Raw genomic sequence first — 72089 nt, 5'->3', positions numbered from 1 at the left:
TTTCTTTGAAATCCGTGAAACGGGTTTCCAACCAACACATCCAATACATATTTTACTTGCCCGAACCTCAAATGCCACTGATTAGCTTTATTTGGGTACCAATACATATTTATTAGGCCGATAGCCAAGCCCCCATATCGATTGGCTCCTCCTGAGATGCAAGAGTTATCTACACAGCTGTAGGAGCTGTTAGACAAGGGATTTATTAAGCCGAGTAGTTCGTCTTGGGGTGCCCCGATCCTGTTTATGAAGAAAAAGGACGAGTCGCATTGGATGTGTATAGACTACCAAGATCTGAACAAGGTAATGGTGAAGAACCGTTACCCACTCCTGAGGATTGATGATCTCTTCGACCAGCTACATGGGGCATCTTGGTTTTCCAAGATAGATTTTCGTTTAGGCTACCACCAGATGCGATTCAGAGACGAGGATGTACAGAATACTGCTTTTCGGACACGCTATGACCACTACAAGTTCGTGGTGATGTTCTTTGGGCTCACCAATGCCCCTGCCGCGTTCATGGATTCACACAGGATTTCTCAAAGATAGAAGTACCCTTGACCCGGCTTACGAAGAAGGTCGTTCGTTTTCGCTGGGGGCCTGAGTAGCAGGCAACGTTTGAGACTTTGAGACAGAGAGTGTGCAAGGCACCGATCTTAGCCCTTCCAGAGAGCGTGGAGGATTTTGTAGTGTACTATGACGTGTCCATCTCGAGTTTGGGTACGGTATTGATGCAGAGGGGGCACGTCATCGCTTACGCCTCAAGGCAGCTGAAGCCTCACGAGGCGAACTACCCGATGCATGATCCGGAGTTGGGGACAGTTGTTTTCGCCCTCAAGATTTGGCGGAATTACCTCTATGGGGTCTGTTGTACCATATACATGGATCACAAGAATTTGAGGTACCTTATGGGTCAGCTGAACCTGAACATGAGGCAGCGTTGGTGGCTAGATGTGGTGAAGGACTACGACTGCGAGATCCTCTACCACCCGGGGAAGGCCAATGTTGTGGCAAATGCACTTAGCCGCAAGGCTGCCCCAATCAGAGACATTTGCTTGAGGATGACACTGGTGCCTTCATTTCTAGAGCAGGTCTGGGAGGCCTGGCAGGAGGCTATGAAGGAGGAACATCGGAAGACCGAGCGGATTGTGGGTAAGGTTTCCTCCTTCGACTATGATAGAAACGGGTTGTTGACACTACAACATAGAGTGTGGGTCCCATATCATGGAGGTGAGCGCCAGGTTTTGAAGGATGAGGTGCACAAATCCAGGTTTTATATTCATCCAGGGGCGAAAAAGATGTACATATATCTTTGCCCTGATTACTGGTGGCCCTGCATGAAGTGGGATGTAGCTTGGTATGTCGAGAGATGCCTGACCTGCAGGAAGGTCAAGGCAAAGCACCAGAGGCCTCACAGAAAGACATAGTCGTTGGATATCCCTGTGTGGAAGTAGGATGATATTACTATGGATTTGATCATGAAGCTTCCAAGGACCATACGAGGACTGGATTCGATTTGGGTCATCGTGGATTGGTTGACCAAGAGTGCCCATTTCATCCAGATCTAGGAGAGCATTTCGGTCGAGAAGCTAACCGATATTTACATCGAATAGGTAGTAACTCGACACGGAGTGCCAATTTCCGTGATTTCTGATTGAGACGTGCGATTACTTCCAGATTCTCGAAGAAATTTCATGACGAGCTAGGTACTCGTCTGCACTTTAGCATGGCTTTTCACCCATAGACGGATGGTCAGAGCGAGTGGACCATCCATACTCTGGAGGATATGATGCGGGCATGCGTCCTGGACTTCGGTGGTAGCTGGGATACCTACCTTCCCATTGTGGAGTTTTCCTATAAAAACAGTTACCACGCAAGTATCGGCCATCCTCCCTTTGAGATGTTGTATAGGAGGAAGTTCAAGACCCCGATACGCTAGGGTGAGGTTGGAAAAGGTTCATGGGGAGTACCGAGGTGCTACTCAAGACGACAGAGAAGATACAGTAGGTCTGGAGCAGGTTCGGACTGCTCAGAGTCAACATAAAAGTTATGCCAACAAGTGTCATTAGGACTTGGTGTTCTAGGTCGGAGATGTGGTCCTTTTGAAGGTGTCACCTTGGAAGGGTGTCATCCATTTCAGAACACGGGGAAAGCTCGTCCCCAGGTACATCAGACCTTTTAGAGTTGCAGCATGGGTGGGTAAGGTGGCGTACAGGTTGGATCTGCCTACTGAGCTTAGTTAGATACATAGCACATTCCATGTCTCCCAGTTGCGGAAGTGCTTAGTAGATGACTCCGTTGTGGTGCCTTTAGAGGATATAAATGGTGAAGGTGCAGTGGCAACACTGTAAGGGCTCGGAATGGACGTAGGAACCAGAAGACGATATGAGGGATCATTACCCCGAGTTATTCCCACCAGCAGCAGCTGACTTCAACGACGAAGTCTAAGTTAAGTGGGGGAGATTTGTAACATCCGGGATTTATAAGGTACTAATCTTTATTTATATAAGGTTAATGGTTTTATAAGATTGGGCTTAGACCTTTGGGCCCTTGTAATTGGGTTGAGGAAGCACTGTACGCGGAGCGTACCTTCCCATGTATGCTCAGCGTACTCAAGAGACTGGAACGCGAAAGCCATGCAGGTATACCCAATGTACCAGGTGTACATGCAACGTACGTATGCAGGTTCTAAAGCCCTAAATTTTAGGGTTTGATCCCTATATAAAGGACCTTATGCCTTTGTTCTAGCCTCCCCCTCACCTTTAGTCAGCCACCACGAAAACCCTAACCCCTATTTGAGTGTTCTTGTGATTTGGAAGCCATTGGAGAGCATCTTATTGTTGTTTTGGTGTTTTGGAAGAGAAACAAGCTTGAAGAAGGAGAAATGATTCAAAGGGAGCTTGTAGATCTAGAATATTAGCACCATTTCAGATGCATTTGAGGTATCAAGCTTCAAACTTGATCATTGCATGTTTAGATTTGATTTTGGGGTGTTTTAAGTCACTTTTGGACTCCATTGTTGAGGTTTCTTGAGTCTTGATAGTTTTAGAACGTAAGAGATGTCCTTTTGGGCTCTTAGAAGCACTTAGATTAATAAAAATCGGACCTTGATGGTTAAGCCACAACCATGCAAGTGTTTGAAGGACACAAAGTTGGGTTAAGGACCAAAAATCATGTTTTGACCCCAACCATGCATGCAAGCACATAAGGTTTGTGACTTTATGGACTAGGTTGCCTTGTAGGATATGGATCTACATTATAGACGTGAGGAATTAATGGGTTAAGTCCCAAATGAAGCCCCAAGAAAGCTGGTCGGTACGTCGTGCGTACACCTTAGTGCGCTACACGTACTGGGTCAACTTCCCATTTCGGTCAAGGCCAGCGTACGCTAGGCGTACGTGCTAGGTACACCGCACGTACGCATGCAAAGTGGAAAAATTGGACTTTTGGGCCTTAGAAGTCTGGTCTGGATAGTTGGGCCCCATGGCCCACTATGGAGTAAAGTTTCTGGGCCTAGAACTGGGATTTAGAGTATTGGGCCTTTTGGGCCATATTGGGCCATTCGAGATTATTTTATTTTGGGCTAAGGATTTATTGGGCTTGTGAAAAGGTCCATTTGAAGAGTGGGGCCCAATTTAGAAAATTAGGCCATTAGTGGGCTAATAGTGGGTTGGGAAAGATGGGATGGAAATGGGCCTTAGGAATTGTCCAAATTAGACTAAAGGGTAAAATGGTCATTTTACCCTTAGAAGTATTATGGATTTTGACTGAGTATTGTTATGATAATGATGGCTGGGGAGTTATCAGAGCAGCTGTTAGAGATTCCTTCTAGTGATATTTGACATTCAACTTTACGAGGTGAGTTACCTTCCAGTAGGAGTCGATCTAAGGCACCAAGGCTGGCCCACTAGAAAGAGTTATAGTAGGGATGATTGTATTTGTGATAATTATATGGTATGTCGCTATATGTTATGATTATGTGCTAGTATGCTATCATGTTATGTGATATGTGATAGGAGGGGTAGGATAGGCCTCAGTACCGGTCGATAGGAACGAAGGGGTATGCCAGCACCCAGATAAGCTAAGTAGTATAAGATTATATGTGTTATGCACTAGGATGCTATGTGGTAGAGTAGGGGTGAAATATTCCTCGATACCGGTCGAAAGGACCGAAGGGGTAGACCATCACCTTGATATGCAAGGCAAGGTACCGGTCGAAAGGATCGAAAGGGTAGGCCAGCACCCTGATATGCTAGGCTAGGTATCCGTCGAAAGGACCGAAGGGGTAGGCCAACACCCTGATATGCTAGGCTAGGTACCGGTCGACAGGACCGAAGGGGTAGGCCAGCACCCTGATATGCTAGGTCGTTACCGGTTGAAAGAGACCGAAGGGGTAGTCTAGTACCCAGATAAGCTGGACAGTATGCATGTTATATGATATGTGGTATGATGAATGGAACTCACTAAACTTTATGCTTACGGTTTTCAGTTTTTGATTCAGGTCCTTCTTCTTCAAAGGGAAAGGAGCTGACACGGTAGCAACGCATCACACATATTATTATCCGCATATGAGATTCTTAGGATTTGCACTCTGACACTATTACTATTTGATGATATGGTTTTAAGACATGTGATCTAAGGCTTTTATGAAATAAAGTAACTTGATGATATTTTTCTATAAATTGATTTATGAATCGTTATATTAAAAATGAAATTTTTGGTCTGTATTTTTGGGATGTTACACCATGGTTAATTATATGCATGTAATAGCCATGATATCAAAATATACTAAAGACCCTTTTACAAACCTCAAATCCATGCAATCTTTTTTGAAGAGCACTCACACATCTCTTGTATGCACTAGTGGGATAAAAGATACCTAACCACTTAGTGTTATCTTTTGATGGCCGTGGTATCTTCCCGATTTCCATAGCCAAGTTATAGGCCGATTACATATGTTTTTCAAATTGGACAATTTGATTGGAAATCTTTTGTGATAAAGGATACCTAATCAATAGTGTTTTGAGGCATAGATGGGATCAAAAATTTCTAATTAAATTTATTATTAGCGATCCCAGAAGTCTAGGAATTATATAGTAAGATATAATTGATAATCGATATCTACCAGGTTAAATTCAAGTGGATGGGATAAAGGATACCTAACCATTTATTTGTTTTGCAACTTGGATCCTAGACTTTGAAAATTAATACTTTTGGAAACTAAAAGGATATTAACTATTAAAGAGTTTAAATATTGAAAATACTAAATGAATTTTATTAAAATTTTGTAGTTAAATAATCCATTCTCTTTATTATGAAATTGTCATTTTCTTTAATAAATTAATGAAACAATAACATTCAATAGATACAACTTCAATGAATGGGTTCATGTCTTAAAAGACAATCTCATGAGAGATATGAAATTGTATACACTTAAAGGTCCAAGTCCTAAACTATTTGCTTTGATTAATAAGCTTGAACATGATACCTAGTAAAGGCATCACTGTGATGCTAAAAATATTTCTAACATCGAAATTAGGATTAAGACAAGGCCAAAGAGAGTAACCTTGTGTGATCTAAGAGGCTCATGTTTTATGGACTGAATACCTTTAAGCCCAATAAGGCCCATATAGATGGATCTTGTTTCTACTGTGGAGAAACTGGACACTGGAAGAGGAACAACTCCTCTAATCTGGAAAGAAAGACTAGAAGAGACTAGCACTTCAGGTATATACTAGATAGAACTCATACTTTTCATATGACACTTAGGTACTTGGTACTTAAATGTTAATCTAAGATTTGTAAATTGTTTGCAGATATTTATAGAAGAAAAACCAACTGAGCATAATCAAGTTGGAACTACACTCTTGGAGTCTAGTTTATTGTGCTTGGAACATAACATACTTGTAATATAAAACAATGTTTGTTTTGGAATAATATATGTTTTAATTTAGTTTGTCTAAATATATGTCTCAGTTAATTTATAAATGATTAACTATTTACTTAAATCATTTTTCATAACAATTACATTCATATTCGAAAATGATTAGAATTCTTTTTATGAGATTATATCTCTTAAAAAGGGATTATAAAGTAAATATCAATGTTTTATAAATAACAAGTTCTAGATAATACTCTTGACTTAAACTTGCTTTAAATCAAACTCATCTTTGACATTGTTATCTTTATTATATAAATGAGATTCACATATTCCAACTTCAAGAAAGGGATCCTCGAAGGCAAATAATGTAGTTTATTTGACATATATAAATCTTATTTATATATAACAGATTCCTAATGATATTTTCACTAAGTAGTAGAGAAAATAATCACTAAGGAACTATATACTATGGTATATGACTTCTTTCTAATAAATGTCTAAGATTTATCATAAGATACCGAATCAACTTTATGAACAATTATAGTAGTTATAAATTATATTTTACATGTTAAAAGATAATTGTGAAATCATTGTTGAAGGTTCCAAATATAAAGTTGAGAGACAAATATAAACTATCTAATGCCTTAATGATACTAAAGAATGAATTAAATCCTATTAGGTATGATTTGCTTTCTAATTAGTAGAAATGTCCTCCTTTTTATTTTCTTGGGATAACACCTATAACACTATCAGTTATACCTTGAGTATAAACACCAACTAATTAGTAGATATAACATTTTCTTCATAAGATTTTGTATGGAAAGGCTCCATCCCTAATCTTACTTAAATGTTTTATGGATTTAGAGCCTATATCAGACTAAAGCTTTTAAACCCAAAATACACTAAATACATATGTGTATATAATACTATAAATGTGGCTTAGATTATTATATAAAGACCCACCAAGAATAAGTTCTCTTATTCCCTTGGTAGTTGAGTTAGTAGAAAACAAGCTTCTAATGACAAAGCAAGTGGAAGGTACATAGTACTTGAAGCAGCTCAAGAACCATTACATGATGTAGTAATAGTTGGAACTAGTTCTAACAAGGGATTGTTAAACTTGAATAATATCTATTCACAAACACAAATTATTCGCTTTAGTGGTAAAAAAATGTAAAACCGCAAATTTTCAAACAAAAATTTCATTTTAAAATCACATGAATCTCATCAACACATTTCACAATCCCCAAAATGTCAATTTATCAAAAACACATATTCTTAATTTCTTTAACAAAATACAGGATCCTCAAACATAACTTTGTCTCGTGTGTACAATCAAGCCAACGCCTTCCTGTGATCCTGAGAAGTACCTGAAACACATAACACATAACACGGTAAGCACAAAGCTTAGTGCGTTCCACAAAATACCACACAAAACTCATTAGCCTCTCATGGATATATCTCAATTAAGACCCTCTTGTCGATGTGTCTCAGTGGAACCCTCCGGCCCCACAACTCGGGTGGACCCTCTGGTCCTGACTCAGTAAAGCTTAACATAATACACAACATAAATCACAATACATAATGTAGGATATCACAATACTCAATATAAGCACACAAGACCATCCGATCACACAATATTACCACTCGAGGTAAGTATAGTGAGAAGAGTCACCTCGTAATCAAGCAAATAAGCCTCGTACACGAACCATCGGTCCAGCCTCCGCCAAACACATACGATAATTATCTCTAATTAATAAATGACCCTCAAAGAAGCTAGGCTAAACCCTCTATAAACACACAGAAAGGTAAAAGACCATTTTAACTTTTCATGGCCTCTATAGTCCATAATTTGACCAAACCCTAAAATTCAACAAAAGTCAACTGCAATGCGTGCGTCGGGCGAACAACCCCTCAATGATAGGCATACTGCCTCGCCATGCATGCATCGGGGATCCTCATACCTACGCTGCGCGTACTGGGATTATGCTCAGCGTACGTCCCAGACTTGTTCTGCTCCCTCTCTTGGTATTAATCCGTTAAGACCATAGCTTTACTCTAAGATTTGGACTCCCTAAAGGCTCATACTCCATAAAGTTCGTGAATTTAAGCCTTTTCATGGCTGAGAAAATCGCAAACCCAAAAAACTCTCACTCTTTTCTCCCCAAAATTCTCATATCTCATGCATGGGGTGGTTTTGATGTCCAAGACTCCATTTTTATGAATCCACTCCATTAAAAACACTCAAAGGGACAAATATTAGGCTCTGGAACAAACTCATAAAGCTTCAATCTTTGGGACCAAAAACCCTAAAATGGAACATATTATGCACAAATCAAAAAGGATGAGAAAGCTTTGAGCTTTATACCTTCAACTGATGCTCCAACCACATAAAAGCTCAGATCCAAAGCCTAGACTCCAACTCTATTCTCTTCAATGCTCCTTCTTCACTCCAAGAATACCACAAGAACACTAAGAAGCTCACAAATGGACACTCAAGCTCAAGGGACAAAAATTAGGGTTTTGAGAGGGTTGAGTGTTGGAAATGGTGGCCAGAAATGAGGCCATCATGTTCCTTAAATAGGGACACACCCCACAACTAGGGTTTTCATTCTGAGCCTAGTACGCCTAGCGTATCCTCTGGTATGCCCAGCGTACTAGGTGGCTTCCGTGTCTAAATCATGCACATGAGTACACTGAGCATACACACACATACGCCCCGCATAGTCAACTATTACCTTTTCTCAAATGAAGGGCCTAACTTGACAATTACAATAAAACAAGGTTTTATAAGTTATACCTGGTTTTGGGATGTTACAAAATCATCTATGACTCGAGAAATGTGGAAGCTCTCATTGATGAGCTTTTCTTGATGGTTTCACGCAAATCCATCAAATACCAAGATGCTATGCCAGGTCTCGAATCTGATTAATGACTTAGAGCATGAACATGAGATGTAATCCATGTATGATAATCAAGTGTGGTCTTGATTGAACATTCTCTCTATATCAAGGCTAGAAGAGTAAGTTATTCTTCTAAAAAGAATACTTTGCATGAATAAGCATACACATTTAAATCAACACTTGTTATAAAAGAATTTTCTCATATTCATGTCATTTACTCTGGTCCTTATCATACTCATGATATTGACTATGGTCAAAACTTTTTAACAAGTATCTATGACTAGATCAATAAGGACATTGTTTACTATAAATTCATATTCTCAATATGAAATATAGCAAATAGATTTCAAGAAATACCATTTTTCTTAATAGACATGTACTAGAAGATATTTATATAGTTAGTCTAGAGATTTTCTTAATCCATGTTATCCTAACAAAATGTGTAAAGCTTGACATCCACTTTTAGATATAAAGCAAATAACTCAATGTTGCAATCATCATTTTAATATAAAACCACAAGGTATGTTTTTTATATAAAAATGAATAGAACATGTGTGTTTACTAAGAACTAGTGGGAGCATAGTGACATTCCTAATCTTATATGGATGAGACATACTTAACCATAAGAAATTACAGTCTAATCATGCCAGGCTTTTTCACATTGACTCGGAATATGTTTCTAAAATGAAAAACTTAGGAAGGACAAGATACACTCTTGGAATATAAAATCTATAGAGATAGATAAAAATGAATGTTAAAATATTTATATACTTATGCATATATTGACAATGTATTGAAATGGATCAAGATAGAAGATTCCTTTTGGGGGAACCTTAGCATTATCACATGGCACAAAGTTTGAGTCAGCCTCAAAAGGACCTAGCTCATAGGTTTGAACTAGCTGAAATGATTTATATTCAAATTGCTTGGAAAATGAATCCATCATTTATTATATATTATGCATAAGACTTGGTATATGATGATGATATGAGCATATCATAATATACCAATTGAATACATGGTTAAGTCACCGGATGACTATAGAAACATTCTAAGAGTACTTTGGAATAACTAACACCCCGTTCCCGAGTTCAACTTAACGAGAGAACGAAAAAGAAATGAGTGGAAATGAGATGAAAATAAAAGAGATTGGTGTTCCCGAGTTTCATTAAAGGAGGGAAGTGGAAGGAAGTGGGGAGAAATGGGTGGATCACTTTCCCTCCTAACTTTCCTTCCGATTTGGGAGGATTTGGAAAGAAAGAACAAAATGTTTCATTTTCCTTCCACTTCTCTCCAACTCGGAAACACGAAAGAAAATTTTGTTTTCCTTTCCTTCTCTTATTTTCTCTCGTGACTTTCTTTTCTCTTCTTTTCTTTCCTTTTGTTAAGCTCGGGAACAAGGCGTAAGAGAATGTATCTAAGACATATAGTTTACAACAAAATCTTCATGCAAAGAGCTACATGAGATTCTAATTCTAAACAAACATATATAATTATGAATTACAATTGGATTATAACTTCATTGAGGGATGAAGATTAATTTTAGTTGTAAAGAGGTCCAAGCAAAACAAAATGACACAATATACTACAAAATAAGAATACACTACTTTAGAAGTTTAAATCTAATATGATTGGATGAATGAGATCACTGAAAAAAAATCTATGCCATTCAAGGATCACATAGAAATCTTTGTGACTTAGAGAATATACTTAATTGAGCTAAGAGACCCTATATTACAAAAGAACACCAAATCATATACTCCAAGATATTTAACTATACCTAGAGTAAAGTTAAATATGTAGATGATAGTATTCTCAAAATTCACACAATTTAAATTTAGTCGAACCCATTAATAAAGTTCTTCTTCTTAGCTAAGTATGAATGGTCACACTTCATCCATAAGACTTTATTATTCTAGAAATGGGATTTTGATTTGAATTTATTATTTGGATGTTGGAACATTGTAACAACAACTATTATATAATGTTTTTGATATACTGGGATATGTTCATAACACCAATACTTGTTATGTTCTATATTAACATGTTTAATCCATGAATAATCTTATTATTCTAAAAGTTCATAGTCGATTATAATTGTGGGAGCAATTATAAAATAAGACTAATATGAATTGGATTGGTTGACTTTCACCAGATAAAGGTAGGCAATGGGTTGTAACCAACTTTCGTAGGTACTTTTTACAAAACTAGTATTGAACTGACCCGCATCAAGATCATCTCATGGATCACTATCATGAATGATACTTGATTAAAAGGTACCATCTTTGTATCATTAACACTTGAGATACATAGTGGGACTTAAGTGTAAGGAGTAGTGTGCTTAGATATGGTCAAATGTTGCTACTTAACTGGGCAGTTATAAAAGCCATTTTCAAGTATGGTATAAACTATGCAAGAGGCTTATGTGGTCAAGACGAGATTTGTTCCTCTTATGTGTTGAGAGTTAGACATCTAAGGCGCCTTACAATTGGTAGATCACCAAGTGAGATTGATCGCGATCCACATCTCATGTTTAACATGATGTCTGTGACAAATGGATAAATGGTAAACTTACCTTTCACACCAATTGTGGCTTTGAGCTTTTTAAGAGTTGGATGTCGATAGAATGGCACAAAGTCGTATGTTGATGGGGACAGTGAAATATTGCTAGACGTTCACCCCTGTCTATATCAGTCTAATATGAATCTTACGCAAGAGATTGAAAGATCTAGTATGGTCAAGAATCATATTAAATTTATATTGCTAATTAACATATGATGCTAATGGGTCACACTAACAACAACTTGATACAATTGATTATTTATTAGAAATTTGTTTTAATAAATATTCAATAAACTCTTATGATTAAATTGGAAATTATTTATTTCTAGGAAATAATAATTTTCATTAGCAAGTAACATTATATATAATTCATATGGTATGAATTAATAAGTCATGTACAACATTTTGGACTAGACAAATTCTTTTGTTTTTTACCAAAAAGTTAAACTTTATATTTTATCAATCTGGTTTATAAAATATAAAGGTTTTGCCTTCTCATTTCTTTATTTTATAAAATAAGAGTAAAAGAGGAAGAGTATGGTTTTTTGATTATTTAAATAAGAGAATAGATCTTTGATTATTTAAATAAGAGTATGGCTTTTTGAAAATTTAAATAAGAGTATGGTTTGTCTTAAGATGCATGGGTTTTTGACTTATTTAATCAAAATTAATAAGAAGCATGGGTATTGTGCAAGCTATATATATATATATATATATATATATATATATATATATATATATATATATATATATATATCTGTGTGTGTGTTTGAAAGGCTTTCACTTTGGGGTGCTTATCTTCTCCCCCCCCCCCCCCCCAAAAAAAAAAAAAAAAAAAAAAAACATATAAGATGCATGTTCTCTAAATTTTGATTATCTATTGAATATATTACTTGATTTTATACTCTCTTGAAGTTCATACTTTGGTTATGAACTTCAAGCTTAAGAGTTAACAGTTTTCTTACAAGACTAGCATCTTAAATCAATTTGACAACTTGTTGGTGTCTCAAAGGTTTCACATTCTCCATCAACTTCCAAGCCTCCCAAGAGGATCCAAAGAACTTCAAAGGTTGTAATTTTCTTCTTCTTCTGCTTTGGTTGTGTTTGTTTTCTTTTCAAACTTTGCAAGATGATCATTGATGGGTTTAACTTGTTTATGTTATTCAAAACTGATCAAGTCTTCCATTGCTAAAAATCATGTTTTTGAAATTATTTTTTGAATAAAAACCCAACATAAGCTAGTAACTAAGTTTGTATGTTTTTGTAATTAGAAACAATGTCCTTTTTGGGTTGCTCTCATAACTAAAACCTTGTTAGAATGATATTTGTAGAGAGGATAATTTATTAGATTATTATATGATTGATAAACTAATTGGAAATTATGAGGAAATAATTTGTTAATATATTATGTGATTAATATATTAATTAGAGATAGATAATTGGTTTGTTAATTTATTATATGATTAATAAATAATATGAAATTAGTTGTTAAATAATTAATTTGGTAATTTATATGTTTAATAATTTAATGTGAAATCATGAGGAATTAATTAATTATTAATTAGAATTGATCTTAAATTAATTAAAGGTCTTGAATTGTAATTGTTCATAACCGAGAAATGAATGAAGATTCTAGAGCCCATATATGTGGTGAACGAAATTAGGAGGGATTCTAGAGTTTCCAGAAGTCTTCTGGTGGTAAATAAGGGAAGGATTTAAACTGGGATTAAATCTATTATTTAAATATTCAAATTTTGTTATGAACCTAAGTTACCTAACTATAAATAGGACCCGAAGGCCAATGATTTTCGTTAATAAGATTCCGTAAAGAATACTCTGGTCGCAAATTCCATAGAGAATACTTTGTCGAATAAAAGACTCTACCCTATGACCACAACCAGACGATGAACAAGAAATAAGGCTAAATAAGTCATTATAAGGCTATATGATCCTAATCATATATAACTTTTAAAGCATAAACCTAGAAATTACTTTTACCAATACAAATTCCAAATCTATCATAGCACCCGATCCTCCTAAGCTACGAGGCAACACATATCAGGAAAATCTATCATATAATTCCTGAAAGTATCCTTAGCTTTATCCTAGCATGCAAGCATTCATATCATATAACATATCAACATGTATGAGTATTATGAGAATCACTTACTTAAGCTCGGCTGATTGCACACATCACATCCCCCCTTTTTTTGTATAAAAAAATCTTTTTAGAAATTTGTTTTCTTTTCAAAATATTTTCAATTCCTCAGTTTGAGTTCAATCACACCCACGAGTGTGCCTGAATTCCTCAAACCAAGGCTTTGATACTAACTTGTAACAACCTAAAATCATAAGGTAAAAAATCATATTTAATTTCACCATGAACACCATTTATTCTTATTAACCATTCAAAATTATATCAGTGTAAAAATAGTTATTAGAGTACAGTTCTAAAATCATAAAGTGCAGAAACATAGGTGGATGTATTGCAATCAAGCCGTACCCTTCCCTTTCGAACTGGAAGCACCTGAATCCATAATCATAAAACTGTAAGCACAAAGAGCCACCCAAAATACCACATACAAAACACATATACATATAACAACACGTGGCTATGTCAGGTCCGTATGAACCCCAAGTCTGTATCATATAAAATCTTTTGTTTGGAAAAAAAATCATATAGAATGTTTTGTTTTTAAATTAAATGATGTTATAATCAGCTAATTAAATTGTTTCAAAATATTATTTAAAAAGTATAAAAGACAATCTTACCCTTATGATCTTAAATTATATCTAACGGTCAACTTTTAGTTATCGGGTTCTCGTGAAACTATAAATTTTTAAAGGATCTCACAACAATATATATATATATATATATATATATATATATATATATATATATATATATATATATATGTATATATATATATATATATATATATATATATATATATATATATATATATAGAGAGAGAGAGAGAGGCTAGGTTATAATATGGATGGACAACTATTGTGCGGACGTATGAACAATGCTATTCTATGAAAATTACTAAGAGAATAAGTTGTTTAACAATGCGAATATGTTCAACCTCACACAACTATCGTTATTTTCATGCATTCTCACTAATTCTTATTTATTGTTGTTATCACATCGTTTTTCACTCATTTTCATTATGACAAAATGAGAATAATAATGAAAAAATATATAATAATCTTATAGATGATTTAATTAGTGAGAATGTGTGATAATGACAATAGTTATGTAAGATTAAATGTATTCATATTATCAAATAACATATTTTCTTTTTCATTCTCACAGAATAGCTTTGTCCACACGTCCGCACAATAAATATCAATCTATATTTGAACCTCTCTCTCTCTCTCTCTCTCTCTCTATATATATATATATATATATATATATATATATATATATATATATATATATATATACTATAATAAATGAAAGTTTTTTTTTGCCACATGTTATCTTCTCATTTATTTGGACACATTACATTTTCTAGATTTTTTAAATTTTCTATTTTCCACTTGTCATTTTATTGTATTTTTCATTTTATTAAATTAAAATTCCACACTTAATATGTAAGGTAATATATATGTAAAATATTTATTAAAAAGAGTTTATATATGTAATGTATTCAATACATTAAAATCTCATTAATTTTAATAATTCAAATTTTTTTCATTTTTCTTATAAATTCAAACTTTTTCAAATTGTTAAAATTTTATATTTGTTTTTTTTTAATTAAACCCATGTAATACATGGATCTCACACCTAGTGTATATATATATATATATATATATATATATATATATATATATATATATATATATATATATATATATATATATATATATATATATATATATATATATATAAAGAATACAAGTAAGAATAATTAGCATGCAAAAGTGGGCTTTTATGGAGGACTCGTTTTATAAAGGTCTATAATCCGTAATGGAGTTATCTCTAACCCATGTTGAGACCCCTTTTTCTCATAAGAATTAAGAGGTAGGAGGAGGTCACCAAGAATCGGGTGGGGCCGGTGAACATGTTTCCGCGACTCGGTGTCGGTGCTATTCGATATTTCTCTTTAACCCAAAAAAAACCTTAAAATGGACTTTCCGTGTTTTTTTTCAAGGTTTCTTTTATCGGGCCACCGGAACGGAAATAATTGAAGGACTTGTATACTTTTGATTAAAAGGATGTCCTTTTGGGAATACTGTTTGGGCTGGGCATTCTCCGATTTTATAACATAGAACCAAAGTAGTAACAACTTCTTTTTAAAAAAAAAATTACAAAAAACAACTCGGTTTTCTCAAAAACAAGAAGCCTAACCGACTTTTTTTGCAATTGCTGACCCCTGGGATTTGGGTCTAGTACAGAAACTAGCAACTCCTCGTATGAAATGTTTTAAAAACCGAATTTTTAGTTGACCCAATGTAATGACAGGTTCATGGGTCAACCGGTTCAAGCGACGGATCAACTTGATTTATGGTATTTTTTTATTTTTATATATTTTTATTTTCCTGCATAATACATAAACATATAAAACCAATGATTTGATATCCACAAAGTTTAAACATTGAAAAACGTTGAAGAAACCGCAATCGACTTGTTATTTTGGTGTACGCTACTTGTATCCAACTATCCAAAGTCTATTAAAACGGATCAATCCGGTTTTAACAGGTTTAACATAAACGGTCCAACCGCAGTTCAGGGGAAACCCGACCGGTTATTTTTACAAAAAAACATTCTCAATTGATCCGCCTTCTACCTCGGGTCACGGTCCAACCGGTTGAACCGGCCAGGTCAACCCGGGTTTTTTGGTTCTATGAGTATGAATGTATGTATGATCTGTATTTTCATTGTAGCGGGTCCCACACGTCTCCAACCAAATCTTTATCTCTGTCTCTGGAAATGGAAATATGGTTGAGCTGCTACTGCGTCCCACTCCCATGACCCATCCGTTCCCTTAAAACGGGTCCTCGTGATTTTTGTACAAATATAAATCTTTCTTCCTAGCAAAATATCATAAATATAAGCAAAAAAAAAAAAAAATGTTGCTCTCCATGAGGCATGAACCCGAACCGTTTGATTAAAATCATAGATTCGTGGGTTTTTTTTTTCCTTCCTTCATTCTCTTTACATACTATGTGATAACAATACAAGAATCCACAAAACAAAAAAAAAATATAATGAAAAGAAATCACTCTTTTAACCACCAACAAGAAGCCTGAAACTGATCTAACCCTTCACTTTCATGTCCCCATCAACCACCATTGATATTCAAAATCTTCAAACTTTTCAGATAACTTGATGTGGAAACAAACACATCTGCAAGAAAACATAAGCCGCTTTATATTTTTTATGAAAAGAAGCAAGGATTTTTAGAGCAACTTAGAAGAATGAAAACCTCTTTTGTTTCTCAAGATTTCCCTCTTCCAGAAGCATTTTCACGTTGGCTGCGAAAGTGACTCAGAAGTTGTTGTGCCTGCAGAAATTATGTATTTGCTTAATGACTACACAACTTAATCAATCAATATGAATACGAGTAAATGAGTATTTTACCCTTTTTGTTAAAAATGATGGTAAATAACAAATGAATGTTTGTTGAGTAGCATTTTTACCTTCTCCTTGGCTCTTGATGTCCCGGACTGGGACAATGCAACTAAAGGCGGGACAGCCCCTTCTTGAAGAACAAGGCGACAATATTTAGGACTGCCAAGACAAAGCTGCAAAAGTATAGAAGCGGCATTCTCTTTTCCCCTCGGAGTCCCTGATTCCACCACCTCAACCAACAACGGAATCCCACCTTCCTTTGCAATCGCCAAACACCCTTCCGGAACACTCGACAGATTCGAAAGCAAAGCAACCGATTTATCAACCATTTCCGATTCCGGTTCCATCAACTCCACAAGATGCTTCACCGCTCCCGCCTGAATAATCCGCGCTTTATTCTCGTGAAATATCGATAAATTAAACAAAGCAGTCGCTGCATCTTTCTTCCCTCTTAGTGTCCCCGATCTTAAAAGGTCAACCAACGGTTTGACCGCACCCGATTGACCGATTTTGACCCGGTATTCTTCCAACAACGAGAGGCTGAACAAGGCTGCAGCCGCGTTCTCTTTTGCACATGGGTTTCCGGTTTCCAAAACGTGAATTAACGGGTCGATTGCACCTGATTCCGCTATCATTGACTTTATGTTTCCGTTGATTGACAAATTTAAAAGAGCAGTCACCGCATGTTCTTGAGTTATTTTTATGTTGGATCGTAACAGTTGCAAGAGCGGCTGGATGGCTCCGGATTGTCCGATCATGGTTCGGTTTTCCATGTTGTTTTTAGCAAGGAATCGTAATTCCGCTGCGGCTTTCGTTTGGGCGGAATTGGAATTGGATTTAAGGTCGTTTACAAGTTGTTCGATAAGTGAAGATGTTGTTATATCATTTGGTGAAGAATCAAGCGGAAGGGAGACCGTTCGTGGGTAGTTTCGGTTTCCGCCGTCTGACGGCCATTGTGAGAACCCGGAACCGGAATCGGAAGCGATTTCTCCGGAATTGGAAACGGAAATGTGTTGGTAATCGGAACTGGAAACAGCGGTAGATGTCGATCCGGTCCTGCTGTGGCTACATGACTCAACGGGGGATCGATGATCAAATCCATTTTCATCTTTTTGTGTCAAATGGCTAACTGATTCCAATTCCGGTTGATTGTGGTCAACGGTTCGGTTGACTTTTACGTTGTTTTCATCGCACCAATTTGAAATCAAAGCTTTGACTGTGTAATTTGGGATCAAATTGGTGTGTGAAAGTGTTTGACGGGTTACTGGACATCTTGTGAATCCATGATCAAGCCATTTTTTGATGGAATCTCTTTCATAAGTTTGTCCTGTGGCCACGATTACTGGATCAAACATGAGTTGCAGGGACAACGGGCAGATGAAATATGAAGGGACTGAAACACCATTAATGGCTTTCAAGCTTTCAAGATTTACCATGGTTTCTCTTATATGAAAGACAAGGTCAACAATGTGGTCGACTTGATTTGACTTGTCAGCTTTCAAGTTTTCTTTTTCCACTGCAATGCTCTCTTTGAGCAGTTCTTGGCTTGATGACAAATGAAGCAACTCTATGATTTCTGTTAGATGTTCTAATGGTGGAACCTTTCCTTCTCTTATGAACTTCATAGCCTCCTCTAGCTTTTCAGATGCAGTTTCCAACTTTAAACTCTCAAATTCCTCCATACAATGCTGAAATAGCAAGTTAGCAACACACTATCGTTATTTAGGGTTCCATTTCGAATTTTCCCCAAGTTTTGTTTTTAATTTTAGGGTTAAATGCATACCTGAATATCAGCTAAAGTAGTAGATGTTGGTGGTAATGATGATTCCAAAGACCTGAATACAGTTTCACAAATCTTGATTGAATAGCTTTGGATTTTAACAATTAGTTCTCGGCTTTGAACAACCTGGAAACATATTCAAGTATAAAAACAGATTGATGTCTTTTTTTTTCTTTGTTAAAGAAAGTTATATCATGGACCTCATAATTAGAAAGAAGAAACACACCCCACAAATTTTGCTGGAGTGAAAACCCCAATTCTCAATGAACTCTCGAGCCTCATTTACAGCTACATCAAGTTCCTCAAACTCCTTGTGCAAAATTTCATCTGAATGTATGTGTGTATCATCAATGTTATCAAGTATACGTTTAAAAAGCTTCAGTGAACCAGCAACATCTTTGTACTCCTTCTGACATGGCAAGTTCTTGGGTACACCAAATGTGACAAGATGAATGAATCGAGAAACACTGTTACTTAGACATCTTAACACCTTTTCTACACCCATCAGTCCTGCTTAAGTAGTTACAAAAAATCAAAATTCAGAACTTCCAAATAATCAAAGATAACGCTTTCAGACTCATTTAAGAGCCTCTTATGGGATTAAAATGTCAAAAACAACCAACAATTTCAATGCCCACAAGAAGTAAACCTCTCTAGCTATAAACCAATGATAATGATTAATAGACCAAAATGTGACTTATGTAAACTAGATAAAAGTTTTCATCATTCTATCTCAATTTCTAGTGTCACAAGAAAACTAATCGCAGCATTGCACATGGATGTTGGATCAGACAAATAGTCGAACAACTGGTATCTAATAATACAAACCACGATCCTGGGAGTTTTTACATGCCAAAATTTCGTGTCAAAACCGTCACAAATCTATGTTTATGACTATTGCTCTGTCAGTTAATCGCATGCTGATAATATGTTTCAAAACCTATGCTTAAAATTACATGAACCCACTTCGCAACTTTGCTGACATCCAAAATTCACAAAACCCCAACAAATAATATGCAGAAAAAAAGCTATAAAACTACGAAACAAACTGACTTCCTTCGAATTCAATTGAATACACAGCAAATTATTGTTCGAAGCAACATGAAATAAATCAATAACTTACAAAACGACAAAAAAAAAGTTGAGATATTTGGGAACCGGAAACAAACCTAATGTTGGTAGTCGTAGGTAAACACCGATAACATAAACAGATCTGAATCAAACCCACAAAGGAATAATCTTTATGGTGAAACGTCCATCTGGGTATATGAATTTTCGCCAACACTTGGAAGAGTGAATCATGAGAATGATACAGACGAAGGGAAAAGGAGAAAGGGGTTAAATCGGTGGGTCCATAACTCAATATAGTTGCAGGGTTTGTTGGCGATTTAATTGAATATTGATTTGGTGCTAATTCGGGTTAATTAATTATGCATAAATCATGATTAAAGAAGCAAAAAGTCGGAAAACTTTGTCTTGAATAGATGGAGGTGATGCAAGAAATTGACATCCAACAATATTCAACCCCAATGAGTCAATGTCTCCATATGCAAATTAGATAAAACATTTTATTATTAGTAGTAGCAGTGATATTAATTAAACTAATTATTTAAGTTAATATCAAAGGATAATAAAAGATACGCTTTTGAAAAATGACCGATATCTTCCTGAGTAAATCATTTTGCATCCACAAAAAAATAACAAATAAAAATTCGACAAAAAAGTTCTTGAATTTTGGATTCCTACAAAATAAAAACTTCAGAATTTCGAGAATAATTCTGGAATTTTAAGAAAACAATTTGTTTTTATTAAAATCTAATAAGAAAAACATTAAAATAAAAAATGGGAAGTATATATATATATATATATATATATATATATATATATATATATATATATATATATATATATATATATATATATATATATATATACTCACGCGATAAAAAGCTTAAAATTATACATTTAGCTAAAAAAAATTGTTATTTTAGACGTTTCGAAATAGACATTAAATATATAAATAGGAAGTTTGTTTTGATAACAATTGTTCAATTTAAAAAAAAATGAATATTTAAAACACTAGAAATAATAGTTTTTTTTTTTTTTTTTTTTTTTTGTTAATAAGCTCGTTTATAAAGGTTTGTTAAATAATATCTCTTATTATTATTACTAGAGTAATTACACAAATCATCCATGTAGGTTGTGGTTTAGGGCATATTACAAATTTAGTCTCTATCTTTCTTTTTTACTCATGTAGGTTGTGGTTTAAAGGATATTACAGGTTTAGTCTCTATCTTTTTTTTACTCGGATAATCCATATAACATTATTTTATTATGATTTTTATCACCTAGTAATTATATAATTGTTATACCCTTTTTGATTTTATTAAAAAAATTATTGTTTATAATATTTATAATAACATTAATGTATATGGGTCCTCATACCTTATTAGCAGCCATCACGTAAGGTTTTTCACTTTGCCCCAAAAACCCACGATCGGCAAAACAATAATTTTGGCACTTAGGCGGTAGTCTCACTAGAGAAGACAGACATAGTGGAAACAAAAGACACAACCTATATGAAATTCATTCTAATTCCACATCGACATTGAAACTTAGACCCAACATTTGAATACGGTTAAGATAATATTTTATCTTCTTTCTCAATGCGAACATATCTATGGAAAATACCTATATATCCATAGAAATTTAGACGTATATGGTTGTTTGCTAGAAACCGAATGATTTAGTGTTCAGCCATTAAGAGTCTTGAATCTTTGCAAAACATATTATCAAATTATTAACCTCTCAATGCTTAAAACCAAAATCAAACCCCTCGAAATTGATAATTAACTAGAACATCTTGTTTCTCGTTTACCCGTTATGTCTATGTAAAAAATTTTTCTATTTTTATATGGAATCTATAATCCATTACAATCGAAATTGACAATTAACTAGCACAAGTTATTGCAAATTTACAAGAAAAGAAAAACACAAACACACATAAAATTAGCAAGAGCCTAAACAATAAAAACATGTTTCAAGAAGCACATAACCTACAACAAGAAAGAGCCTAAACAATAGAATCTATCTAGTTAGCATAGTAGTTGATGGAAAGTATTTAAAGAAGCTTATATTTTTCATAGAAATGCATCATCCAAAATTATAAACATGGTGTCCAAAATTAGTATCATGACTACGTAAACTTGAAACTCTACAGGATTCAATATGATAACATGAAGCAAAAAAGATGAGGAGTTTTCATCCAAAAATTGGAAGACATTAACAATTTAGATGATTACATCCTACTATGTGGTTTAACAAAAAGACACCATGAGAGAGAGAGAGGAGGTGTTGCCATTAGGGCTTCTTTATTTTCTCATGGTTCAGAAGGAGCGTGATACCTAAATTGTCTAGAGGCTTTTTGACCCCCTCTGATTTGATCTAGTTAGAGGCACATTTAATAGGTTACCAAATGCTCATAGGGTTGTTTTGGTAAGTTTTTTAATGGTTCCATTAAGAGATGAACTAAAGAAGTCAGTAAGCGTTTGCTTTGGCTTATATTAGCTTCTGAATGGGACAACCCACCTTTGAATGACTATTAATCGGTTATATATGTTAGCATCGTTGAATGACGTTGAACGAACCAAAAAAACCTCAATTTCCCTTGAAGCATTGCCACCACCGTCGTGAATTATCCCCATTTATCCCAAACCATAAATCATCATCATTATTCTCTGCTGGAAACAAAAAATCAGCACCGTATGACTGTTTCCCAATGTTTCCAATGTGATATTGATGATCAATTTCAATGGAAAAACACACATTTTCTTAGTTATCTTTCGCGACCAAAGACAAGGTTTCTTCCTCAACACATTTCAGTAAGGAATATGTTTATAGTCTTGTATATGATAGAAAGATCAATTCCAATTTCTTAGTTAGTCAGTAGAGTGCACCAAATTCACATATATCTTATTGTAATTGGTTTAACCACATGATTTCATTTTAGGTACCAAACTTGTTGATTTGTACAACATTCACATGAAACCATTTGTCCAATGCCCACCTGTTTTTCATAGAATTTCTAAATGAAGTGTTTTTTGGGAACATTTTGATTTTAAGGTATGGTTTTAATGGTCTTTACAATGTTGCCTTGTATAAATATGCATTTAAATTGATTTTAAGGTATGGTTTTAAGGTGATGAATCTTGTCAATTTACTTGCCATAGCCTCTTCCAGGTTATAATGTTTTGGATAATATGTGAAGCAAATAATTTAGCAACCATGAGTTATGATGATATCTGAATATCATAATTCATATGGCACTTTGATGCATTTGGTGATACCAATGTTTGGTTATATGTGGAAACATGCATTTTAGAGATTATGAAATAGACCATAATAGTCAACCATTAAATGGTCTAAAAGGCTTACCAAAAAAGCATATATTGCTTATATTCGATTTTTACATAGGTCGTCATCTAATTTAATAAACTCATCTTTTTACATGGTTGATGGTTATCTGAAGCAATTATGAACAGCGTATAAACCGCCACGCGTATCTCACTCCGTTTTACCTCTTCCAAAGCTCACATCAAACACCGTTTCCACTTTCCCCTTCTCTAACACCCCCCCTGAGAAATCATCAAACTATTGTTAGGGCTTAATCTTTGTTCTGATTTCAGATTTCAGATTTCAGATTTCAGTTTCATCTGAGATGGATAAACTTGATAAATTCAAACTAGCATCATCTTCGCTCGGTGAGCGATTGATGACAGGCGGAGTTCAGATGAGTCGTATGGTCGGCACGAAGATGAAGGAAATCTTACAAGCTCCGACGCCTGAATCAAAGATCGTCGACGAAGCGACGCTAGAGACGATGGAGGAGCCTAATTGGGGGTTAAACTTACGGATTTGTGCCATGATTAATAGTGAAGAGTTCAACGGAACGGAGATCGTGAAAGCGATTAAGAAGAAGATTACGTCCGGTAAGAGCGCGGTTAGTCAGAGGCTGAGCCTTGATTTGTTGGAGACGTGTACATCGAACTGTGATAAGGTTTTCTCGGAGGTGGCGTCGGAGAAGGTTCTTGATGATATGGTTACGATGGTTCAGGATGTTCGGACGGATGAACGGAATAGGACTAAGGCGGTGCGGTTAATCAGAGCATGGGGCGAGTCTGAGGACCTCATGTATCTGCCTGTTTTCCGTCAAACTCACTTGGTGAAGCATCTATTTCCTTGTCTTTGCTTGTTTGTTTCTGCTTTTATGTCTTCATATTGCTGAAACTTGTTTTATCCTTACTATCCTAGTGTCTGGGTCAATGCACCCAAATCACCATTAAATCAAAAAAAAAAAATTATATACTCTGGAGCTTTATTTGTAAGGTAGATTTCAAGAACATGTATGTAGATTGCTTTGAAACTATGTTTGAAGAAAAAGGTTTCTTTAACAACTTTATCATGGAGCTTAGAAGTAAACTTTCAGTGGTATTATTAAGAAAGGATTGAATCTTCAATGGTCTTATTATGTGTTACTGTATTACCAATTTATTCTGTAATTTGTATTCTAATGTATGCAAATGAAAGTATGTTGCTATTGTGTATAATAGAAAGTACATTGCCCAAAATGAGAATTGATCTAACGTACATATGCATATATGTGACAGAGCCTGAAAGCCAATGGGATTCCGCCAGCACGACAGGGAGGGAATTCAAGCCCTATGTATCAAACAGTGGAGTCTCTGGTTCATCAACAACCCATTCCACCACCAGATAGATTCCCTTTACCAGATATTGACTTAATGGGTATAGAAGATGACACCTCACCATATACCTACACCCATCAATCTGTTGAACAAAAGAAAGAATCACTCTTGGTTAGCAGAAACAGCCTTGACCTTCTATCCAGCATACTCAATTCTGGAATCGACCCCATACCAATTAACGTAAGTCATAATTATTTGATTAATGTATTGCAAATTAAAATGGTGATAAAGTAATTTAATTATCTTGGTGTTTACAGGACGAGTTAACTGTTGGCATGTTGGAAAAGTGCAAGGAATCTTTGCCTGTGGTTCAAAGAATAGCAGAAACAACAACGGATGATGATATACTGCTTTTTGAAGCTTTGAATCTGCATGATGAGATTGAACAGATCATCTCCAGATGTGCAGAAATCAAAGAGACAATGGGATCTGAGCCATTGAAAGTTGATGATACAAAACAAACAGAAACCATCTTTGAAACAAAGTCAAACAACACAGAGGGAACCGGGTCAACTACCGATGCGAAAGTCAAAGGAAACGAAACATCACTCATCCATAAAGACGAGAGTATGGAGAAGGAAGAAGCAGTTTGAAACATGTTCCTATTGGCCTTTATTCGTGCTAGATTTAATAATCGGTAGATTTGAACAATCTTGCAATTTGTACGAATAATTGTTCCCAACTCTGCTATTTAGTGTCCATCGTTTTCATTAATCATGTTAATCCATATGCTGGTGGTTCTTGGGAACCATTAATTATCACATACAAAACATAGCATAACAGATAACATAAAATTAGCCCAAAAAAGTTTGTCCAAGTTTCGGGTTTGAACAAATAAAGTGTATTGAAAGGTTTGATGTCAAGAATACGATCGAGAACAGATGAATACAGTGAATACATGTCTGGATTCATTAAACAAACTTTATGCATTTACTATTTATTTCAATTCATCATCCCACGGACATTGATGGCCAAAAGGTCCAATTAACGCAATCCTAATTTAAGTGATGCAAAAAAAGTTTTGATTTTTTTTTTAGGGTCCCAAGACACATGTGATCTTCTTCAATCTTCATGACACGTTTTGTGAGTTCATAATGTTGGGCCCACCTCTGTTTATAACCGATCAATTCCATCAAATGTAACCTATTGGCTACGGCATCGTCTGTTTAGTTTATTTTGGAGGTGTTAATTGCACATGTTAATACTTGATAGCTAAATGAACCTCAAGGGGTAATTGTTGAATTTTGCAGTACATTTCGTTTCCTTTGACTTTCGCTAGATTAATCCGGGTAGGAAGTCTATCCAACAACACACGCCAAATCAAAATGTATTGCAAAATGCAAATATCATTTGAATCTCTAGTTTAATTGTTATCTTTGTCTTTTCTTCAAGTCGTTACTACCTTAAATAATTTTGACTTTGACTCTACTTTCATTCTTTGACTTTTCTTTCTAAAATTTGTGAACCATTATCATTCTCTTTTCTGAAAGTATAACAAAAGCACTATATTCTGTTTTCCATATTCATTCAAAATAGCTGATTGTATTTTGATCACTTATTATGATTAATTTGCAATGAGAAGTATAACATAAGTACACAACTAGAAGTGGTAGTTTCGATTACGTTATTTAAAATGAGTCTATTTAAAGCATTATATATGACCTCGACGGCAAACACTTGCTCTTTTTAAATAAAAAATTGAGAATAATTAAAAGAAACTTTTTTAACAATTAATTTACATAAAATAAAGGAAACCAAACTCTTGGGGACATGCCTGGTTAACTGGTTTTGTCCGTATTCAAGATTCAACTTTTGCCTTTCATATCCCTGACCCCTCAAAGGCTCAAACCCTGTTCTTTTAAATATCTTTTATAGAAATTATATTTAAAAAAAAAAACATTCGGTAAAATACTAAAATCACATTGTTTTATATACACATCGTCTTTGAATATTGGCAAATCATATTAAAATGTTTCTTTCTTTTAATTTATATTTTATAGATTTTATTTTTCTAAGTTAATGAGTTTATGTAATAAATTAATAATCATATAAAAAACATTGTTGTATAAAGACGGTTTCTATATTCGGTAATCATATTCTTTTTGGTTGTTTATAAACTTTTAAAACGTACTTTTAAATATATAAAGAGTATTTTTCGGTTATAAAATTTTGACGTCATCTGATTCTATTTTACAAAAAACAAGAAATATTAAAATCTAAAGATCAACTCCTTTTTAAGCTTTCATCCACAACATACCTTTTGCCTCCACTACAGTATTATATGGCCAATCCCACCTATCCCTCACGCGCCACCACTTACCCCGCCTCCAAACGCCGCAGACTTTCCGACGATGACCATCACTCTCTGCTACCAGGGCTGCCAGATCATATAGCCCAACTATGCATCTCTCTTATCCCTCAGTCGGCTTTGTATTTCGTTTGTCGGTCATGGCGCCGCCTCATCTATTCCGCCTCCATCCCTCCTTTCCGATCACTTTATACTCTCTCTCTACCCAAAGCCACCACCGGCTGCGGGGGTGAAAGCCGCGATAACCAAATGCCTAGACTCTCTTCCTTTGATCCGATCTCTTCTAAATGGATTACTATCGATTCTCCACCACTACCACCCTTCCTCCACCGTCTTTCCCTCCGTCATCCATCGTTCATATCCAGGAATTTACCCGTTCAATCTGTTTCAGTCTCCGGCAATCTCGTCCTCCTCGCCGGAACCTCCGGAGACCTCGTCCCTGCCCTCCCACATCCCCTCGTCTTCAACCCACTATCCAACGATTGGTCGTACGGTCCCCCACTCTCAACCCCACGAAGGTGGTGCGCAGTCGGAGCATCACGAGGAACGGTGGTCGTCGCTAGTGGAATTGGTTCTCACTACACCCAGACGGTTGCTAGGTCGGTGGAGAAATGGGTGCTACGAAAGATTGAATCTTCTCATAAAAAACGAATAGATCCCGATGGGGTTTGGGAAGAGATGCGATCTTTAAGAGATTCCAAGCTTTGTAGAGAAGCTATCGACGCCGTCGGATGGAGAGGAAAACTTTGTATGGTAAACGTGAAAGGTGATTGTGCAAAACAAGGGTTTGTTTACGATGTGGATTCCGATGAGTGGGTGGCGATGGCTGAAGGGATGTTAGGTGGTTGGAAAGGGCCGGCGACGTCGATGGATGAAGAGACGATATACGTGGTGGATGAATCAAGAGGTGTATTGAAAAGATACAATCACGATAGGGATGATTGGTCGGATATTATGGAGGATAAGAGGCTGAAAGGGGCCGAGTACATTGCCGCCGGGGGTGGTAAAGTGTGTGTTGCGTGTGAAAAGGACGTAGGGATTTTAGTGGTGGATGTGATGGCCACGCCGCCGCGGTTGTGGGTTGTGGAAACGCCTGTAGGACATGAAATCTTGGCTCTTCATATTCTGCCGAGGATGTGTTCGCCGGAGTTTCAATTGCCGGAAACTGTATAGAATCCAAACTATAGCTTTTCGATCAGATTATTTTATTATTTTATTATTTATAGAAATGGAAAAATATTTAAAATTGGGATATCTTTTATCTTATTATTTTATATATTTAGGGTTATGGTTTTATTTATTTATTTTAATAGAATTTTAACTTTTTATTTGGAAGAAAAAATATTGTGGCATGTTAATATATATAAGGCACATTTGTCAAAATTAACTAAGAATTGTAGCTTTTATTTACATGAGTATTCAATAAAAATAGTTTGGAGCTTTTGAAATCATAAGGTTATTAATCATAAGGTTATATAAATTATTAATCATAAGGTTATATAAAAAGACAATTGTTTTAAAACATATAAAATATCAATAGTTATATTTTTAAAGACAATCTTGTATATTTGTTAAAATATATAGGAACTTTTTATTAAGCAATATTAGAAATAATTGTTGAATTATAGATTTTTGTTTAAAAAAAAAAGCTAAAAACTCATTTTTTTTTTTTGGGAAATGGACATATATGGACATTTTTAGCGGAGAAATTTCAAAATATAGAAAAAAAAAATTAAAATTTCAGGTATAGATATTGATTCTGCGGAGGTGAGCTCCACGGCTACGAAACACTTATTTCTTTCGCGGAATGGTAAAATATGACGGATGGGTAATTCTATGAGGGCCATATGACGAATTCGCAGAAGTTACAACGAGGTCCGCAGAAGCACCTCTATGAAATTGTCAAACTTGAAGCTAAGGTCTATTCCGACATTTTTTCCTCGTTTCTCCTCGTTAAAACCTCTCAAATTTGTTCCTCGTCAAAACCTCTGCGAGTCAGGCTTCTCCGGTGGCACACATCTAAAACTCATCCGTTTCTCCGATGAATCGCCAAAAGGAAGGGCTATGACAAATGAAATTAATGTTTTTGTCGATGACTATGGCGACGGAGTATGTTTTCGGTATTTTGTATTCATTTTTTGAATTTCTTTAGTTTTACGGTTCACTCCTATTAAAAATTTCATATATTAGACAAAACCATTGATTAGCAGCACACAGACAACGAAAAAGCCCTGAAAAATCTAGATTTGGGGAAGAACAATTTCGCAGAGGTGATTGGTTAATCCGTAGAGGGTGTTTTGCGGATTGACCAATTACCTCCACAAAATGACCATTTTTTGAAAAAAAAATCTTTACCCTATTATAGCAATGTAATTTATTACCTTTTATACACAAATGATACACAAGTGATTTTCATTTGTTTATTAACTGTTATATTTTATCATCTGAATCTCCTAAATTTCCTGTGTCTTTTTTCACTACACCCACCTAATTTCTTCTCTAAATAAACAGAGTGCTTCTTTTCCAACTCCAACAACGCCTACAAGGGCAAAAAGGTAAAATACTATTTAACAATATTCATTTCACGATTGTAGAAAGAAAATCAAGTACATCACCTTTAACTTGTTGAATGCTAAAGGTGATGTACTACCATAAGGCAGGAAATCAAGATTAAGAAAGTTCGGTCCATATGAGTTTGAATTTGTCATAAATTTTTTTTCAAATTCACATGGATAGGAACATATACACCATTAAAATCTAAGTGTCATAAGATTTCCTCCTTCATGAAAATGATTGTGAGAAAATGCTTTCACTAAGAAAGATTTTAAGAAGATAGTGATTGTAAAGTTGCATTCTCAAATTCAATTATGGTTACGGTATCCCTTTCCATGATTTGAATTGTGAGGTTTGGCAATTAGTCTTAATAGTTTAGACACACATATGAACTATCTAAAGCAAAGGTGTATAAGCTTAAGAGGCCTTGATAAAAGATTATCAAAGCATTAAGTATTAGAAACATGGACTTAAGAAATTCAATAGGTATTGTTTTCTGAAAGTTAAGATGTTTGTGAATACATGTCGAAGCTAGTGGGAGCATAAGTGTTATGTTTTATAGTAATCATCATGATAGTGGGAGCATAAAAGTTATGATTGTATGATTATTATGGAAAGTATTGCAAGTTGGCAATATTAATTATAGAAAAACAAGAGTTATACCTTGCAAAGTCGTAAGGGTTGTAAAGTTGTTTTGCCATAATTAAGGGAGAGAATATTATGCTTCATTTCAAATCTAAAGGCTTAGGTTGAGAAATGTTAATAAACTTAGACAAAGGTACATCGTGTGTTCTTAAAATTTCGATTATGATTACAGAATTCCTTTTCACAATTCGAATTTTGAGAACATAGCAAATAAAACATTATGCGTCGTGTCCCATACGCTTCGGGTATAGGATCGATTGCAAATGCTTTAATGTTTGACCATTCTAAAATTTTCCAAATGTCTAGCGCATTTAGAGGGAAAAGGGACTAGAATTGGTTTTGACTAAAATAATTAAACAACTGTCAAAGGACAATCCAAAGTTCGACGAGGATTGGTCGCTTGTGAGTAGTTGGAAGTATAGTATTGGAAAATATGGAAATGTTTCCATATTGGATGGACCATATCGACATCATTACAAATAGAAAAGATTCTATTAAGAATGATTTGTCATGAGGAAAATATGGAAGTGTGTTCATATTAGGAAGTAAATATTGAAAATCTATGTCTAGATTAGAAACTTTTATGCAAAAGGATGTTCAAAGGAATGTACTTTGAGTGAGAGACATCATATCTAAGGAATTGTTTTGTAACAATCTCCGATAGAGGACTTTGTAATATCATTGACAATAGTCTTTGTGACTTTGGTGCAGTGACATTACGAAAGAATCATTGCATAGGATGTTAGAATCTAGCATATTCTATAAGTAGCAAGAATTTGATATTCTTTCACTTAATGGATTTGGAGTTGTGAAATGAGAATGATTGGAAATGTGTGCAATTTGTCTATTTCACAAAAGTAAGAACCATATGTAAACATTGTGTGCATGCTAGGTGCATGGGACAAGTGTAATAATTCAAGTAAGAAGTTGATTACCCGAAACGAAAAATAATGAGTAATCAATATGGTGATAAATAAAAGATGTTTTATTTATACTCAAAGGTTTGAGGCCATATGGGATTAGTACTATTCTTGTGTTTCACATTTGCATGTTTTGACTTCCAGAATAATTGAGTTTATTAAGAATAATCGAATTATTCGAACGGGCCACAGTCATTCATATGTTGGAAGTAGATATGAATGAAGACTGTCGTGAATTGGTGTGTGGATTGTCTAGAAGAGTATTAGACATAAGCAAATGTTTGTTGCAACGTTCATGAGTGCTTATGAATATGATTTGAGCATTGGATTAAACCCACGCTCACTTGGATTACTCCATGAATTGTATCACGAGTGATTAGTGAGACGATAACATCTTATATTTTTGAAACTGAGATGTGTGAGTTGTATCTTGCGAATCGGTTGCACATTGATAATATGTAAACGCACTAGTAACTTGGTGTTATAAAACATATTGTTGTGTGTAATTCGGTGAATGAGTGCAAGCAAGCATTGTATCAAAGTTTATCCGTTCCTTTTATCCAAAGAAGGATAAAAACGATATCTTTGGGCCCCTCGATGGTTTAGTGATGACAAACGTAAATGCTCGGCCGGGCTAGGGCTAATTTGATTTGTTCAATTAGTATGTCGTCATAAATCGGAAATCGAGAAGTAGTACAAAGAGAATGATTTGAAATCATATCTCATACGATATCTAGAATGGAGGAATATATGATCCCTTATCTAAGGACACGCGTATCTGATAGGATCAGAGTTGACAGCGGCTTTGGAAAGCTACGATTGCAGATTAGGATCTGAAGTCATACGCATAATAGTTATTAGACTTATCCAAGTGGGAGACTGTTGGATTAGTGTCTAAGTCCATAACTATTTTGGTATGTACTTGACCCGATGGTGCATGGTCCTTTTGGGTTGCCTTCACCAAAGCAACTTGATTGGAGAAATAAATAAAGAGAGAGAGGTTATTATGATTTATTAATATGTTATAAGAATAATATATTAAAGGAGAAATCATATTTGCTTAATTAATATCGGTCAATAATTAATTAGGAATTAATTTTGTGATCAAGTGTAATTAATTAAACTAGAGGGGCTGAATTGTAATTATGTGATAGTTACAAAATATGGTAATGGTTATCCTAAATATGGGTTGAACGAATTCAAGGAGATAAGGATCCTTGAAATCGTCCAAAGGATAAAGGATAAGGGTTTTCAAGGCTTATTTTATGGTTGCTTTGTGGATAAGCAACTAGATAAGGATAATGACTGAAACCCTATCTCTACACCTATATAAAGACCCTAAGGCCTTAGAATTCGTGTACTTGTTCCCAAGGAATCCTAAGGACGAATTCTAACCTCTCTCCTCTCTCTTTATACCTTCTCCATTTGCTCTTGGTGTTTGTAAGCCATTAGAGGAGTGATACTTGTGACTCTAAGCATTCCAAAGTCAAATCAAGGAGATTTAGGATTGTTATTGCTCCATAACAATCAAGGTAATATCTTAAACCTAATTATATGTTAATATTGATTTCCATATGCTAGAATTAGGGTTTATAGTCTTGGATTCAAAGTATGTACAATAGAGAAACCTAGATCCAAGCATTAGGGTTTGTATGAGCACATAGGATGTCTTATGACTTAAACCCATCATGATCTCCAGGAGCATTTTGATCTGAGCTCCTTTTAAACAAAAGTTTTCTCTTCTCAATGGATTTGGGTAATTTGGCATGTTTCAGAGCAACAACATTTGGAGCTTGAGTTGGTTCCTTTTCAAATCGATCCACAGCTCAAGATGTTTGTGCAGGTGGTGGAACAATAGTGGGAGCTTCATAAGGCAAATACATTCTTGACTCATCAACGATTGATTTAAACTTGTCTCCAAGTTCCTCTTCCAACTTCTTCTTCAGATCAAAGTAGCTGGCTGTAAGGAGACCAAAATGAGTTTGAAGATCAATGATCTGATTTGTCTTGAGAGTCTTGTCTTCTTCAAGATCAGTAACTTGAATTTTTTTAGCTTGGTATTTTCAGTCATAAGATCAGCTACCCGAATTTCAAGCTTAATATTTTTCTGATTAAGCACATTTATCTCCTTTTGAAGCCCAATGATAGTAGCATTATCTTCTCCAGAGTGGCCTTCTCCAATAGAAATTCCTTTAGCTCACGGAAAAGGCACTGACATTTATTCTTTAGCCAAATGCAGAGCAAGCCTCACAGAGGCAACATCATGATAAGGCCTAGGAGTGAAAAAATATGTGGGTGCTAAAGAACCACCAACATCAAAGGTGGTGCTTGGTCTTTCATGAGATGGTCCAGATGAGTCAGCAGTAAGAACAAGTGTTGGATGAATTGGTAGGCCTTGAGATGGTTCAGAGATCAGCACACCAGGTCTTCGATCAAACCTTCTTCTTTTAACAGGAGGCGAGGAGGTCAGAGTTGTTGTATGATCACTCTCAAGTGGCTCCGTGGTAGGAAAAACATTATTAAGGGGAGGAATCCCTTAAACTGTCTCCTTAGGAATTGAATTGTTAGTCATCTGACTGGAGATATGAGGCATGGTTTCAAGAGCATCTTCAGTCCCCCGTATCTCTATTGTTGGATGAACAACATCATGGATACAGTCAAAGAACACATCGAGGTTTTCATCGGACAAAAGATTTTCATTGTTTCCAAAATTCAAGGGAATATCATCCTTGTCATAGCTAGTAAGATTGGGATCCTTGAATGAATCATGAGCATCTTCAGTGTTTGCAGATGCAGATTCCTTAGTTCCCTCACTGTACTCACTTTGAACAGGCACATATGTCATATCATGTTCTTCTACCACAAAGGCACCAGGAATAGTAGCTTCTTTTTCATGATCTAAAACAGTTATGACATCATCTTCTGAAGATACCGGCTCAGAAGATATTTTGTCAGAAGACCCATGAGATTCAGACGCTTCATTCAACTCAGCAAACTTTCCAAATTTAACCAAGGGAAACTTTCCTTGAAAAACGACTTTTCCCTTGCGATTTTGTTTGATCAGTCCAACAGTGTGTGGACCAAGAAACGTCATATCCAGGGTTTCTCCTTCTTTGACCATCTCTGGGAATTGCACATCAATAAACCGCTGAATGAACCTGGGATACATCAAGAATGTGGCTTGTGTCTTTGCTTCGATATTCACCATAAATTCATCCAAGATAAATTTTGAAAAGTTAAATTCGATTCCAACAGCAAGTGCAGTAATAGCCCCTGTGTTTCTCAAGGAAATCTCGTCAGCACCAATTCTTCTGCCAGATATGCAACTCACAAAGATGTGAGCCAAAAATCTCCAGTAAGGTAGCAGTAGTTTATTCACAGTGGGAGGAAAATTACCTTCATACCCCATCTTAACAAGTATTTCTTGGGCTTCATTGATTCCAATCTCAGTAGGAAACGAAGATCGATCATCAATCAAAAGAACCTCTCTGATATATTGCTCTTATATGACAACATTGCATCCTTTCACATCAGCTTCAACAGAGACAGCTCCATTATTTCCCTTCTTCAGCTTAGCAGTTTGCCAGAAATCTCTGATGATACCTCGATAAACAACAGGATTTACTATAAGAGCAGTAGACAAGCAGCACTCCCTCAGCCCATGAATCATTGACCTGAACTCTCCATGAGCATTAGGAGGTTCCGCCAGTAGGATTGCTAGATTGTGACTATCAACGAATATGAGGTTTGACATTTAAATTGCACAAAACAGACTAAGGGAGAAAACAAAGCACCTAAACAATATAAAATTTATGTTATTCTCAATCAAACAATTTATTTTGGCTTAAAAACAAAAAAACAACAATTTATTGACCAAAAAGAGTTTATGGTCAAAATAGGGTTTACGGCCGTAAACCCATGACCGGAAACGGAGTTTACGGCTGTAAACACTGGTCGTAAACACCGATAGATGTTTTTCTTCGATTAAGCCCTTAATATTCGTCGATTTGATGTAATAATTACATATCACTGGTCGGTTTTAGCATACCTATAGGAATCATGAATCAATTTCTCGAAAAATCACAATTTTTTTTGAAGGAGAGAGTGCACTGTGGAGTTTACGGCCGAGAATTCAAAAAATGAATGAGTGGACTAGATTTCGGATGTAAACACATTTATATACCCTGTTGAAAAGTTGGGATACCATCCACACTGTGTAAAACAAAGTCCAATACTTAAAAAAAAAGAATTGTTTTTTAAAAAATAAAACATTTTGAGGATAAAAATTTAAAATAAAATGAACTAAAAATAAAAATAATTTCTAAAGTAAGATAAAAATAAAAATAAAATAAAACAATAAAAAAATAAAAATAAAACATACTTGATTTATCTCAGCTAACATTGAACATAATTTTGTGATACTGGGATCAAAGTTGTTAGACATCCTTAACCCACTTATCGGTACGTTTACCATCATGTATATGTCTTCTCGATCGCTGGTATTGTGATTCACATAAACATAAAAAATTTGTGATTAAATTTAGGACAGATTATTAGTGACAAGACATTGAATCCTGTGAACTTAGATATTTTTCTTAAAAGACCATTCAGATGACAACGATCAAGAATATTGTTGTCCACCTAAATCAAGCAGCGAGATCTACAAACAACCTCTAAATGGTTCGATTTTAGTTACACTAGAATGTGTTCCCCAATTTCCGATATACCCTGGTTATCAAGAACTTCCAAAGAACTCCTTACTTTAGGTGAGTAAACAATTATTAAGGAGGAAGCCAGATTTAGAGATAGATGCATATGTTGTGTCCTAAATTGGATATATTTCAATCACGTAGAGGGGACAACGTATGGCTAACTAGGATAGAGGGATTGAGAGGAAGAATGTTGCATATACTGTGTCCCAAGTCGGATCTTCCGATCACGCGGAGGGGACAACATATGGCTAACAAATTGAAATAGTTTCAAGGATAAGAATGTGTGTAGAAATAGAGTCGCATATGTTGCATTACAGGTCGGATCTTCCTATCACGCAGAGGAAGAAACATATGACTAACAGATAGAAAACAAGAAAATAATTTCCTATAGACCTACTTTATCAAAACCCTCAGTCGCCATATCAAAACTAGAATTAAGGACATAAGTCCGTACATCAAGGAAAATTTAAGCCACAGTTCTAGATGCGTATTAATTTAGTGTATCCATAGATTCCCGTGTATATCTCTCTACTCAACCTATCCAAACGTCGTGTTGTCAGAATCAATAGAACTATCTAGGTTAAAGTTTGTCAAGTCTCTAAAATTCTTAAGTTCATCTGATCCTAGTCACGTTCATTTAAAAAACCCTTCATGTCTACCAGCGCATCAAACACAGAGCACAAACAATTTGACTTTGGTACGTTACGCAGATTCAGATTGCCCGTTATCACATAATGATATCACTTCCCGATAAACAAAACTAAAAACAACATATATATATATATATATTCCGATTTTCTAATGTTTTTGGATTTTGATTTTCTAATTTTTGTTTGGTTTTTGTTTATTTCTCCCCCTAAATTTGTGCATGGGTGAGAATGAAATTAAAATGCGCAAATTCAAACTAACATAAAAAAAAATTAATCCTCAAAACGAATCATTTTCAAAAAGCTCACAAGCACATCGAATCGAGCTTTGTTAAATGGCTTTGTGAACAGATCCGCCACATTATTAGCAGTGGGGACCTGTTCTAGCTGAATGAGCGAACGCTCATAGAAGTCTCTGATAAAATGAATTTTGATATCAATGTTCTTGGTTTTGGAATGTTGGACATAATTTTTAGTAATTTGAATTGCAACCTTGTTATCACAAAAGATAGGGGTTTCTAGATAGTTCAAACCGTAATCCAACAACTGATGTTAGATCCATATAACTTGAGAACAACAAGCAGAGGTAACAACATATTCTGCTTCTGCTGTTGAGTTTGAGATAGCGTGATGTTTCTTGCACTGCCATGATACCATCCGGTCACCAAGGAATTGACACCCTCCTGATGTAAATTTCCTATCAAGCTCACAACCTCCATGATTAGTGTCAGCAAATGCATATAAATCAAATTCAAAAATTTTCGGGTACCAAAGACCCAATTTTGGGCTGCCTTTTTATATACCGAAAGATTCTTTTGACAACAATAATATGTGAAAGTTTAGGATTAGTCAGATAACGTGCGCATTGACAAACTGCAAACATGATGTTTGGGCGGCATGCAGTTATATACATCAACGATCCGATCATCGATCTGTAGTGTGTTTGATCTACGGATTCACCATCAGTATCCAGATTTAGCAGGGGTCTTTCGGCCATCGATGTCAATGCAATTTTTGCGTCTTGAAACCAAAACTTCTCAAGTATATCCTCCACATACTTTGCTTGATGGAGCAAGATTTAGTTTGAATTCTGTTGGACCTGAAGCCCAGAAACATGGTCATTTCACCTAACGAACTCATCTCAAACCTCTTTTTTATCACTCCTTCAAACTATTTACATAACTGCAGACTCGTAGACCCGAAGATAATGTCGTCAACATAGATCCGAACTAAAATTTGATCAGTATCCACATGCGTGATGAATAAAATTTGATCAACAGTGCCACGAGAGTATCCATGTTCGAGCAAGTGATTTGTGAGAGTCGCATACCACGCTCAAGGAGCTTGATGTAATTTATACAACGCCTTATCCAACTTGTAGACATGATTAGGAAACTTCGAGTTAACAAACCCAGGGGGTTGATCAACATAGATTTCTTCCTTTACCTTGCCATACAAGAAGGCTGTCTTGACATCCATTTGATAAATTGTGAAGTTCATGTAAGAAACATATGCAAGGAAGATACGGATAGCCTCCAAGCGAGCTATCAGAGCATAAACCTTAATGTAGTCAAGACCCTCGATTTGTCTAAACCCGCGAACCACCAATCTTTCCTTATTGCATATCATGACTCCAGAATCATCCTGCTTATTGTGGTATACCCAGTGCGTGTCAAGAGACTTTTTTTCCCTTAGGAAGTTCAACCAGCATCCAAACCCCTGAGTTTTTCAAATTTATTTAACTCTTCGTGCATAGTATCTACCCAATTGGGCTCATTCAAAGTCATTTCAACGTTCTTTGGCTCTATTTTAGAGATAAAGAAAGAATAGAAACATGTGTTTACATCTCCACTCTGACTTCTTGTTTTAACACCATCACCCAGCTAGCCAGTGACATTCTCGATCGGATGATCGCGCTAAATACGTGAGGGTATCTCCTGGCTGATGTCATTGAGGGAGACGGGAAGATTGTGAATGTTGATAACTCCATCATTTGCTGAATGTTCCACATCATGTGAACCTATCTCATTAGATGGATCTACTACAAACTTATCAGCAATTTGTTCAGGAAAGAGTAGTTCCATGAAAGTTAGAGTAACAACAGAAGCATCTCTAGACATAAACTCTCTTTCAACATGAGTAAGAGGTGTAGCATCAGCATCTGGAGAATCACGTTGAGCGTGAACGGATGACTCCCCTGTAGGAATTGAAGAGGATATCGTTGGAGGTTTGTAAACAACTTTTTCGTCTTCATCTTCAGGAACAATCTTCAAATCAGAGGAAGAACCGGATGAACCATCTGAATACATATTGAATGATTTGAACAAAGATGTGTAATCAAATAGCCAATCAGGACCCATTCTAGCATCCGTATCATTCTCCTCCAACCAGCGTACATCGAAAGATTCAACAATCTGCTTTTCTTCTTATTGTAAACCCTATACGCCGTGAGTGAAACATACCCCACAAAGTAACAGTCATCAACTTTGGCAATAAATTTCGGGTTGGAATCCAGGTGAAGAAAGGTGCAAGGACAGCCAAATACACAGAAGTGACTGACTGAAGGCTTATGACCATAAAGAATTTCGTACGGAGTCTTCATCTGGGCTTTGTTGATCAAAACACGATTATGAACGTAACAAGCAGTGTTAATTGCCTCAGCCCAAAGGAAAACAGGTAACTTGGAGTCACAAAGCATCATCCTTGCAGCGTCTTTTAATGTTCGATTTCTCCGCTCTACGACATCATTTTGTTGAGGTGTGCGAACAGAGCTGTATTGACGCACAATTCCCTTTTCTACACAAAAGTGATCAAGAACTGCATTCTTGAATTCTATTCCATTATCAGTTCGAAGTGCCTTCACCCGGTTATTAGTTTGGTTCTTAATCATCACAATGAACTTCTTAATCAAATCAGCAATCCCAGCTTTGTTAGATAAGAAGAAAGCCCACGTAAAACAAAAGAAATCATCGATCACAACCAGACAATATGAGTTTCTGTTGATGCTTAGGACATTGACCGGACCAAATAAGTCCATGTACAATAATTGGAGCAACTGGCTGATTGAATTGGCCTGTTTTGGCAGGTGTGGTTTTCTATGATGCTTTCCCTGGGCGCATGACACACACTTCTCAAAAGTTATAAAGTATCTGACAGGTAAGCCACGTACTATCTCATTTTTAGCAAAACGATTTAAATTCTTAGTGTTTGCATGACCGAGTCGTTGGTGCCATAGCATATCATTTTGTTCTGAGACCTTTGAAAAGAGGCAGGTGACTTGTTCAGGAATGTTACTGTTCATGTCAATTATATAAGCATTTCCATCTTGCTTTGATTTGACAAGGATCCACTCTTCTGGGATGATAATATCTAGATTAAGGATCATGCACTCTTTATCAGTAAAATGTGTTGAATAACCTTTGTCGCAAATATGAGAAACACTCAACAAGATATGCTTTAACTCGGGAGCAAAGTTGACGTTCTCGAAACTCAACACTCCGTTTGTCACAATTCCTCTCTAAATGATCTTTCCACCTTCTATACCCGCAAAGGAAACATATCCCCCATTAAAAGACTGAATGTTGCTCAATTGGGAGATGTATCGAGTCATATGTCGGGAGCAGCCGCTGTCGACATACCAAGGCCTGACGACATTCCTCCGCAATTGTCCCTGCAAAATGAGCGGGATCATTTAGATTTGGGAACCCAGGTCATCACTTTCCTGGGTTGACCCTTTGCAAATTCAGATTTGTCTTTTAAAACCGTTAATTTTGAATCATTATTTAAGACACTTTCAGAGGATGACGATGATTTATTAGAAGTTAGTTTGGGCATCCACTGCTATTTAGGTTTCTTAACAATCACACGTGGTTTTGAAACATTTTTCTTTTCAGTATGCATTAAGCATTTGGATTTTCTACCAGAAGTGGTTGAAGACCCAGATCCGCTCTTTGACGAAAACGATCTCGGCAGAGCCTTATTCGATTTTGACAAATTGTTTGTGACTTTGTTATTAAAAACCCGTTTGTTCTTTTGAGAAACTGCTCTTTTCTTGTTTTGATCATCCTTCCAATCATCATCTCGAGAACGAGTTCTTGAGGACTTTCTAGTTAAAGAACTTCCTTTAGAATCATTCTCTCCTCTTGGCGACATAAAATGCACAAAGGCTCGATTGGGACAATTCCCAGCAATATGACCACCAGTACCACAATTGAAACAAATCTGTTTATTGTTATTGAAATTGGTACTACCCTTTTTTGATTTATTTTCTTTAATGACACCCTTGCTTTTCCCACAATAACATATGCAAGAAACAGATTGTGCGATAAGTGAGGGTGCATCAGATTGTGTGACTTGTGGAGTGGGTGTCCTTGTAACAGAAACATCAGGAGCATCAGAATTATCAAACAAGTTATCAAATATGTCAAAAAAAATCAACTCAACATGATCCGATGTAGAAGCGTCACAGGATGTATCATCAATTTTAACATTAGAAACACTAAAGTTTTCATTCGAAACAGAAACGGCAGGTTCAGACGCAGTTTTATTATCAAGTCTAGACATAGTTTTATTATCATAAACATATCCTTCAACTTCTTGCTTTAACTAAGTTAAGGATTGATCTGAAGGGGAAGTAGAAACATTAGTACTTTCAATATTAATAATTCCTCCTTAAACAAAACCAGTTGGTTTGCCATAAACCATGAATGGTTCGTTGGCAATCTCCTCTTCAGTTACATGGTGATACTGATAATTATGATTGAAAGGAGGAAACACTTTATCATATCCTAAACCCTTTTGATGGTTGTTTAAATTTCAAGCAATGGCCTATCATGTATGTTGGCAATTACTTCGCTTGATACATCAAATTTTCTAAAATCAAAATTTGCAGTTTCAATTTTGCCTTTTAATATGTCAAGCTCAGTAGTCAATTCAGCATGTTGTCTCTTAACATAGTCATAATTTTCACATGTATTGCTATAGTCTTCCTGAAGTCTCCTAAAGTCTTTTATTTTTGTTTCTAATTGAGCCTTTAGGGGTTCTGCCCTTTCCTGAGTTGATAACCTTCGTATTTTAGGTCCTCGACTTCCCTACGTAATGGTTCTATTTCCTCGCGAAGAATTTTAACATAATCAATGCATGCTTGAGAACAAGAAGATAAACTTACCTCATTTTTCTTGGATTCTGAGGTAGAAGATACAATTAGTGCAAACTGCAGTTCCATCATCCTTTCTTCTGGATCAGCCTCAACATCTTCACAGGAACATCATCATTGATTTGGGCCAAGTGAGCATTTTCAGGTCTTGAAATATTTAGGGCTTGAATCTGGTCCACCCAGTCAAAAGACTGAGCAACCATTGCAGTCTCACTGTTGACAACAACACCTCCACGATTATTTCCCACAGTAACCATCGTTCTATCATTGTTCATCCTTCTATCTAGTTTCAGACACTCACGAGCAAAATGACCTGGCTCGTGACAATTGAAGCAACACTGCTTTCCTTTATTAAAACCTACCTTCTTGTCGACGTTCATTTCCTAATTGTTCTTTCCTGTCTTCTTTGCAAATTGCTTCGCTCTGAACACTGTCATAGCTATCTGCCACGTAATATCCATCTCTTCCACATCTTCTAGATGAATTTGATCCAGGTCAGCAAATGAGGGTTGACGTAGGAGCTCTCCGGCCACAAAGGCATTATAACAGTTGACAATTCCAGAGGCAAGAGCAAGATTTTCATCACTTTCCTTAGAATTTGAAGTAGAAGCCACAAATGGTACATTGGGGGAGGAAACAGCTTGTGGAGCAATATAAGACTGACTTTGTGAGTGAGGCATGGATGATGCAGCAGTAAAAGATATTGCTGATGAAGTAACAAAAGTTTGATTTTGAGGTTGTTGAGCAACAAATTCTTGACCCAGAGAGGAGATGAGTGATGAAAGAGCATTGTTTGAAGAAATCCCAAGATTTGCAATCGAGTAGGAATTCACATGGTTAATCTCTCATTGCTTATCATCAAGATCACAGGCTTTGATAATCTTCATTGTTTCAGCAAGACTGAGACGATTTAGATCTATTGTCTTCTTGATGACAGCCACGTTCATATCCCACAACTTCGGAAGTGCATTCAGAAGCTTTTTGTTTATCCCGGACTTAGTCAAGAAGATCCCAGATATATCCATCTCAGTAGTGAGTGTGGTAATCGCTGCAGCTGAACTTCCAGGGTTTCTCCGGGGATGTAGTTGAACATGTTGAATTTTTGTATTAGCATATCCTGACGACTTTCTTTCATGTCTTCATTTCCCTCATAGACCTCGATCAAGGCTTCCCACAATGCTTTGGCTGAAGTATATTCTCTGAAACCTTGAGCTATATCAGGAGATGAAGTCATGGTCAGAGTGGCTAAAGCCCTTTCCTGTTCTTCAACTTTCTCAAAATCCTCATCAGTATAATTTTCAACTGCTTTTTCAACCTGTTGTCTCACAATAGTGGTAGTAATTCTGAATGCACCTTTGATAATGTTGCACCAAACCTAGAATCACAACTCGTGTCACTTAATCCAAATTCATTCCATATCGACTACTAGAATATTTGGTTTTAGCTACAAAATATTTCCAACGAAAGTGTTTTGTAGGAAATACCTTCGAATTTCCTACAAACTTAAGACGAAAGTAGATTCCAACATAATTCCTACAAATTTCATATGGAAAAAGATATCCTAAAGATTTTGTCGGAAAAACGTTGGAAGTTTGCTACCAATTACCAACGAAATCTTAATTCATATTTAAAATTAAAATTGCGGTTGGAGTTTCATAGGAAATGTAATAGGTGCACTTTAGAAATTGTTTCCCTCCTTTTCTTTTTGTTTTTCCCTCCTTTTCTTTTGCCCTCCCCATTTATTTTAATAATAATAATATTATTATTTTATATTATTATTGTAATAAATATAATAATTATAATATCATAGTATTAATAATATAAATATAACTATAATTATTTTATAATATTATTAATGTAAATATAATAATAATTGTTATTTAAGGTTTACACCCTATTTAAAGGATCTATTGTTCACCCCTCCGCCCCTTACTACCCTTTTGAGATCCAGAAACCCTAAATCGTGAGTGAGAGTCCTTGGAAGCAATTTGGAGCTTAGATAAGTGATTTTATGAAGAGATCTTGAAGATCAAGAAGCTTGGATCAAGGAGATTTGTGGAGATTCAGATTATTATTCAGTGGGAGGTCGTGTTGGAGGTAATGAATCGTTATCTTGGCCTTCTCCTTTCTAGATCCATCTTTCATGGAGTTTTAGGGTTTGTTTGGGGATAACATGATGGGATTTTGGTGCATGAGTTAGATATGGAGTTGTAACTCCAGATCTAAGTTCTATTTGGATCCAATATGCAGAAAGCCCTTTGAATTACTATGCAAAAGCCATCCCCCATGAGTTAAGTTCCTTTCTAGCTTGGTTTTTGAATTATGGAACATGAAAGCACGTAAAGGTAGCAACTTTATGTTGCTAATGCACTCTAGGGACCCAAATCTGTTATTTGGAGCAAAGGAGTAGCTCTGTATCTTTCGAATATGGGAATTCCTGTATGAACTCGACGAGTCTGGGAGATGACCCGACGATTTGGGTCGGGGTTTGGTTCGATTAAGTTCCGAGTGAACTCGGCGAGTTAGTCTGGGGTTTCAGGCACTAAGTTGCGTAGTGACTCGGCTAGTCGGTTGGGAACTCGGCGAGTCGTGTATGGTGGGTTTCAGAGTTAAGTGAACTCGACGAGTCACTAGGTTGACTCGTCGAGTAGGGTCAATCAGGAAGGTTGACTTTGACAAGGACTGAGACTTTGACCAAGAGTTGACCAGTTGACTTTCGAGGGTATGTTGGTAATTTGGGTTCTGATGGTTATGGTTTCATTGGAGTAATAGGTGGTGATGTTCGTGGCGGTGATCGGGAGTTTTGATTCTATCTCTCCAGCTCGACAAGTGTAAGGTGAGTTGTCCTCATTATACCCAAGGGTCTAAGGCACCAAGGCCGGCCCTTTGATTTGTATTTGAGATAGTTACACTGTGATCTAATTGCTATGTATCCTGGTAGATAGGAAGGTTGTTATGTTGGTATGATTGGTTAGAGCAGTATTTTGGTAGAGTGGAAGCGGTTATGCTTCGTGACCTATAGTTAGATCTAACTGTTTGTATGATGGTAGGAGATCACCTATTATATGTGCACATGATTGTTTGCTAGTTGTGGGGTATTCCATCCTGAGGATGATATGACCCTAGTATGTCGGGTTAGACTGTTATATGGTTATCTGATATTGGTGCACATGTCTGGTTGATAGTATGTGGAACTTTTCAAACCAGCAGACAAAGATTATTTGGGAGATTCAACAGCTATAGGTGAGTTTCCTCACTATGTTGATGGGTCGAAGGCACCATTGTCTAGCTATGGTTTATTATGGTTAGAATGCTAGTTGTCTGCGTGACTCTACATGTATGATATATGATATCGGGCGGGGCCCAATGTCAGGAGGGGTCTGATGAGTATTGTTGCACCCTGAGTAAAACGGTAGAAACGTCCAAAGGTGGATGACGTCATGTACAATATCATAACAATTGAATAATATAGATCAAAGCATTTCAAACATTATATTGATAATTTATAAGTTTTTACATTATATTCAAATCATTGTTTGACTCCAAAAGCATACGACAAAATCTAAGACGTAACAACGCTAAGCTCCGTCTTCTCAAAATTTAAATTGGCTTAATTTTTATGGGTGTTACATATCAAATGACTTTTGGTGAGGGGATTTCAAAGGTTTTTGCAAGGATTTGATCGTTTAGCATTTGGAACATTATTTCTCTTATTTGTAAGTTGTAAATGCACATCATTTCCATCTTTACAACTTGTGATTTTGTTCTAGCTATGTGTGGTTAGAACCCTAGTTTCTCCAACTTCATGTTTTGATTTCTTGGTTGTGATTTCAATTATATGACTTGATGTTTGCTTTTAATTTCTATCTAGTGAAATTAATTTTGCTTCAATTGAATGTTTGATTTTAATTGTGATTCTTATTGACCATTTGAATTAGGGTTAGGTCATTCAAGTTATTCATTTTGCAAAACCCGTAATTGTTTTGTGAATTGGACTAAGTAACAAGCATTAAATTGATTCTCATTGAATGAAGTTAGTGTAAATCTTTTCACACACTTTTACACTCCGGAGCTTGTGAGGAGTATTGGGTATTGTTGGGAACATTCACATATATCTTAATGCAATGTTTTAATCTAATTGTAAGAGCTTGTTTAGATTAGGTTAGTAAGGTTAGGGTTAATCAAAGAGCTTGTTTTGATTAATTAATGTGGTGAATGAGAAGTGTTAGAGCTTATTAACACTTTCAAATACCAACTTAGATAGAATTGAACAAATATCATGTTATCTTGGAATCACATCGCTAAGATAAATCAATAGTCATGACGAGCACAAATTTTGATGGTGGGAAAGATGGCATTACGAGAAAACGGGACCATTTCTTTTATTTCCTTTTTAATAAAGAACATTATTATCATGTAAATAAATTTCAAAAGACTTTGGTAAATATTTATTCAAAATACTATACTTTGGTAAAAAAAAAAAAAAAAAAAAAAAACTCCAAATAAAGACATCTGGCCGCTAGTTTATCTGTCATTGTTACCAAAACCAGCATCTACAACACCTCTTCTTAATTATGTGTCAAGCAATGAGACCTTCCAAGTCATCATGCATGCCGCAACTTGGCTAAATCTTTCTACGACCACCTCCATATGTGTCCATCTCTCATCCACTCTCCTCTTCTTTAAATTCCATTTCCATCCTACCACTCCACCACCATCCACTGCAGTCTACTACACTACCATGGCTAACATTTCAATCCTCTCTCTTTCTCTAAGCTTCCTTTTAGTCTTCCATGGCTGCCTTGCTTTACGCCCTTTCCAGCAGCAGCAGCAGCAAAACCAGTGCCAGATTCAAAGAATCAATGCTCTTCAACCCAATGAACGAGTTCAAGCTGAAGCTGGGTGGACTGACTTCTTTGATTCCAGCAACCAGCAGTTCCTGTGTGCCGGAGTGGAGGTCATCCGCCACCATATCCAACCACAAGGACTTCTTTTACCTTCTTACGTAAACACTCCCCTCATGGTCTACATTCTACAAGGTAATTAACTCGATCGGTTTAATTAAATTTCTAATTTTTTATTTGTACTTAATTATGTGGGTTTAATTTGTTTTTTGTTTGTTCTAGGGAGGGGTTATCAAGGAACTATGTTACCTGGGTGTCCGGAGACATTCCAGTCATCGCAACAACTTCAGGAGGGAAGTGGATCGTTCCAAGATCGCCACCAGAAGATCCGCCATTTCCAGCAAGGTGATGTGGTGGTTTTCCCCGCCGGAGCTGCTCACTGGATGTACAACGACGGACAAGAGGAAGTTATTGCTGTTGCTTTGCTTGACTCCACTAACTCAGCAAACCAGCTTGACCAGTTCCACAGAGTATGTATATCTTAAAAAACCCTAAAACTCTTCCATTTTTTTAAACCCCTACACCCATATATTAAACATGGTTCATGCAGAGATTCTTCCTTGCTGGAAACCCACAACAAGGAGGACAACAACAACAACAACAACAAAAAAAAGGTGGAAAATCATGGGGGAGGAGTCAGAAAGGACAGTCACAGGAGGAGGGTTCCGGCAACATTTTCCGTGGCTTCGATCTTGAAATGCTTGCAGAGGTATTCAATGTCGAGCAAGAGACAGCTGAGAAACTTCAAAGCAAAGATGACACCAGGGGTCACATTGTGAAGGTGGAAAGAGGTCTTCAAGTTATCAGGCCACCAATGAAGAGTGAGCAACAAGAAGAAAGAGGGCGTGGAGGTGCCGCAAATGGTTTCGAAGAGACCATTTGCTCCGCTAAGATGACACACAACATCGACGATCCTTCACGTGCAGATTTCTATAACCCACAAGCTGGATGGTGCAACAATCTCAACAGTTTCAAACTCCCCATCCTCCAAATGCTTCAACTCAGTGCCGAAAGGGGAGTGCTTCGCAGGGTTAGTGTATAAAATATAATTAATTAGTTAACTACTTATAATCATCAAATCATATATATCTTATATATCATTGATCTTGTTTGTGATGTATATAGAATGCTATAGTGTCGCCACACTGGTTGATGAATGCACACAGTATAATCTACGTGACAAAGGGAGACATGGGGATGCAGATAGTGAACCACGAGGGACAAACAGTGTTCGACGACCAGATCCAGGAAGGGCAGCTAGTGGTGGTGCCACAGAACTTTGCGGTGGTGCAAAAGGCAGGCGAACAAGGGTGCCAATGGATAGCTTTCAGGACCAATGACAACGCCATGATCAACACCTTGGCTGGTCATACTTCTGCTCTAAGGGCTATGCCAGTGAATGTGATTGCAAACGCATACCAGATGACGGCGGAACAAGCATGGAGCTTGAAGTTTAACAGGAAGGAGACGGTGATGTTCAGCCCGAGGTCGAGGTCTTCCGGGAGGTCTATTGCTGCTTAAGCTCTTGGTGTAGAAGAGTGCGGCCGTTTGTATGTTTTTTTAGGGTTTCTTCGATATGGAATAAGGAGAGATGTAAGGTGGTTTATAGTTTTTAAGGACTTAAATTCCATCCATCGATGTAAGAAAAATAATAATAAAGAGTTTTTTTTTATGGTATTGAATAGATGATCATGTCACCTACGGTTATCGAGTTGAGTTTATTTCCCAGTACAAGCTGTTCTTTAAAATCATTCAATTCATAAAATCTTATCTTCTATTCTAATAAAGTTTTTTTTTTTTTTTTTTTTTTTTTTTTTTATATAATTATTTGTAACATTTTTATTTAGTTTGTTAAATTTAATTTGGTAAATGTATTTTTTTTTAAATTATTTAATTTGCTAAACGTCATGGTTATTTTAAATTAATTTTTTTCACATTTCATTTTATATTCATTTTATAAAAGTTTTTCTGTTTTTTAAAATTTCATATAACATTTTAATATAATAATTACAATTATAAATGTAGTAATAAATAAATATCAATCTTTAATAAACTAACATTTTAATTTAAAAATTCTGAGATTTTATAAAAGTTTTTCTGCTTTTTAAATTTTATATAATATTTTAATATAATAATTGCAATTATAAATATAATAATAAATGAATATTAATCTTTAATAAACTAACATTTTAATTTAAAAATTCTTAAAATCAAAGCTCATTGGTTTTTTTTTTATTTCTTTAAATTTAAAAGATAAAAAAATATTTTTATTATGATAATTTATTATCTTTTTTATATTTTAATAAATTTAAAGTTCTTAGACTTTTATATTTATTTATTTTTTTAAATTAACTAATGCAATATATATATATATATATATATATATATATATATATATATATATATATATATATATATATATATATATATATATGTTTCCCAACTAGTTTTAATATTTAGCGAATAATTTTCTATGAGAAACATAAGAAAAATCTTGTTTTAACAGCTACAAGATGAATTCTCTCATTTTAGTATTTTACCGTATATTACGAAAATATCAAATGCGGATCTACACTAAGTATTCAATTTACAGAATACATGTCATATAAAATATATTTGAACATTTTTTTTGTATTTACTGATATTTCAAAATTTTTACTTTTTTTGAAATATTATCATGTAAAAACATATCCAAAATAGGAAAGAGAATTTTAGTATCGACAGTACCAAAAGCAAAAAATGAATTTTGCCGGAGCCGACTACCGAATGAATAGGTACCGTTACATGTACTTTACCGATATTTTGGATGCAAACAACTAAGGCACTATAAAAGTCTGCCTTACAACAAAACATAAAAATAAATTCTCGACTCTGAGATGAAATTAAGACAACAAAGAACACATAGCAAATGGGATCGGTAAAATCTTAGTTTATATGAAAGAATGATGAGTATTCAAAGTTGAGAGAAAATTTTCGTAAAAAAAAACTACCAAGTTTGAAAATTTTAAGTTTTTCAAGTACCATATTATAAGCTTTGTAACTTAGGCTAAACTTATGCAAATCAGTTTATTCTTTAGCCTAACATGTATCCAAAACAGAGAATATAACACAAAAGGAAAAATCAGTATAATCTGAGTTTATATTATATGAGAGAGTTATGAATGTTAAAAGTAAGGAAAAATTATATCCATGTAAGAAAATAGAAAATAATAAAATGATAAAGTCTGGAAATATTTGATTTTCAATTATCCATGTTTAAGGTTATATAACTAGAGTTGTATTTAAGGATATATAACTAGAGCTGTATTTATTCAAACAAGTTGATTCATTAGCCTAACATATAACCAAGAAAAAAAATTATAAAAAAAAAAAAAAAAAGATTTTGGAAGAAGAATCCATCTAATCCAACTTTATATGATAGGTATTCAAAGTTGAGTAAAAAATTTTGCAGGAACTAGAAATAAAAGATGACCAAGTTTGAAACATTTTCAAGTATTCATGTTCAGGGCTATATATTTCGAGTTATATTTATTCAAATAAGTCGATTCTTGAACCTAACATGTAGCCAAGATAGAGAAAAAAAAAATGAACTTAATCTGAGTTCATATAAAAGAGTTATAAATATTGAAAATTGATTAAACATAATAATATAAAGATAAAATTTGATACCGGTATTCAATTGTACCTTGTATCGAATTGTACCATGACCACGAGAGTACCATACCAGATAACACCAATAACTAAAAAAATTAGACATTTGAGGAACCAAATACCTACCCGGTTAATGATATATAATTTGGTTCGGGACCATTATTAGTATATGTTCGGTACTAACAACGTTCTTGCTCACCCTGTTTTGTTCCCTAGTTCCTTTGTAAACATGGGGCTATTTTGATACCTTTTGTAAAAATGGGGTTTTGTCCTCGCTAAATCACCAAAATACTTGGGCATATTTGCAATACTGCTATTAATTTCAATATAATAGCAAAGTATATACCAAAATGTATTTTAATCATATATTATAGTTTATTATGTTTTATGCTTTCTTGAATTATTGCCTTTTAACTTTGGAGATCGATTTTGTATTTATTAAATTTAAAATTTGATTTATTCGTGTTGGTGCTTATACCATATAAGATCATTTTATTTATGAAAAATAAATACTAATGCTAATGGGTAGGACCCACAAATCAACACCAATCAAGAATGGCTACTTTGTTTGAATGGAAAACAATCATATTATTTTTTTAAATCCAAGTAGCAAAAGGTCGCCATGGACTGATATCAGGTGGTTAATAAAAGTAAACCAACACATAAGTTCATGTTTACATTCCGTATTCCGTACTCATGACTCAAAAATTATAACGTTAGACAACTTTAATTTCAAGGGAGTGATGAAGGTTTTAGGGAAAAGTACAATAAAGTCCCTACATATTAGTCTCATAATCGATTTAATCCCTATATATTTTTTTTATGCAATTAAGTCCCAAATACCGGTAATCGTATTCAATTTAATCCTTTGACCCGGTCAACAGGTCATCCAACTTTCAAAAATTACATTTTTGGCCCAGATTTCAAAATTTATTACAAATTTGGTCCAAAATTTACACTTTTGGCCCGGATTTTAATTTTTTTTTACAAATTTGGTCCAAACTTTACCTTTTTTGCCCAAATTTTAGAATTTTATTATGAATTCATCCTAATTTTAGTTTTTTTGCAACTTTTTTTTTCAAAAAATTGTTTCTAATATGTTTTTTCTTTATAAAATCATATTTATACCAAAAAAATGTATTTTCACATAAAAATCTTATATTTTCTATATAAAACTTTTTTTAAAAAGTTTTTTGTATATGAAATATCTATTTATAAAAATATGTATTTATTTAGTATATAAATATATATAAATTTGTTTTTATAAAAAAATGTATACACACCTATCACCTTTATATATATATATATATATATATATATATATATATATATATATATATATATATATATATATATATATATGCACACAAATAGGTGTGTATCTATATTTTTTTATAAAATCGTGTTTGTTTATATTTTTTTTATAAAAACGTGTTTGAATAATTTTTTATATAATACGTGTTCGTATACATTTTATAAAAACGTGTTTAAATAAGTTTTTATATAATACGTGTTTGTATATATTTTATAAAATCGTGTTTGTATACATTTTATAAAATGTATACAAAAACGTATTATATAAAAAAAATATTCAAACATGTTTTTATAAAAAAAATATAAACAAAAACGATTTTATAAAAAAAATAGATAAAATAGGTGTTTGTATACATTTTTTTTTCATAAAAACGGATTTCTATATATTTATATACTTAATAAATACTTATTTTTATAACTAAATATTTCATATACAAAAAACTTTTTGAAGAAAGTTTTTTTATAACTAAATATTTCATATACAAACACGATTTAATACAAAAAATATAGATACACACCTATTTGTGTGCATATATATATATATATATATATATATATATATATATATATATATATATATATATATATATATATATATATATAAGGTGATAGGTGTGTGTACATTTTTTTATAAAAACAAATTTATATATATTTATATACTAAATAAATACATATTTTTATAACTAGATATTTCATATACAAAAAACTTTTTAAAAAAAGTTTTATATAGAAAATATAAGATTTTTATGTGAAAATACATTTTTTTTGGTATAAATATGATTTTATAAAGAAAAAACATATTAGAAACAGTTTTTTGAAAAAAAAAGTTGCAAAAAAACTAAAATTAGGATGAATTCATAATAAAATTCTAAAATTTGGGAAAAAAGGTAAAGTTTGGACCAAATTTGTAAAAAAAAATTAAAATCCGGGCAAAAAGTGTAAATTTTGGATCAAATTTGTAATAAATTTTGAAATCTGTGCCAAAAATGTAATTTTTGAAAGTTGGATGACCTGTTGACCGAGTCAAAGGATTAAATTGAATACGATTACCGGTATTTGGGACTTAATTGAATAAAAAAAATATATAGGGATTAAATCGATTATGAGGCCAATATGTAGGGACTTTATTGTAGTTTTATATAATAAGTATTTATATTAAATTCGAATTTCAGCGTCTTTCCAGGATTTGAAAGATTTCACTTTTACGATGGAATTTCGTTAATATTATTAAATGATGTGTGAACAATAGTGCAAAAATAACAAAAAAATGTGATTTTTGTTTTAAACAAACTATAGACATGTGGTTTGGCAAGTGGCAAGTGGCAAGTGTGGAGTGTGGACTAGAGGCGATAACAAAATTTACAAAACGGATATATAAGGGTAAGTTTGTCCAAAACAGAAAGGCTAAATAGTACTGAGAGAGATATAGATAGAGAGGATCTATTTTTGAAGATAGAGACAAGCGTTTCGAGAAAGGCAATTCAGTAAGCACAAGTCACGAGGGTAGAAGGATGAGACCACATTCCCTTCTTTGCCCAAACAAGTCGCCAATGTCAGATCCCAAATCTCACTTGCTCTGCAAATCAAGTTAATCTTTTGTTAGCTTCGCTTCATCAAACCACATCCTGCACTTTTTCAAAGAAGATGAAGAAACATCCTTCAATACCCACTTCACTTCTTCTTCCTGCTGTTGTTCTTATGTTGTTTCTTGCTCCAATCGTAACTCAATCGGTTGCTCGGCCAGGCTTCGTCTACACCAGAACTAGAGGAAGATGCACTCCACAGTATGCTCTCCCTCTCTCTCCAAATGAGTACAAGTTTGTTTTTATTTTTTTTATTTTTTATTTTTTTTCAGTAAGATGAATACAGTTAGAAATCATGAAATTTTCAAGTATCGATGCTAATTGTAGCTTGAATCTCAGTCTAATGTCTTTTGAAATTAGGAGAATACAGAAACTCGTCGAAGATGATGCAACTTGTAACTTGAATCTTAAACGTATATAATTTGAGATTAAGAAAGTAATGAAACTCATGAAATTTTAAGCTTCGATGCTAGTATTTTGAATCTCAACTCGTTTCAAGTTAAATCAAGGAGTCTCATGCTATTTATGAAAAATAACTTGGGAGTATATGAAAACGAGTTGAATCGGACGCGTATGTTGCATTGTCTGGTTTAACTCACTAACACAAAAGGAACAAAATCGGAAGTACCGGTATGAATACTTCGTAATGGGGAGGAAATTTGCAGGTATTGGAGCAGCCGGCGAGAGGCGTGGCCGAGGATGATACCACAGGGATCGTCGGTTTCAAAGGTTTTCGGATCTAGAGCTTACGAGCGCTACCGATACGATCTGACGCTGTTGGAGGCGACGTCGAGGAATGACGACGGAGAAAACGTGTATGCTAGGCTTGTGAAGGAATCGACGGCGGCGTTGATCAACTCCTACACCAGGAAAGGGTACCCGTATAGCGCTTGGGAGGTGAAAACCGCCGTGATTCAGGGTATAGTCTCCGACGAGGCCGCGGCGGTTCAAGCCCAACGGTTCTACGACGCCAACCGAGCTTGTAATTAGTTCATTTTAAATTCTACTTTTTTATTTTGTTTTTTGTTTTATTTGTTTTTCTTTAACTATAACTATCTCGTAAATTGCAATTGTGGCCTTTTTCTTCTACCATTTGCTTCCATCAAAGTGTCATCGACTCAAAGCTTAGACCAAAATCGGAGAATGTGAGTCAAAATGGTTTGATCGGACAATATATCACGAATATTTTGCTATTTCAGAATATACATGATAAGTCCTCAAAATAATGAAAATATAGTGAGATAGAAAATTATTATCATTGTATTAAGGCTCAAGAAGTGTTGTCATACTTTCTATATTGTAATAAGGCTTGAGGAGTGTTGTGATTCTTTCTCATTAAACAGTATTGTCAAGTAGGCGTTAATTTATTTTTTACCATAAAAGTGTGGTGTCATAGTAGGGTCAAATTTAAAAAAAAAATTATAAATAAAAACTTTATTCTTTTTAAAAAAAGATAGTATTTCATTAATTAAAAATAAAATTACAATTACATTGCATAACTTTAGAAAAACATAAAAATTTAGAAAACCAAACTAGAAATATTAAACCTATAACTTAAAAACACACACATCAAACGATTGAAAATTAAAAAAAAAAAAACAAATTAGAAATTAAAAACGATTAGTGGAATGTTTTTTAATGTCCTCCTTTATCGCCAAAACAACTTGAAGTTCATCATCAGTCATATTCGATATGTCCATCGTTAGCACTCTCATGTCGTTGTCGTTTTGTTTCCGACCTCTCTATCTGAAGCAAGTTGTAAAAATTTATACATTCTATTTTTTATGTCTCGCACATTTTCGCTTATTTCTTTCAAGTCATTACGCTTCGACACTTTGCCATTTGTCCCTTCCCATCGGTAGGGAGGGTGGTGAAACTTCAATAGGCTCATCATCGTTGAGGTCGAAATGAACACGAACATCCGATGTAGTTTGATCGAATTTGGAAGTTCTTGACCGTTTTGAGCCACTATGGATGTACTCCTCGATTGTTTTTTTATTTTGCCATTTTTTGTTGTCTATGAGTAGATTCTAAACTTCAAAATATTGAAAGGCTTCTTTTGCTCTTTGTTGTAAATGTTAAACGATTTCTTCAAAATCACATCGTCACTCTCGCTGCTTTTCAATTGTCGTTTGACGATGTTATATAAATTGTTAAACAACATGATTTCTTTGTTCATCTTTTCCCATGTTGAGTAGACTTGATGCTTAGTACGATATGGTTCTACGTTCATTCATTTTTGGAACCAAGCTCTAAAGCGCATCCAAAACCGATCATGTTTTTGGTCTACTCCTGTCATCGGATCTTCTAAAACATCAATCCATGATTGTGCCAATAATAAAACTTCATAGGATTCTGATGGTTTAGCATCTGCCTTCTCTTTTCTTTTATTTTGTGGTCAAGCGGGTTGAGTTTCTTGAACAAATTCGGGTTCGGAATCGGAAATGGGTGTTTGTGGAAAAAATTCCAATTGAGAAACAAAATCAAAAGGATTAAAAGCCGTGTCAGGCTGTGTTTGTGTTTGTGGAAGTGGTTGTATAGGTCGTGGTGGTTGTGAGATACGTTGTAGATAGTAGGGAATCATTATGTCATAGTGTTAAAAAGGTGGCAAATAAATCGGTTGAGCCAATGAAGGTGGTGGGGTTGTAGTGTTTCTTGTGGGAGTTTTTTGGTTGGTAAGTTTTTTGGAAGATGACATTTTTGAAAGGTTTTTAAAAGAAAAAATATGGTAAAATATGAAGTTTTATGAGTTATTTTGATTAAAATGATTGTGTATTTATAGTGTTAGTAAAAAAATTAATTTTTAAAAATTTAACCGTTCCCAACGGTAAAGAAGGCAACCAATGACATTCGTCCTCCAAGCGCTCCCGTGTAAAACCATAGTGTGGCCCTAGCGGCACCCAAACCGCAGTCTAGGTTCGGTGTTCCAGCCGACGTGACACATAAGGTGCGATCTCAACCGCATCCACTTCCATCGGTCTAAAAGTCTTAAACGCGGGGAATGAGTGTGATGTATTATTTTTTTCAAAAACCGCACACAAATCTTATAGATCGACGCATTTTTAAAATTGTACGGCTTGTTTTTTATATTTGGGTTTGATTCTTCCATGTGTGTGTGTGTGTGTGTGTACGTGTGTGTGTGTGTGTATATATATATATATATATATATATATATATATATATATATATATATATATATATATATATATATATATATATATATGGGAAAAGTTACTATACCCGTAAGGGTATATAAGCTTAGGTACCCAAACTCACTATACGCCATTTTATATTATATAATACATTCTAATTGTTCGGTATTCTTATAAATTAATTTTTAACTTGATTTACTTCTATATATATATATATATATATATATATATATATATATATATATATATATATATATATATATATATATATATTAAATTAAGGAAATTTACATTTTCAAATTAAGGAAAATCCTAGAAAAACTCAATCTTTTATCCACCAATGCTCGAAAAAACCATTATATTATTTTTGTGTAAAATAAAACGAATTTATTTGTCGATCATGCCTAAACTAATGCTTCGTTACCAGAAAACCTTTGATAGTCGGTTACGTAACATTTTTTACATTAGAAAAACCCAACATATTAAACTTCAATGCTCGAGAAAACCATTATGTTATTTTTTGTACAAAAAAAACATTTTGTTTTCTGATTATGTACAATAAAACTCTTTTATGTTATGATTTTGTAAAATAAAACATGTATTTCTCCTGTTATGCCCACATGTGGTATGTTAGGTTTGGTGGTTCTAGATGCTACCTCATTTGCTTTTGTTTACTTAAGGGCTCAATCATGAGTGTTGCAATAACATATCTTACGGGATAGTATCATATGTGGTGTGGATTTTGATTATGCTTGTGCATTGACTTCTCTACGGGATATCTTACGGGATAGTATCATATCTTACGGGATAGTATCATATGTGGTGTGGGTTTAGTTTCATTAGTGGTGGCAGGTTTCTTCTCCACGATGAATGTGTCGTTAACGAGTCATCGGATTGTTTCTGTACTTAATGATTTGGGCCAGTTTTTTTTATGCCTGGCTTGACCTGGTCTGGCTAACCTTCTTTTAGTCCGGACACGATCGGACCAACTTGATCTACAACTTATTTTTTTTATATTAGTAATCTCTTTGTAAATTCTTGTGTTTAAAATTTGTAGTTTTTTTCTTGAAAACAAGAAAAAAAAAATTGATAATTAAGTATTACTGATTTTTCTTTGAAGCAACAAATATTAAAACAAACTCGATTTTTTTAATGACATTAGTCATTTATTAATGTTTAAAACAACCAACACATATTGTGATGATGTGATCATCAGAAAACAAATTAAACATGCACCAACCGAAACAAAATATCATATACTAATTGACGACATATTATATTAATCTTACAAGTCTTTTTGTACTTCAGCTATCACTTTAATTTATGATTTAAAAAAATTAACTCCATTTTAAAAACATGACCATTAGTGATTAAAAAAACTATTGGGTCCAAACTGAAACTTTAAAAAGTTATATAGTCGGCCGGATTCAACAATCAACACTAAACATTGTTTTTGCCATTATAATATTACTTTATCGACCTCACTTTGTTTCTTTATCATATCAGTTCACCAACTTTGACTAATCACCAAACCTTAAGTAAATTTATCCACTTGTCCACTCTTCTTTACCATAAAGAACGACTTAAAGAGATTCTCAATATAATAAATATTGTTAAACCAATGATTTTAGACAAAAATAAAACTCAAGGTTATTATTATTATTATTATTATTATTATTATTATTATTATTATTATTATTATTAATAAGCAAACCACTCAAGCGGAGAGCCAAGCCGTTTCTAGCCAAATATGTAATTCCGTTCAAAACTAACTATTTTATGACATTTAAAAGTAATCGTAATTGTAATATCTTGCAATACTAAGGTGACAGTTTGTTTTTTTTTGCATCACGCAAACCGTGGACAGACATTGACTTTCGCAAATTGTTTGTTTTTTAGAAAACTGTAGATCTAAAAAGGTTAACGCGTCATCTTTCTAGTACAGATATAGATTAGAGTCTTCTAATATCTTTTCATATCTTATAACCTAAAAAACAATTATACAAATGTCTTTTTTGTGTTATTCAAATGCCTCTTTTTTTTCCGGATGTTTTTTTTGAAACATTTCCAAACATTAATAATGCATTTCTTTATAATATTTTTCCATTTTAACTATAACGAACTAAATAAATATCAAATATATCCATTAATTCATTATATATATATATATATATATATATATATATATATATATATATATATATATATATAAATATAATAACTCACTGCTTAAAACAACTAATTGTTATATGGTCATTAAAATACAAATTAATTTAGACATACATATTAATTAAATTCAAAAAATGAGTTTCCACAAAGGGTATGTGTGGTTTTAATATTAAATCTCTTAAATGAATAGAAATTGAAAAAGAATTTGAAATTTGATCGGACCTTTTGGAATTATAAAAATAACATTATTTAAATTTCAATATTAAATAACTTTTCAAGTTTAAAAAATCGGTTTATTTTAGTAGTTTGTAACATTAAAAAAGAAACAATTATTTTTATACTATATAGACATTTGGTTCATTCCTTCTAGACTTCTACTGCATAAGTCTACAGTGTGCAAATGCAAACTGTATATATATTTTTCATGTGAAAAAAAACTCTCCATTTTCCAGTAAGTATAAATTGAAAAAAATAAAGCTTCATACAAAAGTCATAACCTCTTATTTTCTTTTCTTATATTATATCGTTGTTTTTAATATCTTTTCTTATTAAAACTATTCGTGCGTTAAAGTTCTAGAGCAAATGTCAATGTTTTTTTTGGGAATATTACTTATTAATGTAATTAATTTTTCAGTTTGTTCATATGTAAATAACTATTTTTTTATATATCTAGATAAAAAAACTTGTAGGAAGTGTTAACATGTAACAATTATAATATGGTGTAGCATGTTACATCCGACTACAACATGTCATAATTGTCATATGTAAAAACTTTCAACAAGTTCTTTATTTAAATATGTACAAAAAAATAGTTAGCCACATATTAACAAAACAAAATATAAGGGTAAATTACACGAATGGTGCTTGTGGTTTGGGGGAATATATGTGTTTGCTCCTTAATTTTTTCTTTCAACTTAGATGATCCCTAGTGTTTATTTTTGTTGCGCGTTCGGTCACTGTCTTACCTAAAAAGACTATTGTACCCTTAGTAATTTATTTATTTTAATTAATTTTCTGATTTATGTATTTATTTTTTTATATATTTAAAAAAAAAATTAATAAGCCTCACATATTTGTATCTCTTCACCATGTTATCTCTCATCTTACTCAACTTCTATTTCTTTTTCATCTTTATTGACATCGATGTTTTCACCACCTCTTCTTTTCGGGTCCTTCAACTCCGACAAATCAACACCACATCCCACTAAAGATGAAGAGACAGCGGGTTATGGTGTTGGTTCGCTATAATTGAATGACCAAAAAAAGAAGGATGGTGAAGAAGTCGATGTCACTAAAGATGGAAGGAAAATAGAAGTTAATGATGATGAGAGATAGGATGGTGACCGGTGGGACCCAGATTAAATTTCTCAAATGTGGTTTCAGGTTTACGGTGAGGATATACATATATGTGGGTTCTATTAATTTTTTAAATATATATAAAAATAAATACATAAATAAGAAAATTAATTAAAAAAATAAATTAATAAGGCACAATAGTCTTTTTAGATAAGACAATGATCAAACGCGCAATAAAAATACACAGTAGGGACCATCCGAGTTAAAAAAAAAAGTTAGAGACCAAACATATAAATTCCCCAAACCACAGGGACTATTTGTGTAATTTAATCTTACTTTTGTTTTGTTCATGTTTAGGTAGCTATTTGTAACGATCCAAAAATCATGACTAAAAATTTCTTTTGAAAAACATTACTTAAACCACGATTGTCAATCCATAACATAATTCCTAACATAAAATCAAAGTATTAATTCAAACATGTTCTTATTATCATAGTAAAACATCCCAGACTGACAAACTATGGTGGATGCCATGTGATCATCCCGAGCTCTTCCCTCTGCTACCGGAAGTACCTGAAACAAAAACTACAAACTGTAAGAACGAAGCTTAGTGAGTTCCCCTAAACTACCACATACCATACAATAACATATAAAGCACATACTAGGCCTTGCCCATTGCATCGAACCGAGGTCCGGACTAAATAGGGCCTTGCCCCCTGTATTGGACCGAAGTCCGGACTAATTGGGGCCTTGCCCCTACATCGGATCGAGGCCCAGACTAACTGGGGCCTTGCCACCTGTAACGAACTGAAGTCTGGAAACTGCATCGGACCGAAGTCCGAAAACTGCATTGGACCAAAGTCCGAACTAACTAGGGCCTTGCCCCCTGCATCAGATCAAAGTCCGAAAACTGCATCGGACCAAAGTCCAGACTAATTGGGCATAACATAACATAATCATAGCATATAACATAAGCACATATACGGCATACTGCCTCAGACCGCAGTCCGGATTAACTAACACATAAACATGCATGAATCACAAAGACATCAAGCATACTAAACTACTGCATCGGACCAAAGCTCGAAACTACTGCTAACTAAACGGCCCGACATTGTGGCCGTAGACCCGTTTCTACTGGAAGGAAACTCACCTCGAAGAATTAACTGCTAAATGCCTGAGTAAAAATCCCTAACTGCTGTTCCAACTGTTCTCCGGCTATCATGATCAATTAAGACACTAAATCAGAAATAAGGATCCTTCTATGGGTAAAATGACTATTTTACCCTTGTTATGGTGTGGGTCAAACATGGCCCTAACCCTTTAATTCTTTCTAAGTCCATCAATGGTCCACTAGAGGCCCGTTTATGGCCCAATTTGCTATATTGGTCCCCAATCCTTTATTGGGCCTTACCCTAAGCCCAACAACTATACTTAGCCCATATTTACTAACTCCTGATGGCCCACTAGTCCAAAAACCCAAAGCATGGCCCAAAGCACAAAACCCAACACAGACAGATTACGCGGGGCGTACTCTAATGTACACTTAGCATACAGGCTTGATAACACATACGTTGGGCGTACCTGCACGTACGCTCAACGTAATACCCTGTTAAGCCAACTTTCTATTAAGTGCCTAATACCTCGATTCAGAAGCTACAAACTCAGATCCAAACCTTATTCCATGTCTTAAGCCATAAAGTAACTGACTTGGTGACTTTGTATGGCCCAAACCCACTCAAACTCCCAAAATAATCTTCTACTTCCATAAAGGGGACTTGATCTCATGCATGGACTTAATAGGACCATAAAGGTTGGAACTTTACTGCTTATGGGACTTATATGACTCTAAGGGAGGCAACCCTGGTCTTAGAAACGTGCTTAAGTCTCAAAGACCCAATCTTGGGACAAAAAAGTCCATAAACTTGAACTAAAGGAGATCTAAGAGATTAATCGTCAAGCTCAAAACTTTTTACCTTGAAGAGGTCTGAAATGAAGCACTTATCCTAGATCTACAAGCTCTAGTTTCCAAGGTTCCTCCTTGCCAACCTTCTTATTTTCTCTTCCAAGCTTTAAACCACCAAAAATGGGTTCTCCAAGGTCAAGGTCTCACAAAATGAGGGTAAGGACATTCTAGGGTTTCTTCTGAGGTTGGGGAGGCTGAAAATGGGGCTAGGGTTGAAGCCAACATGTCCTTTATATAATACTTAACCCAAAATTAGGGTTTTATGACTTTTAGCGTACGCTTGGCATACCTCCATGTACGTTGGGCGTACGCCTTGAACATCTGCGACCAAATTGCCCCATTACGTTGAGCGTATCCACGCGTGTTCCAAACATGCATGCATGGCCTTCCATGTGAACTTTTTTCCATAAGGGACATTATTGGCAAATCTTCAAAGTGTCATAACTCCTTCATTCTAAATCCGTTTATGATGAACTTTATATCCACGGAAAGGTGGTGAGAAGCCCTACGCTTCTAACAACACGCCCGAGCCCATAAGCTTCTAGAATAATACCTCTATATTTCATAAATGACTAAAACTCCCATGGCCTTGGCCTCCGAAATCCATAAATGAATATTCTAGAACAGGGCGTTACACTATTTTTTTTGTACACATCTAGGTAACGAATTTGTTGAAAGTGTTCACATATGATCATTATGACCAGCTGTAGCCAAATGTGACCTGCTACAACAGGTCATAATTTTCATATGTGAATACTTTCAATATGTTTATTACCTAAATGTACAAAAAAAAAAAAAAACAATTACTCTTATGTGAATAAACCACAAAGTTAATTACTTTAATAAATCGTGTTCTCATATTTTTTCTATCGGACATATGCCTCCCTTCACATGTTCCGAAATAGTTTGTGATTATGGTTTTCCATAATTCCCATGCCCATAAGGATATACACTTGAATTATTTTTAGAAATTTGGTAGTGCCACAATGTTCATCAAAGAAGAGATCGGGTTAGAATGTTCAACTGGAATACATATGATGATGATGATGATAATTATTTTTAAATAAAAAAACCTACATGGACTCCTCGTCTGTGTCATATGGTTCGGTTTAGATGAGCAAAGTACCAACATTGATGCATAACAAACCAATAGTACAACCGATTTACACCTTCATAATTACGATTTTATATTGTTTTTTGTAGTTTAAACACTTACATTACATTAAAAAAAAATTCACGAAGTACCTTTTTAAACAAAAATCAAACAATTTGTTAGGCTAATGATTATATTATCCCTTTACAACAAGTTTAATTTTTGGACTTTAAGTCTTTATAGTTTTTAATCGTTGTGCATGGATTGTTATTGTGTGTTAAAGTATAGAGCTCGTGACTAATTAAAGGCGTGTTCGATAACAAATTTTTGAGAGCTTTTAGAAACTTAATGTTTTTATTTTCTTAAAAAATACTAGACTTAAAGGAAAAGCTTTGTTTGACAAAATCAACTTTTAGCTGATTTTGAACATAACCATCATAATTTGAAAACTAGTTCTACGTTGTGCAATTTAAAAATCTCTAAACATTTCTGACAATAAAAATTGGTTTAAGCTACCATGCACCATCTAATAACTAGTCTTGCCATAACCAACCTTATTAAACCTTTTGTATAAATTTTAAATAATACCATTTTTTTTATATATTTTACTAGAGTCGTATGCCGCATTGAAAGGTCAAGCATGATTATCATAATAGTAATTCACAATAGTGTATTTAAATACATTTGGACTATATTAATGTTATTTTGTATTTTAACAAGTATAATGGTTGCTTGGCACCAAAAATACAAATATACTAGTTAGACTATTTTTAAATTAAAAAAAAATGTACTAAACTACAAAAAGAAAATGAAAATAAGAAAAAGTAAACATTATGTCAATCTTTTCTTTTATATTTATATTTGTGGCAACTCTTCTCCTCTTGTGAACACGTTGTACCAAAAGTCCATGTCATCGTGCAAATTTGACTCAAAACCACATCCACTTTGAAGTTGACCAATGTTTTCATGGACCGCCGGAAACTCGTCGGAGTTACCTGCTGAAAAAATCTCCGACCAAAACTCTTCATCCATATCCGTTAAGCTCTGATCCAATACCATGTCCTCCATGCACGAGTTATCATTTGTACTTGTAGTCACCGAAGAAATTTCAGTACTTGAAGGCTGAGGCGAATCGATTTGATTATAACTCGTTTGACTGCTCGAATTCGTCTCTAATGGCGAGGATCCAGCACCATCTTCTTCATCTTCTTTAGATATTTCCACTTCCTGTTTAAACTTAGAACTGGTTACAGTAGGGTTAGTGTTAGGGTTCAATCTCTTCTTTAAGTACGTGTGCCAGACATTCTTAATCTCGTTATCTGTGCGACCCGGTAATCTTGCAGCAATCGCTGACCATCTGCAATTCATATGATCAGATCACGAGATCAGTAAAAAGAAGTTACTCGGAACATATAGAACGATCGATGGAGTCATAAACATGCACACAACACATACCTATTTCCCATAGCCGTATGTAACTGTATGATGGTTTCTTCTTCTTCTCTACTAAAGTTACCCCTTTTAATATCGGGTCGTAAATAATTAGTCCATCTTAGCCTGCAACTTTTCCCACACCTCAATAAACCTAACAAGATTTACACGAAAAAATGTTAGTTCTAGTAATATCAAATTAGTACTTCAGTGACTGTGAATTGAACTCATTTAGGTGTTGGTAAATTAATATATTACCGGCGAGCTTGGGAAGAGCGCGCCAATTTGGGTGGCCATGGAGGTTAATATAGTCGATGAGGATTCGATCTTCTTGATGAGTCCAAGGGCCTTTCTTCAAACCCATCTTTTCGCAGCAGGGAGCTCTAACCATAGTTGTAAGATCAAGTTTGGTATTGGTTGATCGAATTCCTTGACGCTTGAGAAACGGCTATATGAAACAAGTAAAGAATGGAGACTTTAAATAGGAAATTATTGATGGCTGAAGCATAACGGACAAAGACGAAACAAACAAAGTGGTGTGAGGGTCCAGGCGCAGCCAAGAACTATAAGCCAGCCAACTTGACTACAACTTGCTCTCTGTATGTGTGTGATATATATATATATATATATATATATATATATATATATATATATATATATATATATATATATATACACACACACGTTTTTTTTGTAATTTAGTTGATGGTGTGAAACTGTGAACGAAGGCACGTGAGGAGAATGACGATGGTTCGAGGTGATGAGTATAAACCGAATTTGACAGCAGCAGAGTTGACCACTTTTATTCAAGATACATGCAAGTTGTCACTTTCTCTTGTCTCTCACTCTCATTTTACTCATTTTATATTTATACTGATTACCAGTAGTTTGGATTCTAGTGTGTGTGTATATATATATATATATATATATATATATATATATATATATATATATATATATAGAGAGAGAGAGAGAGAGAGAGAGAGAGAGAGAGAGAGAGAGAGAGAGAGAGAGACAGAGAGAGAGAGAGAGAGAGTTTACTATCTAAATTTTAATGAGTAAGTTAATTACGAGTTAAACAAACAGGGTATGGTCAATAAGGGTTTTATTGAATGTTTGTGAATTTGTGGTTGACTACTTATAGTACTAGTGGGAAAAGCGTGTAAATTGTAAAAGATTTTAAATCTAAAATTTAATTTTAGTTAAAAAGCTATCGGGTCAAATAGCTAGTTTAGGTATCCACCAAAGTGCAATATATGTTAATACTTAATAGTAGCCTATGAATTTTTACCATAAGTTATATAGAGCATGCCGTGACGCGAGACATCCAAATCAAACTTGTTAACATGATGTGTAAATAACGTGTCAAGGTACGTATTATCGTATTATAACGTGAGTTTTTGTTTTTTGTTTTTTTTTTGCATGACACAGGTGGATTTATGTTAAAATTTTCATATTATATGTTTATATAAAACTTTTAAAATTATCATGTCTTGAAAAATATAATGATTCGTAAATGTTTGAAGTTTGACCTTGTTATCATATCAGGAGTCGTGTCATTTGAACCTTAATTTGAGCTGTTAACCAAATATAACCATTAAAAGTATAATTCATCATTCTATTGTAATTAACAATGTATCGCACGTAATTAATGAAAAAGTGGTCAGTAGAAAAATTAAAAGAATCATAAGAAATACAATATTACGTACAGTACGTTCAAATGTGGTTAACTGATCTAAATTGGATGAAGTTGACATGCAAGTTGGTTGACTTTTAGATGTCATGCTAAGGCCTCTTTCAAAATCCATATACCGGCACCCATTCGCAGAAAATGGTTTTCACATATAATAATGGATCCAACCAACTGCGCCTTCCACGAACCACCCCAATAGTTCCCAGTCGTATTTCTCTTTATACTTTTATAAATAAAAATATAAGCAAATTAAAAAGGAAGAATATTTTACCTTATCTACTAAAATGACCATAATAATAAGCATAAAGATTCCGATCTTGCAGTACAAAAATTTATTATTTAGTGTCACACAAAAAAAATATCACTAAAAACCCAAAAAAATACGACTAAAAGCTTCTCGGAGAATCCGTAGCACATATTATAAGTGTCACTAGAAACGCTTCCACTAAAACTCTTTAGTAGCACTTTTAGTTTTTGTCGCTTCAGTTTATTAAGCTTTTAGTGACACTTTTTATTTTTAATTTTTGTCGGTTCAGTTTTTTAAGTTTTTAGTGACACTTTTTTATTTGTCACAATAGAAAAAAAGTTTTTTATGGCACATATTTTATGTCATTGAATGTTCATTCAATTTAGAGTAAATTACACGAATGGTCCCTATGGTTTGGAGTAATTTGCACGTTTGGTCTCTAACTAATTTTTTTAACTCGGAAGGTCCCTACTGTTTGTTTTTGTTACGCGTTTGGTCCATACTATTTATTTTTGTTACACGTTTGATCCCTATCCATACTATTTATTTTTGTTACACGTTTGATCCCTATCTTACGTAAAAAGACTATTATTTAAATAGAAAAAAATGATGAGATAGGTACGGTAAGGTGAGGGGGTGGGATTGGGGGTGTGCTTATTTAAATAAATCAAAAAATCAAGGGTAAAATAGTTTTTTTAGGTAAGACAGGGACCAAGCGTGTAACAAAAACAAACAGTAAAGACCTTCCGAGTTAAAAAAATAAGTTAGGGACCAAACGCGCAAATTACAATAAACCATAGGGACTATTCGTGTAATTTACTCTTCAATTTAAGAATTCATGTGGCTTTTAATTACACATTTTATGACTTTAGAGATACTTAATTATTTGTCATAATACAGAAACTATTTTGTGGCACATTTTACACTCATAAATACTCCATAGATTTTATAATTTAGGATACTTATATCTACATAATTTTTATGTATAACATAAAATATAGAATAATTAAATTGTCTCACATAAAAAATAATAGAATTTCCATAGTTTTTTTTATCAATATTTTTAAATTTTTTGAATTAAATATCTAAATAAATGTCAAATCCATCTAAATGTGGAGCCAAATACATGCTAAATATAAAGTAACAAACAAAAATTAAAAAAATGAAACTTAATAATAAATGAATTTCTTCCCTGAATTTCATGATAGATTGAATAAATCATGTTATCCTGTACTGTAGAATTAATACTAGTTTTTCCATGTCCAAAACAAACAAAAACAATTCAAAATATAATTAAATAATGTCTAGTTTAGAAAATAAGTAATATAACATTTAACATAAATCAATTATGCCTATAAGAATAAACCGAAAAAGAAAGCACATAAAACTATCATTATGATGACTTTCATATCATAAACTCTGGTTGACTGATTTGGAGTTACATGGAATTGTAGAAGTGCTACCTGACATTAGATATATCCTTTTTTCCTATCCTTTAACTTTAGAGTAATACTTTGAAAAATCAACTTGAATTGCTATCAAGAATGCCACAAATTTTACCTGAAAAGCATGTGTTAAAAGTGATTGAGCTACTTCTATATTAATCTTCTTTACAATACCTTTTGTATTGTTCCCATTTGAAAAACACTTCAAAATCGAACTAATAATATGATTAAACTTCAATATATTACCTTTAATGTTGAATTATTTGTAGAATCATTATGCTTCCTAGTGGGAACAGATGTCAGCAAACTATAACATTAAGCTTTAAAAATCAAATTATAGCATTATCATAAACAAATAATATGATTTGTAACATTATATTTCCAGAAGTTCTTATTTCAGGAATGTAGACAATAAATGGATCAAATGGAGGCCTTAGGATCTAATGGAATGAAGTTTAGACTCTATTGGAGGTGTATGATGTTAGATAAGTGATTTAAACATTTTAGCTCGAGATGTTTTGAGTCATAAGTATCAAGATAGAATTGTAAAGCTCGTCGATACCTTTACGTGGATGTAAAGATCATCAAAAACGGAGTTGAAACGAAGAGGTTATGGTTGCTTGAAGTTAATCTGGAAAAAGGAGTTTGGAAGTACGTTGGTTGTACACTAGGTAGCACGTTTGGCATACTAGGCTGAAGGGGACGTGTTTTTAGGGTGTTACATTGGGTGTAACTTATGTTATGCTGAGGGTACCGCCGTTGTGTAAAAACCTATTTTCATGGTTTTGAGCCTTATTTAAGGACTCTAACCCCTTGGGGTACTTCCTAACATCAACCTCCACCCTCTTGAGCCTTCAACTAGAAACCCTAGCCCCTAGAGCAAATATTTAGCCTTTTTATGTGTTTTGGGTGCATTTTGGAAGAGAGAGAAGTCCAAGCTTGTTGCTTGTTGAAGCTCAAGCTTATGGATCCAGAGCCTACATTGCTTTTCTTAAATCCAGAATGTATAAAGCTTGAACCTTAATGATTTATTTGTTAGATCTAGGTAGTTTTAGGTTTTATGAGTTTTTTCGTCCCATAATCTTGGTATTCATGAGTATGGTTTATTCTAGATCAAATGAGTTGTCCTTTTAGACATTTTTGGGTGATTTGAGTCATAAAAATGTCATCTTGATTCTTTCCTTTCACCCATGCAAGTGATGTGAAGCTTGGAGTTGTATAATAAGTTAGGATTTTGACTTTGGGTACTTTCTAGCCATGTAAAGTCATAAAGTTGGAAAATATATGATTTACAATGTCATTTGAGACTAGATCTGAGCTTTAGACGTGATAACTTAATGGAAAAACACTTATTGAGGAAAAGTGGGATCGGTTTGAGTAAGCTAGGTGTACCTGGTGGTACGCTGCGTGTATGTAACACCGTAAATTTTCAAAATAATTTTTCACTTTTAATTTCTTAAAACGCATGTCATTTTAAATAAAAACCATTTAATAGTCAACAAAGTTTTCAAAACATTATCAAAATCCAGGATCCCCATTCGTGACTCTTTTTTCTTGTGTGTGTGTGTGTGTGTACAATCGAGCCGCCGACTTTCCCACGATCATGAATAGAACCTGAAACACATAACACATAACACGGTAAGCACGAAGCTTAGTGAGTTCCCCAAAATACCATATACAACACATATTAGCCACTCGATGCTATAACCCTGTATGACCCTTTGGTCAATGTGTCTCCGTGGGACCCTCCAGTCCCAAAACTTTGTGGACCCTCTGGCCCTAACTCTGTGGACCTTCCGACCCTAACTCTGTAAACTCTAAATCATACACAACATAAATCACACAGAATAATACAGTGTATAACATCATACAAATAGCATATAAAGTACTATGTCACACAACTCTAATTACCACTCTATGTAAAATATAGTGAGAATACTCACCTCGCAAGCTGGCTAGCATGACCTCATACACGGAATCTCCAACCAATCTCCGCCTAACACATAGAATAATTATCTCTAATCAATACTCTGCCCATACACAAATTCACTATAGGTTGACCCTCATCTCTCTCTAACTCTTGGAATGGGAAAAAGACCAACTTACCCCTCCATGGTCTCCATTACTCTTATTGGTCAAACCCTAAGTCAACAGCAGCTAAAATCGAGTCAACAGTCCCAAATTGACCTGACTCGCCGAGTACTCCCAATGACTCGTCGAGTCCACCTGTTTTCACAGAAGTCTCATGAAGGTCCGACTCAACTCGTCGAGTTATCGCATGACTCATTTCTTCGAGACAAACCCTAACCAACTCGTCGAGTCGGCTCATCGACTCGTCGAGTTCATTCAGACCCAATGTTCATTCAGGCGATTTCAGCCAGATCAATCACTCCAATCACTAGATCTATCATCTCAAGGCTCAGTAATCACGTAAAGCTTTGATCTTTACGTTCATGCATGATGTTATTACTACAAAATGTTAATACATGCTCTTCATGAGATGATTAAGTCCAAAAGCTCTCAAAGTTTACGAATTCAGTTTTCGACTTCGTATGATTTTTCTGTGATTTTCCTAAAACAGTGCGGAAATGTTAAAAACAAGTTAATTGCTGACAACTTTCATAACATTTTGTAACATGTTGAGCAAAGTGTTAATCTTTGATAATTTCATATATTATATGTGATTTTCTATTGAGCTACACTTATATAACAGAAAAATGGTTTACTAAATTGTAAGAGGCCTTTATCGTTACAAACAATACAAGATGAAGCATAATAAAAATAATCATATTTGGCTATACATTCTACTTACATAGAAAATGTTTACTATACGTTACAAACATTTTGATAAACTATAATAAGTATAGTTCATATTTCATATACATTACAAACAATTATGATAAACTACAATAGATATAGTTTATGTTTCATATACATTACAAATAATTATGATAAACTACAATTGGTATAGTTTATGTTTCATATACATTACAAACAATTATGATAAACTATAATAGGTATGGTTTATGTTTCCTTTACATTTCGAACTCATTACAAAAGGTTTTCATAAATTTTTTTCTAACCGAAACACGGTTTAAACCTGAAAAAATTCGGTTCAAAATCATTTTTGGAATTCTAAAAGTTAACTGGAGACTTGCCAATATAGACAATCTCACCAAATAATACCTTCAAAATCCTACAAAGGTAGGCATGAGGAATTTCTCATGGTTTGGTCCCTTTGAAACATTTCAAAACATTTCCTATTTATAGAAGAGGAAACATTCTCTTGTTTACTCCCACCATCGATGTGGGATGGATAAATTGCAAAGTACCGGGTTTATATAAAAAGGGTACATTACAAAGTACCGAATCTTCATATAAATGGGGTACGAATACAAAGTACTAGGTTTATATAAAAATGGGTACATTACAAAATATCGGGTTTTACTTTCAATTAAACGAGTTTATGTCGATTTAAACTTGCATAAATTACTTTAAGTATGAAAAATACTTGTACATTTCGGTCTTGACTTTTAAGACTACAATAAATTTTAAAAGGGAAATATTGGATTTTTCTGGAACAAACATTTACTTTTACAAGGAAAGAATTTCAAACACCGTATACAAAAACTTATGAACTCACCAACTAAATTGTTGACACTTTTTCGAAACTACTTGTATTCTCAGGAAATCAGTGAACCAGATAAACAACAACTTTTGAGGATGGGACGCTCAGACGTCAAACATTTCATTTTGTCATCATAATGTAATTGTTTTTGAAATATGTGAACATATACTACGATGTAACTTTTTCAATTATATTTATAATGATTGTATTTACTTTGAGAACTATTATTCTCGTTCTTTGATACTACATATGAAATCCTCCATCCCCGGACGTTTCCGCCATCCTTGGTTCAAGGGTGTGACAACTACCAGTAGCATGGGGAGGAGCTCAGGATGACTGCATGACATACACCATTGATTTAGCCTGAGATATTTTACTATGATTTATTTGACATGTGATTGATATGGTACACTGTTTTGACATTTGAGATATTATGGTTTATGTTTCGAATAATGATTTTTAGTAATTCTGGATTAATTAATGATTTTAAAAACGAAATTTTTTGACTATATTTTTGGGATGTTACATTTTTGCAGCTTATTTAGAGTAGCTGATCATAATGATTGAATGCGTACAATTTAACAATTTGAAAGAGTAAATGTGGACGAAAAAATAGCAACTAAAAGTGTACAAATCGAAAAGTAAATTATCATTTTAAGTCATTATCCATAATACGTAAGTCTTAAAATAAGAAACTCTTTTCGCCTTATTTCATGCCACATGCAGGCCTAAATTGGCAAAACAAACACTAGTTTCTGAGCATATAAGGTAGCTCTATATTCTAAAAAAACATTTCAGTGGTTTAGTCGTCTTTCATCTTTGCCAAACTATGGGACAAGAGAATTTATAAATGTTGATGCGAAATGAAAGTCGCTACTTTTGCTTAAATATGGAGAAAAAACTCTTTGAATTTCGTATTTCATCCATTTCAAAATTTAGTTATTTTGAGTCTTTTTAGAATAAAACAGTTATTTTGTGAAAACATTTCCCAAATATGGTCATTTTTATATTTTCCCTTAAAGAAAATATAGAAAACAATGACCAAATAATACTTTCATAAATTCAATATTTTTTTTTCTTCAGAAAATAAAGGTGTCTCGACGAG

General features: G+C 34.3%; 5 protein-coding genes and 1 pseudogene across 6 annotated transcripts; 4 read left to right on the top strand and 2 right to left on the bottom strand.

The window, feature by feature from the left end:
* Positions 1-16441: 16441 nt before the first annotated feature.
* On the bottom strand, positions 16442-20099 carry LOC145015045 (U-box domain-containing protein 3-like). 2 transcript variants are annotated; one of them, XM_078973498.1, is made up of 6 exons: positions 19877-20099; positions 18934-19220; positions 18711-18833; positions 16996-18615; positions 16782-16859; positions 16442-16702 (listed from the first exon to the last, which is right to left on the bottom strand). In XM_078973498.1, the coding sequence occupies exons 2-5, from the start codon at positions 19210-19212 to the stop codon at positions 16794-16796; spliced, it is 2088 nt and encodes a 695-aa protein (XP_078829624.1). In that variant the 5' UTR covers positions 19213-19220; positions 19877-20099; the 3' UTR covers positions 16442-16702; positions 16782-16793. The 2 variants fall into 2 exon arrangements, with proteins under 2 accessions (XP_078829624.1, XP_078829623.1); XM_078973497.1 differs by having other exon boundaries at positions 18934-19217; positions 19877-20098.
* Positions 20100-23203: 3104 nt separating this feature from the next.
* Positions 23204-25186, top strand: LOC145015480 (ENTH/VHS/GAT family protein). The gene is made up of 3 exons (XM_078973957.1): positions 23204-23928; positions 24374-24652; positions 24730-25186. Exons 1-3 carry the CDS (start codon positions 23425-23427, stop codon positions 25063-25065), a joined length of 1119 nt encoding a protein of 372 aa, XP_078830083.1. The 5' UTR covers positions 23204-23424; the 3' UTR covers positions 25066-25186.
* Positions 25187-26639: 1453 nt separating this feature from the next.
* On the top strand, positions 26640-28032 carry LOC145017736 (F-box/kelch-repeat protein SKIP25 pseudogene; annotated as a pseudogene).
* Positions 28033-46153: 18121 nt separating this feature from the next.
* LOC145018102 (11S globulin seed storage protein 1-like) lies at positions 46154-47910 on the top strand. The gene is made up of 4 exons (XM_078976022.1): positions 46154-46451; positions 46539-46786; positions 46867-47346; positions 47442-47910. The coding sequence occupies exons 1-4, from the start codon at positions 46154-46156 to the stop codon at positions 47835-47837; spliced, it is 1422 nt and encodes a 473-aa protein (XP_078832148.1). The 3' UTR covers positions 47838-47910.
* Positions 47911-52778: 4868 nt separating this feature from the next.
* Positions 52779-53953, top strand: LOC145014096 (pollen Ole e I family allergen protein). Its single transcript, XM_078972470.1, has 2 exons — positions 52779-53065; positions 53530-53953. Exons 1-2 carry the CDS (start codon positions 52926-52928, stop codon positions 53852-53854), a joined length of 465 nt encoding a protein of 154 aa, XP_078828596.1. The 5' UTR covers positions 52779-52925; the 3' UTR covers positions 53855-53953.
* A 9258-nt stretch (positions 53954-63211) lies between these two features.
* LOC145014879 (transcription factor MYB14-like) lies at positions 63212-64566 on the bottom strand. The gene is made up of 3 exons (XM_078973320.1): positions 64230-64566; positions 63996-64125; positions 63212-63897 (listed from the first exon to the last, which is right to left on the bottom strand). The coding sequence occupies exons 1-3, from the start codon at positions 64360-64362 to the stop codon at positions 63396-63398; spliced, it is 765 nt and encodes a 254-aa protein (XP_078829446.1). The 5' UTR covers positions 64363-64566; the 3' UTR covers positions 63212-63395.
* Between the last annotated feature and the right edge of the window lie 7523 nt (positions 64567-72089).

This window comes from Lactuca saligna, chromosome 9, assembly GCF_052625555.1.
Source record: "Lactuca saligna cultivar CGN05327 chromosome 9, ASM5262555v1, whole genome shotgun sequence".
Taxonomy (NCBI): Eukaryota; Viridiplantae; Streptophyta; class Magnoliopsida; order Asterales; family Asteraceae; genus Lactuca; species Lactuca saligna.
This window is presented reverse-complemented; position numbering and strand designations above follow the sequence as displayed.

Coding starts and splice junctions, on each gene's coding strand:
- LOC145014096 (XM_078972470.1), top strand. CDS start 52,926: ATGAAGAAACATCCTTCAATACCCACTTCACTTCTTCTTCCTGCTGTT. Junction 53,066..53,529: donor AGAGGAAGATGCACTCCACA/GTATGCTCTCCC, acceptor GGAAATTTGCAG/GTATTGGAGCAGCCGGCGAG.
- LOC145014879 (XM_078973320.1), bottom strand. CDS start 64,362: ATGGTTAGAGCTCCCTGCTGCGAAAAGATGGGTTTGAAGAAAGGCCCT. Junction 64,126..64,229: donor CGCTCTTCCCAAGCTCGCCG/GTAATATATTAA, acceptor AAATCTTGTTAG/GTTTATTGAGGTGTGGGAAA. Junction 63,898..63,995: donor CATACGGCTATGGGAAATAG/GTATGTGTTGTG, acceptor TATGAATTGCAG/ATGGTCAGCGATTGCTGCAA.
- LOC145015045 (XM_078973498.1), bottom strand. CDS start 19,212: ATGGGTGTAGAAAAGGTGTTAAGATGTCTAAGTAACAGTGTTTCTCGA. Junction 18,834..18,933: donor ACTCCAGCAAAATTTGTGGG/GTGTGTTTCTTC, acceptor ATATGTTTCCAG/GTTGTTCAAAGCCGAGAACT. Junction 16,860..16,995: donor CATCAAGAGCCAAGGAGAAG/GTAAAAATGCTA, acceptor TAATTTCTGCAG/GCACAACAACTTCTGAGTCA.
- LOC145018102 (XM_078976022.1), top strand. CDS start 46,154: ATGGCTAACATTTCAATCCTCTCTCTTTCTCTAAGCTTCCTTTTAGTC. Junction 46,787..46,866: donor AGCTTGACCAGTTCCACAGA/GTATGTATATCT, acceptor TGGTTCATGCAG/AGATTCTTCCTTGCTGGAAA. Junction 47,347..47,441: donor AAAGGGGAGTGCTTCGCAGG/GTTAGTGTATAA, acceptor TGATGTATATAG/AATGCTATAGTGTCGCCACA.
- LOC145015480 (XM_078973957.1), top strand. CDS start 23,425: ATGGATAAACTTGATAAATTCAAACTAGCATCATCTTCGCTCGGTGAG. Junction 23,929..24,373: donor TTTTCCGTCAAACTCACTTG/GTGAAGCATCTA, acceptor TATATGTGACAG/AGCCTGAAAGCCAATGGGAT. Junction 24,653..24,729: donor TCGACCCCATACCAATTAAC/GTAAGTCATAAT, acceptor TGGTGTTTACAG/GACGAGTTAACTGTTGGCAT.